General features: G+C 43.5%; 3 non-coding genes across 3 annotated transcripts; all 3 read left to right on the plus strand.

Annotated features, from left to right (window-relative positions):
- The first annotated feature begins 40,869 nt into the window (after positions 1-40,869).
- On the plus strand, positions 40,870-40,951 carry trnaf-aaa (transfer RNA phenylalanine (anticodon AAA)). Its single transcript has one exon. It is a non-coding gene; the product is annotated as a tRNA-Phe (tRNA).
- Positions 40,952-44,832: 3,881 nt separating this feature from the next.
- On the plus strand, positions 44,833-44,905 carry trnar-ucg (transfer RNA arginine (anticodon UCG)). The gene has a single exon. It is a non-coding gene; the product is annotated as a tRNA-Arg (tRNA).
- Positions 44,906-46,337: 1,432 nt separating this feature from the next.
- Positions 46,338-46,419, plus strand: trnas-aga (transfer RNA serine (anticodon AGA)). Its single transcript has one exon. It is a non-coding gene; the product is annotated as a tRNA-Ser (tRNA).
- Positions 46,420-72,089: the final 25,670 nt, after the last annotated feature.

The raw sequence follows: 72,089 nt of genomic DNA on the forward strand, positions 1-72,089 counted from the left end.
AATCCTTTCCCTTGAATTTTACTCGAATACCGCGCGAGAGTTCACTGGCGCCTCTTCCTGGTTCATTTATTCTCTTCAAACGAGTCTCTATGTCGGATTACTTTAGCCACAACTCTTACCCCGACCCGATTCGATTCAGAACGCGACTCTGGGGCGATCCACTTATCCCCAGTCCTCTCACGCAAAGGGGCCAATTCAGCACTCGAGATGAAGTGAAAGACCTTCAAGGCAGTGGCGCGTACACCTTCTGGGAATCTTCAAAATCTTACCCAGTCGCAGGGTCCCAGGCTAGCCCCCTAGTTTACTGCCGTGGAATTTCAATCGACTCGACGCAAATGCTCCCAAGAGCAAAGAAAAAGTTTATTTTTGAAATTTGCAGAGTGGACCCGACACATTTGCAAGACGCCTCATACAAAGGACGCCTGACGGTTTTCACATATTCCCTTTATACGAAATATCGCCTTGCTTTATCACACCTCAAGCCAGGAACCTGGATCAGTCGAGTTCCTTTCCACACATGGAGTTGCTTTTTCTAATTAATTGACTGCTGATATAATAGATTATTGGCCTTGAGAGTCAGCTGTAAATTAGTTTGAACTTTACATTTTCTCTGTCTTTTTGCAAAGTTAGGACTATAGTTCTTTGTTTCAACCATGGTTTCACAGATTTCCCAATAAATGATAATTTTCCATTCCAGGGGTTCAGGCTGACAGTGACTCAATAAGTGTGATGGAGTGAGGATGATAGTGACACAATGAGGGTGAGGTGTCAGCGTGATAGTGACGCAGACTGTGTGAGTGGATCAGGCCGATAGTTGCGCAGTGAGGGGGGTCAGAGTGATAGTGATGCAGTAAGTCTGAGGGATCAGACCGATAGTGACGCAGTAAGTGTGAGGTGGTCAGGCGATAGTGAAGCACTTCGTGTGAGGGGTCAGTGTGACAGTGACGCAGTAAGAGTGAGTGGTCAGGCTGATAGTGACGCAGTAATTGGAAGGAGATCAGGCTGATAGTGATGCAGTAAGCGTTACTGTGTCAGGCTGATCCTGACGCATAAAGTGGGAGGGGACAGGGTGATAGTGATGCAGTAAGTGAGATGGGGTCAGGCAGAGACTGACGCAGTGAGGGTGAGACAGTCAGGGTGATAGTGAGGGAGTAAGTGTGTGCGTTCAGGCTGGTAGTGACACAGTAAGTTGAGAGCGTCAGGCTAATAGTGGCCAATAAAAGTGAGGTGTTAGTGGAATAGTGACATAGTAAGTGTGAGGTGTCAGTCTGATAGTGAAGCAGAAAGTGTGTGGGGGTCAGGCTAATAGAGATGCAGCAAGTGTGATGGGGTCAGGCAGATAGTGTCACAGTATGTGTGAGGCGTCAGGCTGATAGTGATGCAGTAAGTGTCCGTGAGTCAGAGTGATCCTAATGCAGGAAGTGAGAGGGGACAGGATGATAGTGACGCAGTGAGTGTGAGGGGGTCAGCGTAATGGTAACGGAATAAGTGTGAGTGTTCAGGCTGATAATGATGCAGTAGGTTGAGGACGTCAGGCTAATACTGGCCAGTAAATGTTAAGTGACAGGGTGATAGTGATGAAGGAAATGTGAGGAGTCAGACTGATGGACACGGTGAAATTGTGAGGGGTCAGGCTGATAGTGATGCTGGACGTGTGCGAGTGTCAGGCTGATAGTGACGCAGTAAGTGTGTTGGGAGCAGAGTGACAGGAACGCAATAAGTGTGAGCGGCTCTGGATGATAGTGACATGTCAGTATGAGGGGGAGGATGGTAGTGATGCAGTGAGTGTGAGATGTCAGGATGGCAGTGAAGCAGACTGTGTGAATGTGTCATTTGTGATGGTGACAGGGTGACAGTGACGCAGATGCTTTCAGGGGGTCAGGTTGTAGTGATGAAGTAATTGTGAGGGGTCAGGGTGATAGTGACGCAGTGAGTGTGAAATGTCAGTGTGATAGTGACGCAGAACATTTGAGGGGCCAGGCTTATAGTGACGCAGTATGGGCAAGGGGTCAGGGTAACAATGATGTAGATGCTCTCACAGGGCCAGGTTGTAGTAAAGCTGTAAGTGTGAGTGTCTCAGGCTGATAGTGATGAAGTAAATGCGTTGTGGTAAGGTGGATAGGGATGCAGTAAGAGTGCAGGGGTAGTGCTAAAGTGACGCAGTAAATGTGAAGCTGATAGTGACGCATTAGTTTGAGGGGATCAGGCTGATCTTGACGCAGTAAGTGTGACGTTGTCAGCATGATAGTTACGCTGTAAGTGTATGGGGGCACAATGATCTTGACGCAGTAAGATTGGGGAGTCAGGGTGATAGTGACGCAGTAAGCATGAGTGGGTAAGTCTGATTGTGACGCAGTATATGTGAGGGAGTCAGCCTTGTAGTGGCGCAGTATGTGTGAGATGGTCAGGCTGATATTGATGCAGTTAGTGTGTTGGGGTCAAAGTGTTAGTGACGCAATAGGTGTAAGTGGCTCAGGATAATAGTGACACAGTGGGTGTGAGATACCAGTGTGATAGTGACGCAGTAAGTGTAAGGGATCAGGATGACAGTGACACTAAGTGTAAGGCCCTCAGTGTGATAGTGCCGCAGCAAGTGTGGGGTGTCAGGGTGTAAATGACGTCGTAAGTGAGAGAGGGGCATTGCGATAGTGAAGCAGTAAGTGTGAGGTTGTCAGGCTGATAGTGACACAGTCAATGTGACGGAGCAGTGTTTTAGCGACAAGATAAGAGTGAGGCGTCAGTCTGATAATGACACAATAAATGTGATGGAGTCCGGCTGATAGTGACACAGAACGTGTGAGGGGTCAGACTGATAGTGACACAATAAGTGTAAGGATTCAGGGTGATAGTAACATGGGAAGTGTGAGGGCGTGATTGAAAGTGACGCAATAAGTGTGTGGCGGTTAGGCTCATGGTGACGCAGTAAAACTAAGGCCGGCAAGGTGAAAATGGCAAAGATTGTGTGAGTTGGTCAGGGTGATAGTGACGCAGTAAACGTGAGGATGTCAGGGTGAGAGTGACGCATGAAATGAGAGAGGATTAGAGTGAGAGCGACGCAGTAAGTATAAAGGGGTCAGGCTGATAGTGACACAGTCAGTGTGAGGGGGAGAGTTTTAGTTAAACAATCAGTGCGAGGCGTCAGACTGAAACTGATACAAAAAGTATGAGTGGGTCAGGGTGATAGTGACACAGTACGTCTGAGGGGTCAGGCTGATAGTGACACAGTCAGTGTGATGGGGCAGAGTTTTAGTAACATGGTAAGTGTGAGGCTTCAGTCTGATACTGACACAAAAAGTGTGATGGAGACAGGCTGATAGTGACGCAGTAGGTTTTAGGAGTGAAGGTGATATTAACATAGGAAGTGCGAGGGCGTCACTGATAGTGACGCAATATTTGTGTGGCTGTCAGGTTGATAGTGACGCAGTAAAAATGAGGATGTCACGGTGAAACTGGTGGAGTAAGTGTGAGGATGGCAGATGGACAGTGATGCAATAAGTGCGAGGGGTTCACGCTGATATTGAGGCATGCAAGTGTGAGGGGCCAGGTTGATAGTGACGCTGTGTGCCGGCGGGTCTGGCTGATAACGACGCAGAAAATGTGAGTGTCTCAGTGTGACAGTGACGCATTACGTGTGAGGGGGTCAGGGTGATAATGGCAGAGAAAGTGTGAGGTGGTCAGGTTGATAGTGATGCTGTAATTGTGAGCTTGGTCAGCGTGATAATGAGGGGCTCAGGCTGATAGCGACACAGCAATTGTGAGGGGATCAGGGTAGTAGTGACGCAAAACGTGTGTGCGGGTCAGGCTAATAGTGATGCTGTACGTGTGAGGTGTCAGGCCGATAGTGACGCAGTAAAGGTGAGAGCATTGGTGTGCTAGTGACGCAGTAAGTGTGAGCCGCTCAGGATGATAGTGACGCCATAAGTGTGAGGTTTCAGGTAGACACCAATGCGGTAAGTGTGACGTGTTCAAGGTGACAGTGACACAGACACTTTGAAGGTGTCAGATTGAGAGTGACATAGGAAATGTGAGGGGACAGTTTGATAGTGACACAGTAAGTGTAAGGGGTCAGGCTGATAATGATATACTAATTGTGATGGAGTCAGGATAATAGTGGTGCAGTGAGTATGAGTTGTCAGGGTGATAGTGATATACACGGTGTGAGTGGGAGAGAGTTATAGTGATGCATCAAGTATGAGGACGTCAGAGTGATAGTGTGCAGGGTGTGGTTGAAGGTGACGCATGAAGAGTGAAAGGTTCAGGGTGATCCGGACGCACTAAGTTTTGGGGGGTCAAGGTGATGGTGATGCTGTAAGTATGAGTGGGTCAGTCTGATAGTGACATAGTACATTTGAAGGGATCAGGCTGGTAGTGATGCAGTAAGCGTGAGGGGGTCAGGCTGATATTGATGCACTAAGTGAGAGAGTGTCAAGGTGATGGTGACGCATCAAGTCTGAGCAGGTGAGAGAGAGAGTGACGCCGTTAGTGAGTGGGGTTTCGCTGATAGGGATGCAGTAGGTGCGCATGTGTCAGGGTGTGAGTGATGCAGGAAGTATGAGGGTGCCAGAGGGATAGTGACGCATTAAGTATGAGGCGGTCAGAGTGATTGTGACGCAGTAATTCTGAGGGAATCAGAGAGATACCAACGCAGAAAGCATGAGGGGGGTCAGGCTGTTAGTGACGCTGTCAGTGTGAGTGCCTCAGCCTAATAATGATGAAATAAATTTGAGAGAGTAATGCTGATTGTAAGGTGATAAGTGTGAGTGAGTCAGGCAGGTAGTGACGCTGTAAGTGTGAGTGTTGAAGCTCATAGTGAAGCAGTAGTTGTGAGGTGGTCAGTGTGATTGTGACGCAGTAAATGTGAGAGGGTCAAGGTGATAGTGAAATAGTAAGTTTGAGGAGGCAGTGTTGCAGTGACACGGTAAGTGTGAGCCGTCAGTCTGATACTTACATAATAAGTGTGATGGATTCAGGCTGATAGTGACACAGTAAGTGTAAGGAGTCAGGGTGATAGTAACATAGGAAGTGTAAGGGCATGACCGATAGTGACAAAGTAAGTGCTTGGCAGTCAGTCTGATAGTGACGCAGTCAAAATGAGCGTCTCGAAGTGAAAGTGGTGCAGTAAATGTGAGGGCGCCAGATGGATAGTGATGCAGTAAGTTTGAGGGGTTCACGCTGATATTAAGGTGGTAAGTGTGAGGGGTCAGGTCTATAGTGATGCAGTAAGTGTCGGCTGGTCAGGCCGATAGTGATGCATTCAAAGACCAAATATCCAAGGCTCACTGTAGTGCTGAATAGTGAGACTTCTCAAGGCTAAGACAAAAATCAATAGTTTTCATCCTGGTCATAAATCACAATGCTTCATTTTAATATTGTCCTCTCCTGATTCTAGATTCACCAATGAGGGAACAAAATTTAATTGCACCACCTTGTTTATCTCTTCAAATATTTTGCAACTCTCAATGAGATTACCTCTCTTGTTTTGAAACTGTTAAGAAAAGGCGGGATTTGCCCAATTTCAATTCAGAGGACTAACGTTCATCCATGATATCAAGGCTAATCACCATTCGTGGTATTCCTCATATGGCATTAGTATCTTTCCTAAATTGAGGATTATAATTCCTCATACTGTAGTCCAAGTGCGGTCGAACTGAGCCACCATACATTGGAAATAATGCTTCGTTCTCGTGCCCTGAAATCCTTCTGCAGCTCTCACAACAGACTTCTACAACTGCTACTAGACTTCAATGACTTATTAAAAACTTCTCCAAGATGCATTTCTAAAAATCTGTACATAAGACTTTCTACTTCATACCTTCGACAAATAATCTCCACACATTTCCTTCCTGACAAGTATGATAAAGTCAAATCATTGCTATTTATTAGATCATGAGGGACATGGATAGGTTGACTCGTCACGGTGTTTTCCGGCAGGTGAGGAAGTCAAAATTTAGAAAACATCGGTTTTAAATTAGTGGGTAAGGATTTAAAAGGGATGTCAGGGGCAACTTTTTCAGACGTGTCCAAAATGAGATGCCAGAGAAATTGGTGGAGTCTGATGCAACTGTAACATTGAATGGCATCTGGATGGATATATGAGTAACAAGTTTTAGAGGGATGTGAGCCAAATGTTGGCAAATGGGACCTATTAACTTAGGATATCTGTCACCATGGTCAAGTTGGAAAGAAGGGCCACTTTCCGTGTTGTATTGTTCAATGACTTGATGACTCGAGAACAACCGCAAAAACTTTGCAAATAATTCCGTCAAGACGATTTCAAGTTCCAAATCTTCGGTTAATCTTCCTCTCTTGTGCTCACAAGTTCATTACCTGATGTCAGAACTTACAGATAAGTTGCTGGATCCATTTCTGTAAATTGGTTCTGCATTCTTTCTAATTTCGATTTTTTTTTTACTAATGTAGCTAGTGTTTATGGACTTAGCATCAATTTTTCTAATACCATATTTCGATGAATATTAAAACACAATAGCATATCTAATTTGGCACCAGATGATGAGCAATTGAGTCAAAATCGATCGGACGCAGTGAGACAATGATCCTCTCTTCGTGGTGTACATCCGTGATTCTATAATTCGACGAAGAATCATTCCCACAACTTCAGCTGTGTCAGAATCTAGTTTGCGGTGAAAGCCTGTCAATCTGCTAAGGTAACGTTCGTCTGGGTCTCTGCAAAGGATTTGGCGAAATTTTGGGTCTTGACAATTTGTTCTTCCAACAAATGAATTCAGTTGTTTTACTGTGAAAATTGCCATCCTTGCTGCAGCTGTGATGGCCGAGAGGTTAAGGCGTTGGATTTGAAATCCAATGGGGTCTTCCTGTTCACAGCGTTGAATCTTTTAAAAGTCATTAATTCCTTTGCAGGATTTGGATTTCGTGGAGCTTGAGCTTTGCATTCAATCGAAAGTAAATTTTCAACTGTGAAGAATCCGAAGTAATTTCAAGACTGACCCAGTCATCTAATTGAATAAATTATATGTCGAGACACAAAAAGCCACCAACTTCCAACACGAATCAGTTTCAACACATTTGTCGAACTGTCGTGAAATTTGGATGTTCGGGGTGTGGAATTCAGCAAAACAAGAAGCAATGCAATACACTTAGCTGCAGGTGATGAATTTTTTTTTAGGATCAGTTGAAAGTCAAGCTGAGAAAGTTCAACCTAATTTACAGCTGACTCTCAAGGCCAATAATCTATTATATCAGCAGTCAACGAATTAGAAAAAAGCAACTCCATGTGTGGAAAGGAACTCGACTGATCCAGGTTCCTGGCCTGCGATGTGAAAAGGCAAGGCGATATCAGCGGAGTAGAATTTTCTGGAAATATTAGAAATGGAATGTTAACGGTCTTCTGCTGTCCACATTCGTAAGAAACTGTGCATTAAGAACTGAAATTGAAAATTAACGATGAAAATCAGACTTAGCCCTCTGCTTGTGGTGTAGCATTGTTCAGAACAATAGGTTGTTGTTGAGGCTAAAATTGACCAAAATAATCGATGGGGAACTTATCCACGGGCTTCGTTGGAGCAGTTGGTGTGGAGAGCTCAGCTTGAAGAACCAAATGCCAATTATTCATCCTGGCTGTCTGAATTGCTTAGTTAAACATACTCCCAGTTTAATGAAAAAACCTTTGCTGTCAGAGTTAGATGTTTCCATGTCAGCATGTTCCGATATGCGAAGACACTCCATGGAGTAGATGTGACTTAAATTTTGACTCTAACGTCAGAGATGTTGGCACATTTCTGCACCAAAACAGCACTACCATTGGTATCAAATCAAACTGAACAAAGGACTAGTCACTTAGACATTTCCTGTCTGCAGACTCTGCCAATGGACCGTTCAGGCCCGATGTAGGAATAGGGCGTGGTGACATCTGTTCGCAAGTGGATCACTTCATTCTTGCTCACGATCCATAAACCGTAATTCATTTTGAACTTCTTCGCCATCAGCATGATAAGTGTTACATAATACACAGGTTTGCTTCTCGAAAGAAAGAGCGAAATCTTATCCAATGCAGACGCAAATTCAAGTTGTCCCTGGTGGACCAGAAGACAGATGTCGCGAAACAAAGTGAATACAGAAAACAATCAATATTTTCTGGGAGTCAAAAAGATGTACTGGAAGAACAGAAACATATATTTGGAACTAAAGTCACATACCACTTCCACAGACTAAATGTTCTTGAACCGTTATCTTAAGTTGACCTTCATGTCCACCATTGCTGCAAAAATTATCTTAACAACTGAGAACTTTGTGTTCTTTGATATTCTCTCCTTCATGTTTCTCTTGATTTTGAAACTAAAACCGAGCAATTGTAATGCACCCTATTTCACTTGCAAAGATCAGAAGAAGATCAATTTATAAGAGAACAGAAATAAAGCTACGTCTGTCTTGCGAGAGAAAACACAGTTACCATTTCGACTCCAAAAAGTCTTCTTCAGAAGTCTGCGCAATGAACTCGAAATAGTAGACCGAAAATGAAAAAAAGAAGCCAAAATACCGCGAATACACCACCCGCAAGTGCATCAAGTCCTACTTGAATATGCCGGATTACTAGCATCAACATCAGTGGAGAATGGAACAAAACTCATTCTGCAGTTGTTTGACGTAGTTTGTAAAGTCAGAAATATGATTCGGTAAAAAGCGCGATGAAAGCGGGATATAGGAACTCTGAAAAAAGCAAGTGCGTGCTTTGCTTTGAAGAAAGTTGGCAGTGATGAAAATGGAAATTAACTACAGTAAGGGGGCTTAATTAATACTCAGCATCGTTGCAACACACAGGGTGGCAATTCTTTTTGCTAGGTTTCTGTTCTACCATTTTATAATCACGACTGCTGTCGGGTTTGGTATCCATTCCAAGCTTCGGTGACAGCCTGATGGAAGTTTGCACATTTGCCCAATTTCTTTGTGGTTGCTCTGGTTTGCTGCCACATTCTAAACATTTGCAGGTTATTTGGAATCGCCATTAAACGCACACGGTGACAGAGGCAGTGATGTCTCTGTAATAGGAGTGTCTGGATAGGACGTACTTCAGAGGATTTTTGTGAACTTAAATAGACAGTGTAGGGTTAATCTGCTGTTTCCTGGGTGAGCTACATGGCCAGAGATGGGTCAGCGTCTTCTTCCCTGAGGGAGATACGTTGACAGAGTTGGGTTAGTTGCTCTTACCTGTGTCAGTCACGCAGATACAGTAGGGTCAGTCTGCCCTTCCCTGGGCGAATTTCTTTCACAGAGTGGTAACAGTCTGCTCTTCCCTGCTGAGTGAAATAGAAAGAGCGGGGTCAGTATTCGCCTCCCTCGATAATTTATGTTGACAGTCTGGCTTCCGTCTGGTCCTCCCTGGCGAGTTACATTGGTAGAGTGGGTTTAGTGTTCGTTCATTGGGTGAGTGCCATAGACAGAATGGGATCAGTCTGCTCTTCCCTGAGGGAATTATATTTATAGAGTGGGGTCAGACTGCTCTTCAGAGAATGACTTATATTGACAGTGTGGGATCAGTCTGCTGAGTTACACTGAGAGTGTGGGGTCAGTCTGCCCTTCCCTGGATGAGTAACACTGACTGAGTGGCGTCAGTTTGCTCTTCCCTGGGTGAGTTACATTGACAAGGTGGCGTCAGGAGTGGCGTCTTTGAGGAGTTGACAAAAGTAACTCGTCCCCTACATCTTTGAGATAATTAGGGATGGGCAGTGAATCTTATCTCATTGTCCCAGAAGTGCATTTCTAATAATTGCATTTACTAATTCGACTGCAAGCGGTCGGGAATAATTTGAGGACAGGTGCAGGATAGAATAATTAAAGTCAAATGCACTGATGCCGAGGAGACATGACACAAGATGTGAGTGTGGAGCTGATGGTGCAAGGCTCAGTGTCAGTGCTATTTATTTCTCACTGTTCGCAATGACTCACACACCACTGCTGTCAATCACAACAATGAGCCTGTTCATCTTGGTTTGAAAATCCCTGCGTGTGTATTAACGTGGTTAATGAGACGCGAGAGGAGATGAACACATCCTCTTTATTCTGTCAGTTTAAACAGATGAAAATATCTGTTGGATGCCAATGCAAGAGGATACTGTCTTTTTCTGTGCCTTTTCAGTGGGGCATGCTCAGCATTGAAATGTCTGTTTTTGCACAAGCAGAGTTTGATTGCCATTCATACTGAGCAACGCTAATACAGAAAACGCGTTTTCGAATTCCTGTGGTCAAGTGGTTCAGACATTGCACATATGGACGACAAATCTGGCTTTTAACGTGGCGCTGTGGCTTAGCTGGTGAAAGCATCTCCCATCACACTGGTGCCTGCTCATTGTATTGAAAGCTCGTTATTTCTCACAAGTATTGTGTTGCTGATCGAGAAACTCAGTGTCCTGTTTGAATTGATTTATATTCTGATTTCGAGTTCCGTCTTCATTCTCCAGATTTAAGTCCAGTAGTGTATGTTGCTCTTTTTACTACTATTTTAACTTGGAGATTCTTCCCGCAGTTCCACAAGTACTTCTGCTTCTCATCCTCTTATTCTCATTCCTTCATTCCCAGATTTGTGGAAATTAAGTGGTGAGGCAGGAGACACTGCAGCATTCCCGGGGAATGTTGTGGTAATGGCACTGACACCACGACATGATCACCCTCATTCTCTGCTGTCACCATTCATTGGTTGGACACTAACAGTAAATGCATCCTTCAGCTATCATGTAATTATTTTCTTTTTCTGTTGGATAAGGAATTCAACTTTAACTTCGAAAGAGTCTTTAGATTTTGAGGAAGAAATGTCTCCTTGCCTCAGGTCGAAGTGACAGACGCATTATCCAGAGAATGTGAGACTACTTCGACCGACTCCAACCAGGAGTCAGAAAGCCTCTCAGCAGTTCGAATCTCAAACTGTCTCTGAATGTCAGGCTTTTCAAGAGCAGAAATGGGAAATGAGGGATATGGACAGCCAGAGACTCGGAGAATGTGAACAAGACCCAGGAGGATACAGAGACAAATATAGAAAGAACAAAGACACATTTTGAGGCAGACACTAAAAGAAACAATTCTCCATTCGACGTGACTGCTAAATAACGAAAGCAAAAGGAAATGTTGCCATTAAAACATAGCCTTCCACCAGCTCAGGAAAATGAAAGTAGCATGACAGCTGATTAAGTCCTTTTAAATTGCAAATTCGACGTTTGTAAGCTCAAGAGTGATTTTGATAAATATCCTGATTCGACAGGTAAGATTATCATTTTCCCAACAGTATAATCTAGAAATCTATAACTAACCTGTTTCATGTCCATCTAAAAAAAACTCTGTTTCACTCCACAGACGTTGCCAGGTGTAGTGGGTTTCTCTATCAATTCTCGTTTTTAGTTCAGCTTTCCAAAACCTGCATTTTTTGATTTTTGATAACCTGGCACAAAACCAAGCATTACCAGATTCGGACCAGTGGTCAGATATACTGCTACCACGATATATTTGGAAATAAAACGTTCATTCCCTGTCCGAAAATAGAACTAATGCCATGGCAGTTCTAGTTCCAAATCCTACCTACGTCATTACACTGAATGAAGACAGACGCTCTTGCACTTATTCTCAATGGCTTTTCCCTTTCATTTCTGATCAGTTTCACTGCAGATTGTTTTCTACTCGTCTTCAAGTTTTGCAGAATGGGAAAGCCCATTTGGCCCATGGTGCAGTCTGGTTTAAAGACATTCGTCTATTCCATTCCCAGTTTCTAGCTTTGGTCCATAACCTTCTGTGCTCTGATGTTTCCAGTGCAAATGGCAGTGAGGTTCTCACTTTGATCTTAGATGACACAACAATGAGATTGAAGTTTGACATAGTCACACTGTGTTATTACTCACGTCGTGTCTCCCACAGAAAGAGACACACAGACACATTCCCCGAGAGTGGCAGAGTTCTCAGAATTTGACCAGCTCCTTGTGCTTCACTTCAGCTGTCCGCTCCAACATGCAAGCTCAACCGCCAAAAGGCAGCTTTTGGTTAAACCAAAGCCAGTTTTACAGACAATGAGAGACGTTGATCTGAGCTAGAATTTGAAGTGGGCTAAAGAAACTGTAAATTCGAAAACCCAAACCCTTCCGTTCCTAACAGACAACAGGAATGGACTAGCACGCTGCATCATCATGATTTTAAATGCGAACCGATAATCCCCTAACTCGATGTCAGGCGTGTTACCAATTCTGTCACTGACCCAAAGACCATGTTTGGCTGTGACAGTTTGTCTCTAGGTAATGTAAACGTCCACATCAGGGAAACAGCATTCACAAGGTGAAAAATCAGCAAACATAATCACCGTAACTGTTTCACTTGGAATTCCCCACTCTGTGAACCATTTCATTTCACTGTACTTTCATATTTGAAGTTTTTTACATTCCAGAGCCTGAACTAATTCAGCGAGAAACCACTGGTCATTTCGAGCCCGTCATCTGAAATGAGGCGAGTTGAACGATGCCTTTCTTGCTGCCAAAACATCAGCACAGCTCAAAACGAGCTCGTGTTTGCATCAGTCTTTACTTAACTTGCTGCAGTGTATCTGCTGAACAACATCAGATTATCACAGCGTTGACTTCTTCACATTGAAACCAAGGGTGATAATATGAACCGACTTGGAAACTTGGAGAGAGATACACTGCTGACGAAGACGATTATGACGTGAAGAGCAGGCACTAGAGTTTGTACAGGTCCCAGAGGCTACTGCAGTATCAATGGACATCCCTGCATACGAGTCTGATTTTGCATTGCCCAGAACAGGCTTTCATTCCCAGTCAGGAGATGTAGATTTAATTCTCTTCTTGTGAATTATCCGAATGAAAACTAAATCCTGGCTGCACCCAGAACACACACACGGATCCTGCCAGAACAATTCAGAGATCGATCAGCATCTGTCTAGAAGGACAATGGCACCAAATACAAGCGAAAGCTATCACAGCAATTACCGCTCCAAGGTTCTCGCGTTTCTCAGTTGAAAATATTTCGCTGTTCCTTCAATGTCACGACGTCTAAACCCTTGCCTCATGGCATCATGCCTGTACCCCGCTACTGAGGACATCCAGGGTTATGCGGAGAAACTCAAAATCTCAATCTCTCGAGTAATTAGGGATTGACGGTGCATCCCATCACATTGAGCAATGGCTTTATCCCAGTAATACGTTTCCTAAAGCTGCAGTTTCTAAGGGAACACTTGCAAGCTGTCGGGAATAAGTTGAGAAGTGGAACGGACGAGAGGAAAATGTGAAAGGCAATGATGACTGGGAGGCATGAGACAGCAAGTGAGTGAGGAGCTGGTGTTGCAACGTTCAATGTCAGTGTCAGTATTTACTGACCACTATTCACTCTGACTCACACACCACTCCTTAACAATTCACCACAATGAGCCCATTCCTCTTAGTGTGAGTTTACCTTTGCGGATATTAATGCAGTTAAAGGTGCCCAAGAGGATGGATGGATCCGCGTTATCCTGTCAGTTTAAACAGTCTAAGTTATCAGTTTACAACAAAAGCAATAAGAGATTGCCTCTTCCTGTGCATTTTCAGTGGAGAATATCCAGCTTTGAACTCTTCTGCATAACCAGAGGCTGTTTTAAATTTACACCGAGTAACTGTGAAACACACAAAAAATGAGTCCGAGTTCCTGTGTTCGAATAGTCAAGTAAATGCACGCATAGTTTTGAATCGTTGAGCTTGGGCAGTCCCTCAGCCTTAGTTAATGAAAGTTCCTGTGAATAAACAGCCGAATATGGGATCAAATCCTGACATCTCACTGTTTATAGGTCTTTCATGAAAAACAGAGTTCCCGACTTCACCTGTGGGAATTCAAATCAATGACTGGATCGAGGTTATAGTTTAAAGACAGTTCCTTCGACACCTCTGCCACACTGCCACACAAAGCCCCGCAACCATGTTTTTCATGATTTGTGTTTCAGCATCGCCTCACTTCAGGCACTTACGCACATGCACTTTCAATGGCGAACTTGGCGTAAGTTTGATAATATTTATGAGGATGTTGCAAGGCATACAGTGTTTGGACTGCCGCGTAAAGCTGAACAGGATGTGAAAATTTTCCCTGGAGCTTGAGGGCTGAGAGATGGGCTTACAGAGGTTTATATCAATATGAAGGAGACGGTAGACTAAATGGTCAATGACTATTTCTTCCCAAGGCAGGCAAGTTCAAAACAAGGGAACAATGTTTTAAGGGGAGAGTGGTAAAATTTAAAAGGGATCTGAAGGACATTGTTTTTTTTCACTCAGAAAGGTTTGTGTGTTTGGAATGAATTGTCAGATTTAGTGGTGGATTCTGGTATACTCTCAACATTTCAAAGGCATATGGATCTGTATACAGACAGGAAAGTTGAAAAAGAATAAACTTGAAAATTTGGCAAATAGAGCGTTTGTTTACGGGCTCAGCCCCTCTGAGATGCTGCAGTGGCGAACACCAGTTTGAATAGGCACTCATCACTTGGTCTGTGCATTGGGCTAGTTTTCCAGAAGATGGTTAGATTAGCTTCCCTACAGTATGGAAACAGGCCCTTCAGCGCAACGAGTCCACACCGACCCTCCAAAGATGAACCCACCCAGACCAATTTCCCTCGAACTAATGCACCGATCATTATGGGCAAATTAGCATGTCAAATTCACCTGCCCTGCACATCTTTGGAGTGTGGGAAGAAACCCACGCAGACGCAGAGAGAATGTGCAAACTACGCACAGGAATCAAACGTGGAACACTTGTGCTGTGAGGCAGCAGTGCTAACCACTGAGCCGCGGTGCCGCCCTAAAAGGGGATGGAGAACGCAGCTAGCAACCCCGCAATCTCTCGCATGCAAAGCGAGTACTCTCCCATTTGAGATAATTCCCACAGGCTGCTTCGGTTAAAACCAGCAACGAATCAATTTTTTCTGGTATTAGGCTGCCAATGACCATTTTTCTTGACACATTCCCAACTTTTCAGTGGGAGATTTTGGCTGCGGAAAATACCTCACAAATCATGTTGCCCGCGCAACTCTCCAGCGAAACCAAAAACTGACAACTTATGAACAGAAGCAGAACTGACAAAGAGAACCTATTTTCAGACACACGGACTCATGAATGCTGTCTGTTAGGCAGAGCGAGTCGTCTGAGTCATGAGCTGCTCACACAAATTAAGCGAGACAATTCCAAATGGTGCTTTCAACGTACTGGCGCCTTAGTGCACCAATACTTCCAGGAAAGTGCTCAAGTTACATGAATCAGAACTGACTAACAATGAACCATGAAACATGAAGATTACCAATTACAGTCACGATTAGATGAGGTTAACAATTGGGCTGATGTCTCCACCAGGTCGAGAGGACCAATCACCAGCCTCTCTCATCAGGACAGAAATTATGGAAATTAGGGAAAAGTAACCAAGTTTCATATCGCAATTTCCCTCCTTTTCGCAACAACAACAGAAAACTGCGAGCAGATTCAATGTAGAACCTAATTTCACATCAACAGGGAAATAAATATCTCCATTCACTTTCAGAGAAACGGTGAAAACTGCAAATTGTCTGGAATATGAATGATTGGCGCAGCCTGTTTTTGAGTTGCATATTATGCTGGTGGCCTTTCGAGCTGGAGAGGAACGTGACAACTACAGCAGAAGGGGAAAACATGGGCACTGACATGTTGGTTGTTTTCTGCTGTGCCACATCAGAGCCGGGTTAGAAGAAATGACTGTTTTTTTTTCTGTTCAATTTTAACAAAACTCATCCCTGCAATACGTTGCCAGCTTAATCCTTTAGCACACGTGGCCGAGCAGGGATGCAAACACAAGCCTTCTTAAGAACTGGAATCTGAAATCAGAGTCTCAGGTTGCTCAGCCACGCGAGCACACAGGCCAAAACCAGAAACCCAAGAGCATGTAGCTGATGATACCCTGCAGCATACTCACAGCAACTGCACCAGATCTGCAGAATAAGCGGTGGAAAGGAATGGCTCTATCTGAGCGGTAGTGCTTGTCGTTCTCATCAGCAAATCTGGCTTTGAATTTGCGAGCCCATACCTGCTACCATGCTGAAACGGAATGCAATTCCGATTAGTCGCTGTGTGAAACTTTGCTCATTTTCTCTCTTCAGATAAAGTGATCACTGGAGATGATGAATTCTGCTCCTGCCAGAAACGCTGACTCTCCTGCATCTCGGATGAACTGAAAAACTGATTTAGTACAGGAATCCGAGAATGGCAGAACACGTAGCAAGATTATTCGAAACCCAGAGCCAATAAGAGTTCCAACTTTCCTTTTCTTTCTCTATAATAGTGCATTATCCAGCATAGCCATGAGCAACTGCCACCTGGCTGCAAGCTGAGTTGGAAACCTATGTGGCAATCAAGGACATGCGACTCACTTATTGTCGGTATATCAAACACTTCTCACTTTGAGGTGTACAAAAATTAGTTTCTATACATATTCAGGGAAGGTCAAAGACGATCTGAAATGTCAAAGAGGTGGTCACTGTTCGTGATTGCTCTTTGTTCGAGTTGTGAAAAGGTTTCCCGCTTTAGTCGCATTCACGTTTCTTGTTGATGACTGAATCAGACAGAAGGTGTTTCACCAGAGCTGCACTTGACTTGCATTCCTCTCCCTCGCTGTCATACTTTCCTGGAACTCTGTGAGAACAAGAAAACAAAATACATAATGCCTCATTCGGCAGCCTGTCTGTGATTTCCAAATTTTCAGTTACAATATGGCTTAGACTTCAGGCCACACGGTAATATTAGTAACAGTATGAGAACAAGAGTCGATAGTTCATCTGTGCCTGTAAATCTTTTCATTTCTGTGGTTGACTGAATGAACTGTATCCGTGCCTGCTGCTTCGAAACTCGAATATGTGAACTGCTCCAAACTATGATTGAGGATTTCTGGTTTTGGTTGACACACGTTGAGAAACGCCAGACAGCGTTCAAATGAAGCTTTCAGAGCACATTTTCGGATGCATTTGACAGAGACTAACATCATGAATGCGGTGTTCGCTGTGACAGAAGGAAATGAATGCTCTCCTTGTTACTGATCCAGGCCACCTTCGCATGTCAAGCAAATGCGGTTCTGTTGTTACAAAAAGGATCAGTGCCCGGTAACTGTATCCTTAAAGAGGACATGATTGAAAAAATAAAATATACCATGTTGAAATATCCAGGAAATATTGGCTAAAAAGGCGCAGACAATTTTCCCTGCAGCGCCAAGACAGAGGAACATATGTAACGGCACTCTTAAACAGGATGGCCAGCAGTGATATAGACATCGCCACATATGAAGGACCACTGCGAATAGAAATTTGAAAATGAAATTCACGCATCAGGTATTCGGAATTATATTCTTTTCACCGCTACAGTAGTATTTGGCGAGTAAATTCAAAACAAGGTTTGCTGATGAGAATGCAATAAAACCCCATCGATCATGATATGAAACTGAGATTGATGACACGTAGACACGGTGTAACAGCTGCCAACACATGTGGAGGGTTTTGGGACGGATGAGGACCCACTCTGGGAAAAAGACTGGATCCTAAGACTAGGGATTAAGTGTTCAGGTAGAGGACTGGAGAATGGGGTTAAGAACGATATTAGCCAAGATCGAATGATGAAGCAGATTAGATATTCTGAAAGCGCTAACCGCTCCTATGTCTTCCAATCTCTGGCCATCTGGTATCTAAGGAAATAGAAACAGAGTTGTTTGTTCAGTTGGAATTCCTGGGCAAAGTGAGAGATAGAACAAGCATGATACAATTTTAGAGACTGGGAAAATGTTTGGAGAGGAAGCAATAAAAGTGAAGCTGAATATAAAGTTTGAAGTCAGGATATATTCAATAAATAGGAAGTTTGTAGAAAGGCAGAGGGACATGAAGATTGAAAAAGATGTGTCACCAGTCCCGAAATCTCATTCGGTTTTCATTTTCAAGATGCGACCGGACCTGTTGATTCTGAAACAGAAGATGGGAGTGATCCTGGACCAATCCGCTCTCTCATGTTCTGGGAATATTTGACTTACCCGTTCGATCAGATCAGGTCTGTCCCACACTGAAACCTCAGAATCCTTCCCCACCCCCACCCTCGTTACTGGCAATAAACTGTTCATTACATAAACTTACATGAGCACACAACAAGGACAATTGCAAAATGTACAGGGAGACCTCCGTTCCGTTCCATCAGCACATTCTAAATCAGTTAATTTTTGTTCACGACCCATGAGATATTAATCCGTCTCTGTCAGATCACTAACAAATGGCCATTCGCGTTCTGTGTCTTTGAACACTTTGGTTGGTGCACGGATGAAGTGGAATCTCACGTTTTGAATTGGATGTAATTCATAGCATTTTCAGCTCCACTGATAAAGTTGTATCTAGCGCTTCCAGTAAAGTGCAGACCGCTTTCACACATGTGATCAAAGCAGGAGGACATATGTGTCAGCGAAAACAACAAGAATGCTCCACCAGCGTTGGCTTGCAATTCTGCATGTGGAACGAAGCGCTGGAACTCTGTGAAACAGTGAAAACGACTATTATGGGGCTTGGACGCACGACTCTCTGATTAAACAACTCACATTGCACCGAACTGAGATATCCAGGCTTGGGACACGATGCATTAGTTTGCTATTTCATTCTGAGCATGATTCACCTGGCACAGCAATTTGCAAAGATCCAGCTCATTCCTCCCAATCACAAATAACATAATTCATATCTTTCACTTTTGTTATTTCTTCAAAACATTACAATCTATTTAACACTTGTCACGGCATTTAAGATTCAACCCGAATATTTTCATATGAAGTGATTTCCAGTCACTCTGGCAGACAGTAAATCAGTCGGAAAATTACCGAAAGAAACCCAACCATTTCTGTATACGGTGTTGGGAATTTCCCATCTGCTGACAAGACAGAGTCCTCACAGCAACATTTTCTTTGTTCTTCCTGCCTAAAACGTTTACCACTTCTTATTTTCAAGACAGGAGTTTTGTTTATAACACGTTCCAAGAATAGGAACAACCTTCCAATCTCCTGAAGCCGTTTCCAATTTAAAATGGAAGTTTTGCTCCTTTCCCACGGGAAGAGCAGTTAGTGAGGAAGGAGTTTCCACGAGCTGTGTCCCAGGGTTTGGCAGGAAGCCCTGATTGAAGCTGCAGTGGCCGCTTTCAGTTGGCATCGGGGGGTTGGAGAAGGTGGTGTCGTATTCTGCTGCGTGTAAACGTCTTGCTCCCTGTGGACTCGGGGTGAATCATGGATGAGTTTTCAGAACAACATTGCCTTCCAGCCTCTGGCCATCTGCAATCTAAGGAAAGAGAAACAGAGTTATTTGTTCAGTTCGAAGTTCTGGGCAATGTGAAAGATGGAACAGTTCTGATACAAAATTGGAGACTGGGAAAATGGTTGGAGAGGAAGTAATAAAAGAGAAACTGAATATAAAGTTGGAAGTCAGGAGACATTCAATAAAAAAAGGAAGAGTGTGCAAAAACAGGTGGAGACAGACATGGAAAAGAAGTGTCACTAGTCCAGAAGTCTTAAATCGATTTTTATTTCCAAGATGCCACCAGACCTGCTGAGATTTTCCAGTAATTTCATTTGTTGGTTTAGAAACAGAAGGTGGCAGTGATCCTGGACCAAACATCTCTCCCGCGTTCTGGGGATATTTGACTTACTGTGTTTATGTCCCACACTGAAACCTCACGATCCTGCCGCACCTCCACCCTCGTTGCTGACAATATATTGTACATTACGTTAAACACAAGAAGAACAATTGCAAAATGTTGAGGGAGAGTTCCCTTCTGTTTCCATCAGAACAATCTGAATCACTGAAAATTGGTTCAGGACATGTGACATTGGTCCGTCTCTGTCAGACCCCTAGCAAGTGGCCATTCGCTTTCCGTGCCTTTGAACACTTTGGGTGGTGCACGGTTGGTTTGGAACCTCAATTTTGAAACGGACATCATTCATTGTATTTTCGGCTGCACTGATAAAGTTGTCTCTGGCGCCTCCAGTAAAATGGAAACAGTGTTCACTCAGAAACCGACGTGTGATCAAAAGCAGGCGGACAGATGTGTCAATGAAAGCAGCAAGAACATTCCCCTGCGAAGTGTTGCAATACTACGCGTGGAACGAAAAGCCGGAATTGTATTAAGCAGTGAAAGCGCCCATTGTGAGGCTTGCACCCACTACCCTCATATTAAGCATCTCACACTGCACCGACTGAGCTAACCAAGCACGGTGCACTGTGGATTAGTTTGCTATTATATTGCGAGCATAATTCATCAGCAATTTGTTAGGATCCAGTTCATTCCTCCTAATCACAAAAATATCATTCACACCTTTCACTTCAGTTATTCCTTCAAAGCATTACAATCGATTCAGCACTTGTCCCGGGATTTAAGGTTCAACCTTAATAATTTACCCGTAATATTTTTACCCTCACCTTTATATCGCTGATGTGATTTCCAATCACTCTGACAGACAGTCAATCAGTCGGGAAATTACCTAAGGAAACCCAATCATTCCCGTTTACGTGTTGGGCATTTCCCATCTGCTGACGAGACAGAGTCGTCTCAATCAACACTTTCTTTGTTCTTTCTACCTAAAACCTTTACCACTTATTATTGTCAAGTCAGGAGTTTTATTTATAACACGTTCGAAGAACTGGATCAACATTCCAATGCCCTGAAGCCCTTTCCAATTTAAAGTGAAAGTTTTGCTCCTTTCACACGGAAAGAGCTGTTACTAAGGAAGGAGTTTCCACGAGTTTCCCATGGCTTGGCAGAAAGTCGCTGATTGAAGCTGCAGTGGCCGCTTTCTCTTGGCATCGGGAGCTTGGAGAAAGTGATGTCGTATTCTGCTGCGTGTAAACATCTCACTCCCTGTGGACTTGGGGTGAATCATGGATGCGTTTTACCGGTTACAATGTCAATATATGGTCGGGGTAAATAGTTGTGCTGAAATATTTGAGGCTTATTCCCTGGGTGGGCTCGAATCACCAACATTTCATCCAACTGCGCTGACCATTTGAGATACAGAAAATGGCAACGCAGATATCCTAAAGCAAAGTTATCGACGGGATATGAGGATACGTCGGACAGCAGGAACTTGCGTTGTTTTCAGAGACGGCCGCTGATTTTATCACCGAGAGGGTAAGCAGACTGAGGAGCTGCAAACACTCAAATTAAAAGGCATCCACACATGCGCAGTTCTCTGACATACATCTCCACATAGTAGCGCACTTCTGATGCTGGTATTTGAAGCCACGATTCGATAGAAACTGAAGCTTAAAAATCCAGCATATTCGACCGCTCGACCACGCTACCACACAAAATCCAAAACTCAGATTTGTTATGACTAGTGTTTCAGCATCGATTCACTTCAGACACTTACAACTCGCAAATTTTGTAACGAAATTGGCGTAATTTAAGAAGGAAGACTAATAAAAATGTACAGACAAAGAACAGGCCCTTCATCCAATCAAGCCTGAGCCGATCCAAATCTACTGTTTAAACCTGTCACCCAATTCCTAAGCATCTGTATCCCTCTGCTCCCCACCTACTCATGCATCTATCCAGACGGATCTTAAATGCATCTACCATGATTACCTCTCCAGTCTCTGCTGGGAACGCATTCCAGACACCCACCACCCGCTGTGCCAAGTAGTTGCCGCGTGTATCCCTCTTCAACATTTCACCTCTCACCTTGAAAGCGTGACCTCTCGGTAGTTAATCCTTCAACCTGGGAAATAAAACTTTTCTCTATCGACGCTGTTTGTACCCTTCATGATTTTGTAAATCTCAAAACGGTCCCCCTCAAACTCCTTTTTTCGAATGAAAACAAACCTAATCTACGCAACCTCTCTTCCTAGATTGCAACTTCCATACGAGGCAACATCCGCTTAAACCTTTTACACGCCCTCTCCAAAGCGTCCACATCCTTTTGGTAATGTGGCGACGAGAAATTTACACAGTATTCTAAGTGTGGCCAGACCAATGTATTGTTCGATTTTAACATGACTTGCCAGCCATTCTATTCAATACCCCATCCAATGAAGCCAAGCATACTAAATGCCTGCTTGACGACTCTATCCACCTGTGCAGCAACCTTAAGTGTATAATGGGCCTGTACTCACAGATCTCTCTGTCCATCAACTTTTTTTTCCCAAAGCTCTTCCGTTCATTGTATAACCCCATCTAGAATTCGACTAACCGAAATGTCTCACCTCACATTTGTCTGTTTTGAACTCCAGCTGCCACTTTTACGCCCAATTTCCAGTATATCAATATCCTCCTGTATTCTTTAACGGTCACTTATACTTTCTGCTAGTCCAGAAATCTTCGTGTCATCTGCAAACTTTCTGATCATTCCAACAGTGCTCTCTTCCAGATCATTTATGTATATCACAAACAAAAGTGGCCACAACACTGACCCCTGTGGAGCACTACTGCTCATCTTTCTCCATTTCCCGAAACTCATTCAACTGCCACTCTATGTCTCCTATTGCTCAACTAATTCTTTATCCACTTGTCTAGAACACCCTGCACACCATGTTACTTTACGTTCTGTATTTGGTTACCTTATCTAACTCCTTACTATAGTGCATGTATGTGACATCAACAGCCTTTCCTTCATCTATCAACTTGGGCACTTCCCCGAAAAACTCTATGCCTCTCACTGATATGCACATTATTTTGTAAATATGAATAATCCTATCCCTCAGTACCTTCTCCAGCAACTTTCCCAACACTGATGTTAGGCCCATTGTTCTGTAGTTATCCGGAATATCCCTATATACTTCTTGTACAGGGGACAATATGAGCAACTTTCCAGTCAGCCAGAACCTCACCTGTGCTGAAGGATGCCACGAAGATATCTGTCAGGGCCCCAACTATTTCCTCTCTCACCTCACTCAGGAACCAGGGATAGATCCCATCCGTTCCTGGGGATTTGTCCACATTAATTACCACTAGCCTGCCCAACACAGCTTCCCTACTTCTGTCAACATGATCCAGACTAATCAAATGTCTTATTCTAGACTCAGCATTCACCATGTTCCTCTCCTCAGTGACCACTGATGCAAAATAATCATTCAGAATCATACCCAATCTCTCAGATTCGACATACAGCCTTCGTTCATTTTCCTTTAGTGGACCAATCCTTTCTCTGGTTACCCGTTTACTTCTTATATATGAATAATAGGCTTTAGGATTCTCCTCAATTGTGCTCGCGTGAAGTTGTTTCATGACCCCTTTTAACCCCCTTCATTCCTCGTTTAAGACTTGTCCTACTCTTCTCATGTTCCTCCAGGGACCATTATGTTCTTAGCTGCCGAGGCGTTATGTATGCTTGCCTTTTCCTCTTGGTGAGTCGTACAATTGTCCTGTCATCAACAGTTCACGAATATTGCCTTTCGAATCCTTTGCCTTCAACGGGACATGCCTATCCTGCACTATATTTAACCTATCTTTGAAAGCCTGCCACATATGAAATGTGGACCTTCCTACAAATAGCTGTTTCCAATCCACATTTCCGACCTCCTGCATAATTTTGATGTAATTAGCTTTGGCACAGTTTAGTACTCTTTCCTCAGGACCACTCTCATCTTTGTCAATGAGTATTCTAAAATTTACAGAATATTGGACACTTCTCAAAGAAATCACCCACAGCAACTGCTAGCACCAGCCCTGTCTTATTCCCCAATATCAGTTCCAATGTAGCCTATTGCCTCGTCGGACTATTGATATACCACTCCAGAAAACTCACCTGGAGGCTTCTTACAAATTGTATCCCATCCAGACCTCTGACGCTCAGAGTATCCCGGTCAATGTTGGGAAAACGGAAATCTCCAATAAACACTAAATTATTGCCTCTACGTCTTTCCATGATCTGTTTAACTATTTTGTTCTTACACCTCACGCTCACTGCAATACAGCCCCAAAAATCTAATCTCACCCTTCTTATTTCATTGCTCCATCCATAGTGTCTCACGACCCAAGCCCAACATGGTGTCCTCCTTTCGCACAGCCATGATATCATCCCGGACCAGCAATGCAACTCCTTCCCCTTTTTTCCCTCCCTTTCCCGTCTGAAGCGTCTATATCCTCGAACATTTGGTTGCCATACATGCCCTTCCTTCAACTAAATCTCTGTGATCGCAACAACGTCATATTCCCAGGCACCAACCTAAGCCCTAAGTTCATCTGTCTATTCTCCATGCATTAAAGTAGATGCATTTCAGGCCACCAGTTCTTTTGCATTCATCTGCTCTCTGCTTACTCTTCCCATTATTAATGCTATCTTCCTGATTCTTAGCATTTCCAGTTTCCACCTCACTGCCGACTTGCTTAATGGTGTGGTTCGCAGCCCTCTTCCACATTAGTATAAAACCTCCCCAACAGCAGTAGCAAAAACTCCCGAAAGGACATTCGTTCCTGTCTGGTTCAGATGTAGATCGTTAATTTTCTTATAGTCCCACATTCCCCAAAACTGGTCGCAAAATCCAACAAGTCTGAAACCCGCCCTGCAGCACCATTCCTAAAGTCACGTGTTCATCGTGCCTTTTTTTATTCAATTCTATGCTGGCAGTCACATGGCACCGGCAGTAATCCCGAGATTACTACCTTTGAGGTCCTCCTCTTTAATTTCTCTCCTAGCTCCCTGAATTATCCCTACAGGTCCTCATAAGTTGGATCGCGGGATTTGTTTCCATGCCCGACAACTCTGAGATTCTCCAGCCACCGGAAACGGTTTGAATACACCACTTGCAAAATACGCATGATGTTTGTTACTCAGTCAGCGAGTGTGCCTATTTTGTTTGGAGGGTGGATGGGCCCAACCGATCCAGCGATGAAGGTTTTCCGGATATTTGCTGCCAATGACCATTCTTCTTGACACTTTCCCAAGTTCGCCATCAAAGATTTTGGCTGAAGAAAAATACCTCACATTTCACATTACCCACTTTGCTCTCCAGCGAATCCAAAAACTGACAGCTCTTAACGTGGAACAGAATCAAAACTGAAAAGGCGGTACCATGATCAGACACACCGAAGCTTAAGTGCTGTTTGTGAGGCACTGTGAGTCGTCTCTGACATGAACCGCCTGCACAAGTAACAGCAAGGCAATTCGAAAACTACTTGAGATTTAGTTTATTGCCAAGTCCCAGAAAGTGCTCAAGTATCATATAAAAAAAAGAACAACATCGAACCATTAAAAGTGAACATTTCCAATTATATCCGTGATTAAATTAGGCCATCAATGCGCCGGTGCCCCCATCTGATCGACAGAGCCAATCACCTTTCTCCCTCACCAGGACAATAATGAAGGAAATGAAGGTATAGCAACGTTTCACATCGTGATTGCCCACCTTTTCGCCACAGCATCAAAAAACGGCGAACAGATTCAATGCAGGATCTTCGTTCGAAATAACCGTGAAGTGACTATGTCCATTCATTTTCAGAGTAAACGGGGAACAACACAAGTTGTCTGGAATATGAATAACCAACATAGACTACTTGGGTCCCAGATTCTACTGATGCACAGACTTTAATATGAAAAGGTACCTTGGGTGATTGCCCTACACCCAGAAATCTGGCTGCCTTCTGTTTGCCCTGTCACATTAAACTTGTGCTGCTCTAATCGAATTTGTAGTTCTTGCCATTGGTCCGTATTGCAACTAGGGATAGCTGGTCATGACAACTCGTGACTGCCACACAAATTCTTTGCCAAAATTGGATTGTCCCGCAACGAGATTCGCAGTGCACGAACTTCGCAGCGAGGATATGCCACACGGCGAGTTAAAAAGCACACTTCCATTTATTGAAGTAAGTTCCTGGGAACTTACAACCAGATTCCTCCTTACACTCGGAATTATGACAACACATAAACCAACAGCCTCTCTCAGAGACAAGTGACCAATGCCCATCTTGTGCCGGTCAAACATAGTTGACAAGATTGCACGCAGGGACTGCACAGAAAACTATAGAGGAGAAGAAGACAGACGACCATCGAGCTGCATTCATGCAGTTCTGTTACCCTGTAAACCCCATGTACAGCTGTTCCTTGTAGGTACACACAGGGCACTGAGTGTCTCCGACTCCGGGACTTGGAACTCGGATTATATGACCGTCTGCAGCACTGGTTACTTCCTTGTGTGAGGTAACTCCTGATGGAACATGTGTAAAACATGATAGCTCATTGAGAAATACATCCAAAATAGTACCCAAGAGACGTATTTCTGTTGTGTTTCAGGTCCAAGAATACTCAGATCAACAGCTCCCTTGCTTACCTCTGCTGGTCATGTTTGCAAAGAGATCTAGCAAATTGCAAAGTGCGATTTTCCTTTCAATCAACATTTTTGACTCAGTTTGGCTGCAAATATCATTTCCTAACTTTGTGCTTTTCTTCTTTTACATTGGTGTCTCGCACCTTACAAATGACAGCAAAGGTATGAAAGGAGATGGAAGCATTTAGCCCATCAAGTCAGCGACAGCTTTCAATGAGATCATGGCTGATTTGGTTCATGCTCAACTCTGCTTTTTAGTCAGTACTCATGACCGATTGGTTAAGGTGATAGGTTAAAAATCCATTCAGGTTTCCCCGCGTAGGTCCGAATCCAGCTGACTCCGCTATGAATGACTTGCTGCTGGGCGACTTTTCGCTCAAAGTTCAAAAAACCTATTTTGCAAACCAGGCCAGTAATTTAATTAGACTTTGGAACTCGAGTTCTTCATCAGAAATGTTCCATATTTAAAACATTATCTCTGTTTCTCTTTCCAGATACACTGCTCGACACATCGGGTTTCTGCAGCTGTTATTGAACGTCCTGAGCAGAAGTGCTGCTTTTCATTAGATTCCTTTAATCCCTGTCCACTGTTCTCTGACTCGGGTCAGTGGCAATACTTCCTCCTGCTTGTCAAAGTGCTCATTCCCCACCGCTCCCTCTCCCATCATTACAAACAACGGCAGGAAATTGCCACTTAACCATCTTTGATCTAAAGTGACACTCACCAGCCTCGGGAATCTCTCCACCAAACGGGACTTCTCATCACTGGACATGGTGCAGACCCGAGGTTTCCGAAGCTTTACTGTGAAAATATTGTCAATTGGCAGTTGGAAATTGTTAAGGAGCCAAACCAATCCAGGCACCAGCTTTGCAAATCTTGAGAAACTCTTTGGGAAGTGGAATCAGAATGCAGAAGGGTGAACTGTCAAACCGAGCAGAGGCCAGAATATTGACTCTGACGTTGTCGGGACAGGAACTGGTCTGAGACATTGAAATAATTCTCACCCTTGTACATGGGGAATAGAGACTTCATCTGGACTCTGCGACAATGAAAATCTCTGGAACACACAAGGCACTGAGAGGCAAAAAAGGAGATTATTCCTGATGGAGGTGAGCTGGTTCCCAGTGACATGGGTGTGTCTGACTTGGGGGTATCAGATTGTTAAAATGTCTCCATAATGAATGGTTCAGTCTTTCATTTGGAAAAGTAAAACTGATAGAGGACAATAGTCGTTCAGGGAATGGCACATTGAATTTGGAATTCAGTCACGGACTGCTTTAGGGGATCTTCGAATTTATTAGGTTGGAAGTTTCAGCGCATTCGACTGTTAACTGAAACGTCCTTGTGGAACAAAGTAAAGAATCTTTCCGTTGAATTAGCAGGATCTATATTGACTAATGGGGCCACAGCAGGCGGCAGGACGTGGTAACACGAAATAAAAATGCGCTGAGCTCAAACACAAGAAGCATGCTCTTTCGGTATGGTGGATCAACAATACAGCATTTTAAAGAAGTCTAAGCAACGATCCTTCAATGTACAAGACATGCAACGCCAGGATGTGACACCATACTAGTCTCGTTATTACCAGGAGCTTTAACTAATTCATCAACGGTGTCAGCGCAGAAGATGCTGTTCAAATCCATATGTGTATTTAATTAGCTGTTCAATCACAGTAACTTGGACATTTGTTACTTTATTAAAGTTGCTCCATAAGAATTTAAACTAACCTCTGCTGATACAGAAAAGAAACGTTCACACCTGGACATTCTCCAGTGCAAATGCACAGAAAGAGCCAATCTCGTATTGCGTTCATTTCAAACTGATATATTCATCTGTTTTAGCCGACAGGATAAAGAAGATACGTCCATCCTCTCGGGGCCCATTAACCACGTTAATATGCACAGAGGGAATACAACGCCAAGAGAACAGTATCATTGTGGTGAATTGATCAGCAATGTTGTGTAGGTCAGTGTAAACAGTGGCCAGTATTGGCTGACCCATTAACACCAACAGTGAGCCTTGCATCACCACTTCCTCTCTCACTTACAGCCTCACGCCCTCCAGTCATCATTGCCTTTCACTTTACGCAAACGCCCTGCTCCACTACTCCCTTCTCCCGATCGCTTGTGGGCGAACACGTAGAACCTGCAGATGTTCGAAACTCATTAGTGGCATACAGACGTCACTTAATGGCATTGGATTCACTGCCCATCCCTAATTACTCCAGTGATTGAGATGATGAGCTCCTGTACAGAAACTTGAGCGAACTTAACATAGAGGTACAGCCAAAATGCTGTTAGCGAGGGAGTTCCAGGATTTAGGAATAGCTAGATACTTCCAACTCAGAAAGGCGAGATCCCTGATAGGTGATTTGAGGTCACAGTTTTCTCTTGTTTCTGCTGCTATTGTCCTTAGAGATAGATGTAAACAATCACAGGGTTGATTCTGGCAAACAAAATAAAAACCCTGCATCTACTGTCGTTTGTAGAAGTGAGTTCCAAACCTCTCCCAAATATTGTGTGTAGAAGTGCTCACTAACATCTGTCCTGAATACTCTGAACCTCATTTTCAGACTCATTGCAGAATCCACAGCGAACTGAAACAGTTTATCACTTCATTTTAGTGTCTTGCATTACTTCTCTCAGGTCACCACTTAACATTCAAAGTTGTCCCAAAAACAGGCTTCATTTGTATATCAGAAACAGAAATGGCTCAGCATGTCTTACATCATCTGTGGGAGAGCAAGAGTTAATGTTTCACTTCCGTTGACCTATTTTTGCAACTGGCTTGCCTGATTTCTTACCATACCTACAAACGGTATGAAACCGGAACGGGTGGCAGAACACAGAGATTAGGAAGTTCTGCATTTGCAGTGACATCGGGAGTCTCTATCACTGGAGAATTGTAAGCAGACTACTGCTCAGTGAACTGATATCGCACTTCCTGTGTCTAAATAAGGAAACCTGTCAGTGAATTGGAGACTTTATTGTTCAAAAGTTAAAACCAAAGAGCAGATCAGCAGCAGACTAAAACAAGTGAAATTGTCATAATGCCTTATAAGGAACGCCAATGAAGACCAGGATAGTGAGGATCACCTTCTCCACATGTTTGAATTGTTTGATGCAGTTTTCTGTGCGACGTTATCTCTCCCTTCAGGCAACTGACAAGCTCCTTGTTTGAAAATCTGAGTTGATGCATCACCAAAGGTGTTGCATTGTACTGTGTAAAAGCAGCTAGTGGAGACTGAGACTGTAGCATTGCTTACATTTTTTTGTTTGTTTTTTATTCAAGTTTCTGAGAAATGAAGAAGCTTAATAACAAGCTTAATCCCAGTTTTGGAGAAGAATTGCTCGTCAGTAAATGATAATCAGCTCACATGAAGATATTCCAGAATTGATATCAGATACCTAATTCAAACCCTGCAACGATAGATGCCATGAATTCTAAGTTGAAATTCTATGTCTAATGCCTTTAACCCATTACAACCTACCATGGAATATCCCTTCCGATTTGCCTCTACCCCTTAGGGAAGTAAAGCTGCTATTCTTATTTGCTCCAAGATACATGTGACTCCAGACGCACAGAAACTGGATTGGTTGTTGCAGGTCAGTTATCTAAACTCCAGGACCTCACGTCAGGAATTATTCAAGGTTCTGTTCGTTAATAAATGTCCAGAGTTCAGCCGCATTCTTAACTCCTCAACTCCTGAAGCATTCCATTTCACAATGCAGCAGACTTCTGGCAATGTGAAGGCCTGGGCAGACAAGTGAAATGAATTTCACACATCCTGATTAAGATAACCTAATCAACACCTCTGGAAATTCAATGGTGTTGCCATTACCTAGTCTTCAACGATCAACAATCTGGGAGTTACTATTAACCCCAAAATGAACTGTCCTCCCTACAAGAGCAGGCCAGATGGCAAGAAAACTTCCATCAGTCATGGGCTTTCTGACTTCAATCGCTTCTCTAATACCGAGAAGGCTCACGTCAAGTGTGTGATGGAATACTCCCTGATTGACTGAACAAATATATCGACAACATACCTCAATATGTTGGACAGCGCCATTATGAAGCATTCGTACAAAAGGATAATGCTGCCGACATTTAATAACTGAAATGAAAGCAGAAAGTGCTGGAGAAGTTCAGCAACCCTAACAGCATACTTGGAGAGAAAGACAGTTAACGTTTTGAGGCCAAAATGACTCTTCTTCAGAACAGTACTGAAGAGAGGACATGTAGGACAAGAAACATTACTTCTCTGACACTTTTCACAGTTGCTACCACGCCGGCTGAGTTCCATTCCATGGCAATTGAGTCAGTTCGATTGGCACTTTATGTATAATTTCAATCCATTCACCACTGTCGCAGCTTTTTGATTCATCAACAATTTCCATTTGACAGCACACTCGAACTCTAGTACTACTATCGTCCTAAAGACAAATGAAGTAAACGAATGGGAAAATCATTATCTGTATGTTCCCTTGCAAGCTACTATACATCACAATGGGATAGGTATTCCTTCAGTCAGTCCTTCACTGTCCCAGTGGATCAGAGGGTTGCTCTCCTCCCCCACTTCAAAACATCCAAATAGTTTAATGAATTGTTCAAATAAACTTTGTCAAACTCAATTGTTAGAAGGCCAACACTTACTGGGAGGTAAGAAAACCTTCACAAAAATGTAACGCTTAAGCTACAGAGTTGAGAGGAGCAGTTTGGAAATATGTATCCCTGTGTTCTTACAGCAGATTCATGTAATCAGACATTTGAGATCGGCTGAGTCAGCAACTTGCCATGAATAGAAATGTTGAATTTGGTGATGCATTTTCACTGGAAGTATTTTCCAGCCATGATTCTGTTTCAATTAAATTTGCATAGTCGTCAATTCGAATTGAAATGAACACTTGCCAGTTAACTTTGACACAGATAATTAGCGTGAATCCACCATTCACTATTTTACTAGCAAGCTGCTGAGTTGTACTATGCCTTACACTGTTCAAGTACTGACGCTATGAAATAGAATCATACCATTCCTACAGTGCGGAAACAGATTATTAGGCCCAACAAGTTCACACGCAACCTCTAAGGAGTATTCCACCCACAGCAATTTCCCTTCCCTACTACTTTGCACTGCTCCTGTCCAACACATTCTGGAGAACGAGGTACAATTTAGCATATCCAATTTATCTAACCTGCATATCTTTGGACTGGACTAGGAAACTGGAGTAACTCGAAGAAACCCACGCAGACACAGGGAGAATATGCAAACTCTAAACGGTCGCCTGAGGCTGGAATCGAATCCAGGTCCTTCATGCTGTAAGGCAGCAGTGCTCACCAACGAATCACGAAAGCTAACTTCAAACCTTAGTGGAGCCATTCTTCCGAATAAGCCTGATATCAAAGACATACACGTCTCCATAGCCATTTTGCAGCAAAAGGTAGACATAAGTAGATTCGACATACTCCAGCACGTGGCTGAAGGTGATCAGTTAAAGGATAGATGTTTTATCATCATTTATGAGCAGCTGACTAAGCTGCGCTACTTACAGGCTTCAGCCGGAAGTCCTCAATCAAATATGTTCTTCTTACCATTCGTCCTGCTAAGATTGCGGTATTTATCTTCATTTAGGCTATGTTATATATTTTCGGTTCCACCATTCTCCTGTTAGAAGGCATCCCCCGAGATTCTATTCAATGACTTTGCCTGTTTGAAGTTTGGAAAGTCTCTCAGATACTGCCAAAACCTCTTCAAGAGGCTTCCCCTCCCAGAATCAGCTCTTGCCTTCGAACTTCCCCTCATTGTCAGTCCTACGCCATAGAAACTAACCGGAGACAAATACATGTATGATGTCACCGAACAGGCCATCACCGTGCTTCACTCTCTCCCAGGGAGCAGCACGGCTCAGCGTTGGTGATCGATGCCTTGCAAATCACTTGGGATGATGGGAAGAGTGGTTGTCATCTACCTATCCACGATCAAAATGAACCTGAATCTGAGAAGTTACCATTCCAATCAGTTTGAAGTACATGCATTAAATGTAGATAAATGAGACTAATTCGACTGTCTATGATATAAATTAAGAAACACAAGATTTGATCTTAATGGTAAAAAGCTGTGATTTCCGAAGCGTGAACACTGAATGCGCAACTTTAAATTGCATAAGTGCAGACTTCGAGGTGTAGCTCCTGTGTGAGAATTGGAATATCGTTTGCAGACATTCAAAACGACACCTGGAAACATTATTTATCTTTCGGACTGTCTGGAAAATCGCACGATCGCAATAATTTTCATAAAATCCCAATTGTGTGGAAGTAGGCCGTTCGGTCTATCAAGCCCAGACCAAAGCAGTGAAGATTATCCCAACAAAAACCACTTCCTAATCGATCCACTTCCAGTTTCTCACAGGGAAATAACCTGAAGTCCACATACCTGGACAAGTTGGGTATTTTTCCATTTGGCAATCCTACCGAAACTACACAGCTTTCATAATGTGGGAGGAAAACTCACGCACACATGGGAGGAGTACAAGCACCATACAGACATTCGACACAGGCTGGAATTGAACTGGGTCCCTGGCACCGTGTGGTAGAAGTGCAAAGCATGTTTATTCTTCCGTCAGTTCACTGGGTTCAAGATAAATGACATTTAAACAACTCAGGCAAAGCTTTGAAGCATATATCGTCCCTTGAAGTATGTTTTCCTTTGAAATTGAACCACATTCCAAAGTACATACATTGCAAAAGAACCGCTTGAACCTTAAGATTTCATCACGAACAACAACAAGTTCAGAATTACATGCGGCAACAGGAGCTTGAACTTGAACATAGTGTGGAGGGGAACGTGCGTGTGGTGGTGTTTCCGTGTACCTGCTGTGGAGGTTGCGGTTTTGGACTGCGATGGACCAATTCAGAAATCACACCAGGTTATAGATGCACATGTTTATTTGAAATAACAAGATTTCGGACCAGAGCCCTTTCGTTAGGTGAAGTGGGAGGGAATAACACAGAACACTCAATTTAAGGGAATAGAGATCAAGGGCAGACAGATCAAAATATCAGGCAAATTGTGGGAGCGGAGTGTCAAAGACTTAGTCTCTGCAAGTGAACAAGAGTATCAGACAGTGTGAGTAATGTGTCAATAACTGAGTGCCAACAGAATGGTTGACCTATGATCCAACAAAGTGAGGCAAAGGGATAATTACAAACCGTTAAAATAAAGTCGTACTGGAGACATATCAAGGCACTGGGATGACATGGAACAGAAACAGAAGCAACTGGAAAACCGCTCCACAACAAAAACACCAGAGGAAGGGACACCAGCTCCGAAACATTAACTTTCATGTTCCTCCACAGATGTCCCCAGACCAGCGAAGCACCTTCCCCCTTCGCCACGATGCCCCACTCCCGTTCCCCCACCCCATCCAGTAACCCTTGCCCTTGCTCCTGGTTTACAGCATCCCCAGTTCTTCTGATTTTTCTTTGGCTCGAGTTGCATGCTGCGAGTCTGACCCAAATTATCAGTTAGCCAATATTGAACAAAGTGATTAAGGTATAGAGACAATAACAACATGTCACGGGGATGGTGTGAAAACAGAACAACAAGGAAGATTTCACAGATACAGAACAGTGTGGTGGGTCACATGTGGTGTGACATGAACCGAATATCATGGTTGATGCCATCACCACAACGAAGGCAGTTGGCGATCCAATTCTGTTTGGCGATTTTGCGTTGTTGTGTATCTCGAAAGCCGCCTTGGCCGACATTTAGTCGAAGATTGAAAACCAAATGTCCTTGATTGCTGAACTCTTCCCCGACTGGGTGTGAATAATCCTGTCTGGCAATTGTTATGCCGTTACCTTTCATCCATTGGCACACCATCTGCATGGTCTCGCCAATATACCATTACTGGGTATCTTGTGGTATCTTGTGGTATTATTGCCTGCTGAATATGTGACAAACAACATTGCCTGAGTCACATGAGTACCTGTCGTGTACGTGGTGGGTGGTGTACTAACGAGTGATGGTAGTGTCCATGTCTTGCAAAGGTTGTGAAGACATGGTGCTGTGGTGTTGTGGTTAATGCTATGTGAAGGCTGAGTAGTTTACTGTAAACGGTCGTATGTTATAATTTTGCTGGGTGTTTGAAGGTGAGAATTGAAGCTATGGGGATGTTCTTAGTGAGATGGTCATCATCATCGGTGACATGCTGAATCCTGTGAAGAACGTGCTGAACTCCAGGAAAGTACTGACGATGAAAGATACTCTATTAGTCGCATCCTCTGTCTGTCTTCTGACGAGTTCGCAGCAGATTTTCGCTGTGGCACACCGGAATTGGTGGTCAATCAGTTCAACATGTACCCCATCATCATGAGGATATCCTTCAAAACCTTTAGGTGTCTGTCGCATTATTCCTCATCTGAGCGGTTCCTGTGCAGGTGAAGCGCTTCTCCTTACGGTATGGCTTCTTTAATATATTTAGGGTGGAAGCTGGAGAAGTGCAGTATCGTGTAGTTATCCTTGGGCTTGCGGTGGAGTGAGATGCTGAGGTGTTAGTTCTTAATTTTGGTTTGTGATGGTTTTGGTTGTATCATCCTTATAAATGGAATAGGCATTCAGTTAAAACCACGAACAGAAATACCAGAGAATATCAGCAGATTTTACAGCGTCTATTCAGAGAGAATCAGAGACAAATATTTCAAAACTTCATCAGAACTCGGTAATCTCCAACAGGCACTGCCAAACTGGTTAGTTTCGACAGCAGTTTCTGTCTTTGCTTCAGATTCCCAGAATCCACAGTTCTTTACATTAACCATTAAAGCAATGCAGAAACTTTTTTTATCGTTCGTCATACCAATGGTTTCTGTTTGGAAAACATTTACCTGGCCCCATTAGAAAAACGAAACGATGCTGCACATAAAAGTTTCGCTTTGGAGCAAAGATGGTTTTTCAGCAATTTCCTGCGGCAATTTATAATGATGGGAAAATTTGTGGTGGGGATTGGCTCTTCGACGAGCGAGGGGAAGTGTTGCCACTGACCAGAGTTAGTGAACGGAGGACTGCGGTAAAAGGAATCTATTCAAAAGCAGCACTTCTGCACAGTACATTCAAAGAATACTGCAAAATATCAATGGGTCTGGCAGTAAGTGTGAAAAGAGAAACGGAGATAATGTTTTAAGTGTGTTTCATTTTTGATTGATAACTTGAGTTTGTGAAGTCTAATCGACTGACTGGTCTTGTTGTTGAGACGAGATTTCTGAGCTGTGAGTGAAAACTCGTGCTGCATGACATCACTGAAAACGGAGCCAGCAGAATTCGAACCTGCGGAGGGAAGCCCCAATGGATTTCTAATCCATTACCTGTATCACGCGGCCATGACTACACGCGTGCAATGCTGTCTTAGTATGTCTTATGTAACGGGAAGTTCCAACCTGAAACACCAGGATTTGGCTTTTCCTGGTACCCCAGTATTTGCTGTCAGACTCTCTTGCTTTCGAAAGGAGGAGGATGCTGGGGTGCCAAGGAAAGCCAAATCCTGGTGTTTCAGGTTGGAACTTTCCATTACATAAGACATACTAAGACAGCATTGCGCGCATGTAGTCATGGCCGCATCAATTTGAATTGCACGCATATTGATGAGAGATAAAGTGGATAGGTAGGATCCATTTTCATGTGCAGAGAGTTGAATAAACACAGCACTGGATCGCGAAAGAAAAATGTCCTTGCATTAGGTCGGCACGGTGGCACAGTGGTTAACACTGCTGGCTGACAGCGCCAGAAACCCGCGTTCAATTGCCGCCTCAGGCGACTGACTGTGTGGAGTTTGCACGCTTTCCCCGTGTCTGCGTGTGTTTCCTCCGGGTGCTCCGGTTTCCTCCCACAGTCCAAAGATGTGCAGGTCATGTCAGGCGAATTGGCCACGCTAAATTGCTCGTAGTGTTAAGTAAGGGGTAAATGTAGGGGGATGGGTGGGTTGTGCTTTAGCACGGCGGTGTGGACTTGTTGGCCCGAAGGGCCTGTTTCCCCACTGTCAGTAATCTAATTTGTCTAGCCCTATTCACTGCCAGTAGAATTACGCTCATTGAAGTCTTCTTGAAAAGATCCACCACTGGCAAATCTGATGTGCAAATTAGGTCTACTATGTTTCATCAGAGGTCAAAATATGAAAATGTTTCAAATACACGGAATGGCACTGGAGAGTGCAGACCTACCTTCAGGGGCTTATTCTGCTCTGATGTACACCCGCGAGAAATTGGGACGAGAGTGCGTTCTCACAGATGAAGGGATCAAACATTTAAGAAAATAATAAGGAGGATATTCACTCTTTCAGAGGGTAGCAAATCTGTGGGTTTCCTAAGAACAGAGGGCTGTGAAGGCGAGGTGTATTCAAGGCTGTGATAGACAGACATGGAGCATCACGGAGATGAGGATAAAAACGGGTGTTGAGAATTAACCAAATCAGCCATGATCTCATTGAATGTTGTCGCAGACTTGATCGGCTAAATTGCTTCCATCTGCTCTCATATCTTTGCCGTCATTTGGAAGATACCGGACACCATTTTAAAAGAAGAAAAGCACAACTTTAGGGTGAGGTGGTTTCAGTCAAACTGAATCAAAATTATTTATTGAGCGAAAAATCACACTTGGCATGTTTCCAGATTTCTTTGCTAGCATGACTAGCAGAGTTGATCAAGGTCGTCTGATTGTACTTGGGCATGAAACAAACAAAGATTAGTGACATAATCTTCATTTTCTTTATGTCAAAAGTAATATCTTTCCTGATGGTCACAACAAAGGAGATGGTTTCCAAGAAAAGACAGAGACTAAGTCAGCTGTAAACTAATCGATGACCAAAATATGGCTCGCGTTGTTCTCTGGGACAGATATGATTTATTGATTATTGTCATCCAACCTTTTTTTTTACCATTGAACCGTGAGTGGGAGATTGGAAACTAAGATCACCCGTAACTATTGCCATCTTTTATCACTCACATGTAGTATTTGTTTCTTGTACGGAGTGGTTACTGCGAGTGCACTTGTAAACTACACCTGCGGATGACTTCTTTCCTCACTGGTCCTCATTTCTACACAAACACGTTTTACATCCTTATCTCCTGAATCAAAGTAATATGCAACCAATTAATAAATGTCACTAATACCTTGGCATTTCACACGCCTCCGTTTGTCACCTTCCAATGTAAATTAATAATTTGCCGTGTTGCAATTGCACACAATAAGAGATAACAAAATACAGGGAGGTGTACCAGATTTGCAAACGCACGCTATCGAAGCTAAAACGCAGGTTTCTGCCCAGAATACGATCACGGAAGCATGCACCGAACCGTCAGGAAGCACACAATAAGTCCAGTTCCAGACGGCATGACAGGAACAGCACCAGAAAAACCACCAAATTCCTTCTCTCGGCTAATATTTTGGATGTACATCTCAATGAGCAATCGATTTTTACATATGTTCTAACAGTAGTTACAACACAAGGAATTAACCAGTGCTACAGACGGTACAAGCCCCTGAATCAGAAACACTCAATGCCCTACATACAACTACAAGAACATCTGCCCATGGCGTATACTGGCTGGCTGAAGTTCATGATTGCAGCTCGCTAGTTGTCCGACTGTTTCTCCGATATAATGTTTCGTGCAGTCCCTGCGTGGAATCTTGACAACCACATTTGTCCTGCACAAGATGGGCATTGGATATTGTTTTCTGGTGAGCTTTCCCTCAGCGAGGCTGTTGGTTTATGTGCTGTCCTAAATCCGTGTGTTCAGAGGAGTCTGGCTATCAATTTCCAGAAATTTATTTTATTAAAGGGAAGCATGGTGTTTCAATTGCTTTATGGCATATCCTAGTTGACAATTTAGTGTGCCAGACATCTGGGAATGCAGTTGTGGGATACATATTCTTGGCAAAGAGTTTGTGTGGCCGTCACTAATTGGCACGGCCAGCTGTCCCGAGTAGCTATACGTACAGACAGAAAGCATCCTCGAGAGCAGCACAACTGTAATAGAACATGGCAATCAGAAGGCAGCCAGAGAATTTCTAGAAGCAGGGCACCCATCCATGGATTCCATCAATAGACACATTGATCAGGATCCAATCTGCAACACCAACAACTGGACCCAGCGGCACTGAAACTAAATCAATTCCAACCGCCACAGGACAGTAGGCTTCACAACAGGCTCTGCAACCCTGAGGATGTTACCCAGAACTGTGAGGATCCCACTTCCCAGCACCGCAAAACATTCCAACAACATCTCCATGAAGCAGACGAGCTTCGCATCTTTCTGCTCCAAAGCACTCCGATTTTTCACAGCAGAGAATTGTACACTGAACTCCCGCGTGCAAGGTGAGGATGCCAAACCCAACACGATTAATAATGGCAGTGAGAACGAGGGCAACAATTTCCATTGTCATATGGACAGCCACAAACACTCTCCTTGAAAGGTACCTTTAAATATGAAAGTCTGTGCAGCAGTATAATCGGGGAACCAAGCAGCCTGCGCTGGGTATTTATATTTCAGACAATTTCCTTTGTTCACCGTTTTCACTGAAAGTGAATGGATATTACTATTTCATTGCTGATACGAAACCAGATTCTGCATTGTATCTGCTCGCCGTTTTTGTTGTTGCAGTGGCGAAAAGGTTGGCAATCGCGATGAGAAATGTTTTTTGTATTTCTCGCATTTCATTCATTACTGTCCTGGTGAAGGGGGCTGGTGATTGGTCCTCTCGATCAGATGGAGTCATCAGCGCATTGTTGACCTAATTTCATCACGAGTGCAATTGGTAAACTTCATTTTTCATGGATTATTGCTGTTCTGTTTTGTTTTATGTTTGTTGAGCACTTCCTGTGACTTGGCAATGCACTAAATCTCCAGTATGTCCTGAATTGTCTCGCTGCCGTTTCTCTGAGCAGTTCATGACGTAATCGGCTTGCACTGCAACAAAGGCAGCATGCATGCTTCGGTGTGTCTGGCAATGGTCCACCCTTTCTGTTTTGCTTCTGTTCCACATGAAGAGTTGTCAGTTTCTGGATTCGTTGGAGAGCTGAGGGGGGTAACATTATACGTGCGGTATTATTCTTCAGCCAAACTCTTTGATGGCAAAGTTGGGAAGGTGCCAAACGAATGGTCATTGGCAGCAAAAGTCCGGAAAGACCCTCATCGCTTGGTCAACTCGTCCCATCCACCCTCCAGAAAGAAAGGCAAACGCGCTTACTGCCTAACAAACAGAGTGCATTTTTTTGCAAATGGTCCATTAAAACTGGTGTCAGCTGCGGGAGCACATCAACAAAGCCGAGCACGGAAAAATACCCTACTATCGAACATGTCCCTGCTGAACAGATAACCGAAATTAATTGAACCATATTTGCCAAAATGTGTTCCTAATCTCTCCGAACGCTTCCTGTCTATACACCCATTCGGGATGCCATTGCATTTGCCTTAAATGTGGCAAATCCTTCTGCACACACAAAAATGTCTGAGTGAACTCGCTGAGTTTCTGCATGACACCATGACCAAACTTTGGGCCAAAGTTGGAAACTGCGACTAGAATAGATGGCTCTCTGATTAGCCGCAATGCACAAAGGGCGGAATGGCCGTTCCCCACTTTGTAAATCTTCGAAGACAAGTTGAAAATAATCTGCAACGAAAATGTTCGTGTGAAGATTTACTTGTGAGGATTCGGTACTCTCAGCACCGTGGCCCGGATCGTATTCCCGCTCATGGAATGGTTGCATTGTTCAGCAAACGTATCGGTGTACCAGTACTTCTGCCGATTTTCCGATGCTGGAAGGTCCTTGGTTTTGTCCAAAACATTATGAAGGGTAACATAAAACGAATAGCTGCAGTAGCTGGAAATCTGAGCCAAAAACGAAACTTGTTTGCGGAACGCAGCAAGACTGGCAACAGAAACTGTTGCTGCCTGACCTGCTGTGCTTTTCCAGCATCACTCTGATCTAAAATTAGGTTTCCAGCATCTGTAGTCCTCACTTTTACATCGTTCCTTCAGTGTCGCTGGTTCCCAATGCAAGAACTCCATCTCTAGCGGTTTCATGTTTGTACCTCCACGCTGAGGATTTGAAGCGTGAAGAAAAGTAACTCACCCCGTCCATCTCTGGGGTAATTAGGGACTGAAAATGAATCGTGTCACATTGAAATATATCGAGATGCGACTTAATGTTTGTCTTTTATTGGGAACCATCTCTTTCATTGTAACCATCAGGAAAGAACATTTCGTTCGCCAGAAAAAGAAATGAATATGTCACTATTTGTTTGCTTCAGGTCCAAGAATACTCAGATCAATAGCTCCCTTGCTTACCTCTGCTGGTCATGTTCGCAAAGATATCTAGCAAATTACCAAGTGTGATTTTCCTTTCAATAAATAATTTTGACTCAGTTTGGCTGCAAATATCTTTTCCTACCTTTGTGCTTTTCTTCTTTTACATTGGTGTCTCGCACCTTACAAATGACAGCAAAGGTATGAAAGGAGATGGAAGCATTTAGCTCATCAAGTCAGCAAGAGCTTTCAATGAGATCACGGCTGATTTAGTCAATTCTCAACCCTCCTGCGCCGTCTGTAGTCATGGCCGAGTGGTTAAGGCGATGGATTAAAAATCCATTGGGGTTTTCCCACGTAGGTTCGAATCCTGCTGACTATGTAAGAATACTTTCCTGCTGGAATAATTTTCGCTCAAAGTTCCGAAAACCTATTTTGCAAACCAGGCCAGTAATTTGATTAGACTTGGGAAACTCGAGTTCTTCATCAGAATCGTTCCATATTTAAATCATTATCTCTGTTTCTCTTTCCAGATACACTGCTCGACACATCGGGTTTCTGCAGTTTTTATTGAACGTCCTAAGCAGAAGTGCTGCTTTTCATTAGATTCCTTTAATCCATGTCCTCTGTTCTCTGACTCGGGTCAGTGGCAACACTTCCTCCTGCTCGTCAAAGTGCTCATTCCCCACCGCTCCCTCTCCATCATTAGAAACAACCGCAGGAAATTGCCACTTAACCAACTTTGTTCCAAAGTGAAACTCACCAGCCTCGGGAATCTCTCCACCAAACGGGACTTCTCATCCCTGGACATGGTGCAAGCCAGAGGATTGTGAAGAGATACTGTGAAAATATTTTCAGTTGGCAGTTGGAAAAATGTTTAAGAAGCAAACCATATAATTTAGGCTCCAGCTTTGGAAATCTTGAGAAACTCTTTGGGAAATGGAATCAGAGGAGGATGAAGAAGTGTGAACTTACCGACCGAGTCGAGGACGGGACATTGACTCTGATGTTATTGGGACAGGAACTGATCTGAGACATTGAAAGAATTCTCGCTCACGTTCGTGAGGAATGTAAACTTCATCTGGACTTTGGGACAATGAAAAACTCTGGAACACTCAAGAAAAAATACAAATATTGACTGGGATCACGACAGTACGAGTACTATAGATGGGTCAGTTTTTGTCCAGTGTGTGCAGGACGGCTTCCTGACACAGTATGTAGACATGCCTTCAAGGGACGAAGCCACTTTCGATTTAGTACTGGGTAACGAGCCTGGCTAGGTTTTAGATTCGGAAGTAGGTGAGCACTTTGGAGACAGCGATCACAATTCTCTCAGGTTTACTTTCGTGATTGAAAGGGATAGGTGTACTCCACGGAGCAAGAGGTTCAGCTGGTGGAAGGGAAATTACGATGTATCGAGGTAAGATTTAGGAAGCGTAGAATGTGGTAGGAAACTGCAGGGGGTGAGCACATTAAAATGTGGAGCTTATTCAAGGAAAAGCTCCTGTGTGTCCTAGATAAGTATGTACCTGTCAGGCAGGGAGGAAGATATAGAACGCGTGAGCCGTGGTTTACTAAGAAAGTGGAATCCCTGGTCAAGAAGACCAAGAAGTCTTATGTTAGGATAAAATGTGAAAACTCAGTTAGAGCGCTCGAGGGTTCCAACGATATCAGGAAAGACCTATAAAGAGAGCTGAGAAGAGCCAGGAGGAGACATGTGAAGTTGTTGGCAGATAGGTTCAGGGTTAACCCTAAGGCTTTCCATAGGTATGTTTGGAATGAAAGAATGACGAGAGTTAAATTTGGGACAATCAAGGATAATAGTGGGAAGTTGTGTGTGGAGTCAGAGGAGATCGGGGAAGCACTAAATAAATATTTTTCGACAGTATTCGCTATTGAAAATGAAAATGTTGGCGAGGAAGGTATAGAGATACTTGCGTCTAGACTAGAAGAGATTGAGGTTCACAAGGAAGAGATATTCGAAATACTGCAGAGTTCAAAGTTTGTGCGAAGATTTGTAGCTCGGGTGCTCGTTGTTGTGGTTCTGTTCGCCGAGCTGGAAATTATTGTTGCAAACGTTTCGTCCCCTGGCTAGGCGACATCATCAGTGCTAGGGAGCCTCCTGCGAAGCGCTTCTTTGATGTTTCCTCCGGTGTTTATAGTGGTCTGTCCCTGCCGCTTCCGGTTGTCAGTTTCAGCTGTCCGCTGTAGTGGTTGGTATATTGGGTCCAGGTCGATGTGTTTGTTGATGGAGTTTGTGGATGAATGCCATGCCTCTAGGAATTCCCTGGCAGTTCTCTGTCTGGCTTGCCCTATGATAGTAGTGTTGTCCCAGTCAAATTCATGTTGCTGGTTGCCTGCGTGTGTGGCTACTAAGGATAGCTGGTTGTGTCGTTTCGTGGCTCGTCGATGTTCATGTATGCGGATTGTTAGCTGTCTTCCTGTTTGTCCTATATAGTGTTTTGTGCAGTCCTTGCATGGTATTTTGTACACTACATTAGTTTTGCTCATGTTGGGTATCGGGTCCTTCGTTCTGGTGAGTTGTTGTCTGTGCGTGGTTGTTGGTTTGTGTGCCGTTATGAGTCCTAGGGGTCGCAGTCGTCTGGCTGTCAGTTCTGAGATGTTCCTGATGTATGGTAGTGTGGCTAGTCCTTTTGGTTGTGCTATGTCCTCGTTCCGTGGTCATTCTCTTAGGCATCTGTTGATGAAGTTGAGCGGGTCTCCGTTTTTGGCGAAAACCTTGTATAGGTGTTCCTCTTCTTCTTTTTGCAGTTCTGGTGTACTGCAGTGTGTTGTGGCCCTTTTGAATAGTGTCCTGATGCAGCTTCGTTTGTGTGTGTTGGGGTGGTTACTTTCATAGTTTAGGACTTCGTCTGTGTGTGTGGCTTTTCAGTATACCCTTGTAGTGAATTCTCCGTTCGGTGTTCTCTGTACCATCATGTCTCGGAATGGGAGTTGGCTATCCTTTTCTTCTTCTCTCGTGAATCGGATTCCTGTGAGTGTGGCGTTGATGATCCGGTGTGTTTTTTTCTATTTCCGTGTTTTTAAAGATTACGAACGTGTCATCGACATATCTGACACAGAGTTTGGGTTGAATTTGTGGTAGGACTTTTTGTTCTCACCTTTGCATAACTGCCTCTGCTATGAGTCCCGAGATTGGTGATCCCATGGGTGTTCCGTTGATTTGTTCGTAATTCTGGTTGTTGAATGTGAAGTGTGTTGTGAGGCACAAGTTCAGTAGTTTAAGACCCGATACCCAACATGAGCAAAACTAATGTAGTGTACAAAATACCATGCAAGGACTGCACAAAACACTATATAGGACAAACAGGAAGACAGCTAACAATCCGCATGCATGAACATCAACTAGCCACGAAACGACACGACCAGCTATCCTTAGTAGCCACACACGCAGACAACAAGCAACATGAATTCGACTGGGACAACACTACTATCATAGGGCAAGCCAGATATAGAACAGCCAGGGAATTCCTAGAGGCATGGCATTCATCCACAAACTCCATCAACAAACACATCGACCTGGACCCAATATACCAACCACTACAGCGGACAGCTGAAACTGACAAACGGAAGCGGCAGGGACAGACCATTATAAACACTGGACGAAACATCAAAGAAGCGCTTCGCAGGAGGCTCCCAAGCACTGATGATGCCCCCTAGCCAGGGGACGAAACGTTTGCAACAAAAACTTCCAGCTCGGCGAACAGAACCACAACATACTGCAGAGTGTGAAAATAGATAAGTCAGCTGGGCCGGATGGGATCTATCTGATGTTGTTTAGCAAAAGCACGACAGGAAGGTACAAATCAAGTTGATGCAACAACGGCTCGTTTTGAGCCGCTAATTTGCAGTGAAGTGGCGGCGCCAATAAAAGGTGTCACGCATCTCGTCTAATTCCACATCCTGAGCTCGAAATGACGCGAGGTCTCTCGCTGAGTATCTGCAGGGTCTTGTTTGGACGACACCATGACACTTTTTCACTGGAGTGGCTCATGACATCGCGTCGTGACTGTGAATAAAACGATGGAAACTTCCAGCAGAGAAGGAGGCGACCCTGAAGCAGGCAGCTGAGGACAAATGTTTCTCCTTTGCCAGTGAAAGGCACTGCTTCAAAAATTGGAAACTTCGAAGTGAAGCAATGTTGGTGATTATCTTCGGTGCTTGTTCACCTTTTTAATTCTGATTCCGTGAAAGTCCATGGCATTACATATCGACATTCTGCCAAGTGCAGGCTTGTCTCTTGGGCCAGTGGCGTAATGGATAACGCGTCTGACTTCGGATCAGAAGATTGTAGGTTCTAGTCCTACCTGGCTCGAGGGGACTGTTTTGCTTTAACCGTGGTATACGTTGACGCTCCCCTGTAAAGTTCTCTCGGGACATCGCCTCTGTGCTTCCGCATGTAAAGCTTGCATTTGTCCTATTGTCCATTTCAAATTCCAGCTCTCCACAACGGACACCTCCGTCAGTTTGGCGGTATCTTCTGGTGTGTCTCCCTCTGTGGGTGAAAATGAGCATGAGTTTCTCAAAAGAGTTACAATTCGTTATACTTCTGTCCCATTATTGTGCCATGTAAGAACATAGGATAACCTCATTGACATTTGACCTGGAAACATTAGAACACACGAGACTTTGGGCCAAAGTTCGAAACTGCGACTAGAATAGATGGCTCTCTGATTAGCCGCAATGCACACGGGCGGAATGGCCTTTTCCCACTTTGTAAATCTTCGAAGACAATTTGAAAAAAATCTGCAACGAAAATGTTCAGACAGGGTGTTTTATTTACACCAAGTACGATAGTATCTATCGCCTTGTCTTGTTATTTACTTGTGAGGATTCGGTATTCTCAGCACCGTGTCCCGGATCGTATTCCCGCTCATGGAATGGTTGTATTGTTCAGCAAACATATCGGTGTACCAGTACTTCTGCCGATTTTCCGTGCTGGCAGGTCATTGGTTTTGTCCAAAACATTATGAAGGTTAACATAAAACAAATAGCTGCAGGTGCTGGAAATCTGAGCCAAAAACGAAAATTGTTTGTGCAGCGGAGCATGACTAGCAACAGAAACGTCGACTCTCCTGCTCCTCGGATGCAGCCTGACCTGCTGTGCTTTTCCAGCATCACTCTGATCTAAAGTCAGGTTTCCAGCATCTGCAGTCCTCACTTTTGCCTAGTTTCTTCAGTGTCTCTGGTTCCCAATTCAAGAACTCCATCTCTAGCGGTTTCATGTTTGTACCTCCGTGCTGAGGAGTTGAAGAGTGAAGAAAAGTAACTTACCTCCTCCATCTCTGGGGTAATTAGGGACTGAAAATGAATCGTGTCACATTGAAATATATCTACATGCGAATTAATCTCTGTCTTTTATTGGGAACCATCTCTTTCATTGTAACCATCAGGAAAGATCATTTCGTTCGCCAGAAAAAGAAATGAATATTTCACTAAACTTTGTTTGCTTCAGGTCCGAGAATACTCAGATCAATAGCTCCTTTGCTTACTTCTGCTGGTCATGTTCGCAAAGAGATATGGCAAATTGCCAAGTGTGATTTTCCTTTCAATAAATAATTTTGACTCAGTTTGCCTGCAAATATCTTTTCCTACCTTTGTGCTTTTCTTCTTTTACATTGGTTTCTCGCACCTTACAAATGACAGCAAAGGTATGAAAGGAGATGGAAGCATTTCGCTCAAGTCAACGGTAGCTTTCAATGAGATCACGGCTGATTTGGTCAATGCTCAACCCACCTGAGCTGTCGGTAGTCATGGCCGAGTGGTTAAGGCGATGGATTAGAAATCCATTGGGGTTTCCCCACGTAGGTCCGAATCCTGCTGACTACGTTGTGAATGCTTTCCTGCTGGTACAATTTTCGCTCAAAGTTCAGAAAAACTATTTTGTGAACCAGGCCGGTAATTTGATTAGACTTGGGAAACTCGAGTTCTTCATCAGAAATGTTCCATAGTTAAAACATTATCTCTGTTTCTCTTTCCAGATACACTGCTCGACACGTCCTGAGCAGAAGTGCTACTTTTCATTAGATTCCTTTAATCCCTGTCCTCTGTTCTCTGACTCGGGTCACTGGCAACACTTCCTCCTGCTCGTCAAAGTGCTCATTCCCCACCGCTCCCTCTCCATCATTAGAAACAACCGCAGGAAATCGCCACTTAACCATTTTTGTTCCAAAGTGAAACTTATCAGCCTCGGGAATCTCTCCACCAAGCGGGACTTCTCATCCCTGGACATGGTGCAAGCCAGAGGATTGTGAAGAGATACTGTGAAAATATTGTCAGTTGGCAGTTGAAAAAATGTTTAGGAAGCAAACCATATAATTTAGGCTCCAGCTTTGGAAATCTTGAGAAACTCTTTGGGAAATGGAATCAGAGGAGAATGAAGAAGTGTGAACTTTCCGACCGAGTAGAGGACGGGACATTGACTCTGATGTTCTCGGGACAGGAACTGATCTGAGACATTGAAATCATTCTCGCTCACGTACGTGAGGAATGCAAACTTCATCTGGACTCTGGGACAATGAAAAACTCTGGAACACTCAAGACAATGATGTGTTTCTGTTCGCCGAGCTGGACGTTTTTGTTGGAAACGTTTCGTCCCCTGTCGAGGTGGCATCCTCCGTGCTTGGGATCCTCCTGTGAAGCGCTTATGTGGTGTTTCGTGTGGCATTTATAGTGGCCTGTCCTTGCCGCTTGCTGTTGTCAGTTTCAGCTCTCCGCTGCAGTGGCTGGTATATTGGGTCCAAGTGGATGTGTTTGTTGATGGAGTTTGTGGATGGGTGCCATGCTTCTGGGAATTCCCTGGCTGTTCTTTGTTTGGCTTGCCCTATAATAGTAGTGTTGTCCCACTCGAATTCATGTTGCTTGTCGTCTGTGTGTGTGGCGACTGCGCATAGTTGGTCGCTTCGTTTCGTGGCTAGTTGATGTTCCTGGATGCGGATCGTTAGCTGTCTTCCTGTTTGTCCTATATAGTGTTTTGTGCAGTCCTTGCATGGGATTTTGTATACTACATTAGTTTTGCTCATGTTGGGTATCGGGTCCTTAGTTCTGGTAAGCTGTTGTCTGAGTGTGGCTGTTGGTTTGTGTGCTGTTAAGAGTCCTAGTGGTCGCAGTAGTCTGGCTGTCAGTTCGGAGATGTTCTTGATGTGTGGTAGTGTGGCTAGTCCTTTGGGTTGTGGCATGTCCTCTTTCCGTGGTCTATCCCTTAGGCATCTGTTGATAAAATTGCGAGGATATCCGTTTTCGGCGAATACCTTGTATAGGTGTTCCTCTTCCTCTTTTTGCAGTTCTGGTGTGCTGCAATGTGTTGTGCCCCTTTTGAATAGTGTCTTGATGCAGCTTCGTTTGTGTGTGTTGGGGTGGTTACTTTCATAGTTTAGGACTTCGTCTGTGTGTGTGGCTTTCCTGTGTACCTTTGTGGTGAATTCTCCGTTAGGTGTTCTCTGTACCATCATGTCTAGGAATGGGAGTTGGTTGCCCTTTTCTTCCTCTCTCGTGAATCGGATTCCTGTGAGTGTGGAGTTGATGATCCTGTGTGTTTTCTCAATTTCCGTGTTTTTAATGATTACAAAGGTGTCATCCACGTATCTGAACCAGTGTTTGGGTTGAATTTGCGGTAAGACTGCTCTAACCTTTGTATTACTGCTTCTGCTATGAGTTCCGACATCGGTGAGCCCAAGGGTGTTCCGTTGATTTGTTCGTATATCTGGTTGTTGAATGTGAAGTGTGTTGTGAGGCACAAGTCCCACGATTTAGGAAGATTAGGTAAGATTTAGGAAGCGTAGAATGGAGTAGGAAACTGCAGGGGGTGAGCACATTAAAATGTGGAGCTTATTCAAGGAAAAGCTCCTTTGTGTCCTAGATAAGTATGTACCTGTCAGGCAGGGAGGAAGATATAGAACGTGTGAGCCGTGGTTTACTAAGGAAGTGGAATCCCTGGTCAAGAAGAACAAGAAGTCTTATTATGTTAGGACAAAATGTGAAATACCAGTTAGAGCGCTCGAGGGTTCCAACGATATCAGGAAAGACCTATAAAGAGAGCTGAGAAGAGCCAGGAGGAGACATGTGAAGTTGTTGGCAGATAGGATCAGGGTTAACCCTAAGGTTTTCCATAGGTATGTCAGGATTAAAAGAATGACGAGAGTTAAATTTGGGACAATCAAGGATAATAATGGGAAGTTGTGTGTGGAGTCAGAGGAGATTGGGGAAGCGCTAAATAAATATTTTTCGACAGTGTTCGCGATAGAAAATGAAAATGTTGGCGAGGATGATACTGAGATACTTGCGTCCAGAGTACTAGAGATTGAGGTTCACAAGGATTAGGTGATAGAAATACTGCAGAGTGTGATAACAGACAAGTCCCCTGGGCTGGATGGGATCTGTCCTAGTATCCTCTGGGAAGCAAGGGAAGAGATTGATGAGCCTTTGGCATCGATCGTCAAATCATCGTTATCTACAGGAATAGTGCCTGTGGAATGGAGCATAGCATACGTTGTTCCCGTGTTCAAAAAGTGTCGTAGAGACAACCCTGGCAATTACAGACCAGTGAGTATCACTGCACTTGTTAGTAACGTGTTGGAAAAGGTTATTATAGATAGGCTTTATGACCATCTGGAAAAGAATAATCTGATCAGGGACAGTCAGCACGGTTTTGTGATGGGTCGGCCTTGCCTAACGAGTCTTATTGACTTTTTTTGACAAAGTGACCAAACAGGGAGATTACAGTAAACCGATTGATGTGGTGTATATGGGTTTCAGAACGTTGTTCGATAAGGTTCCCCACAATAGGCTATTATACAAAATGCGGTGGAATGGAATTGTGGGAGAGATTGCAGCTTTGATCAGGAATTGGCTTGCCAATAGAAAACAGTGTTGTAGTTAATGGAACATGTTCTTCTTGGTGTCCATGTACTGGCGGCGTACCACAAGGGTCGGTGTTAGGTCCACTGCTGTTACATGAGATCTAACCTTGCCAATCAGTCTCCCATGAGGAACATTGTTGAACGCCTTACTGAAGTCCATATAGACCACATTTACTGCTCTGCACTCATCAATCTTCTTTGTTACTTCTTCAAAAAAACTCAATCAAATTTGTGAGACATGATTTCCCACGCACAAAACCATGTTAACTGTCCCGAATCAGTCCATGCCTTTCCAAATACATGTACATTCTGTTCCTCAGGATTCGCTCCAACAATTGGAGTATTCTTGGCAGATGCAGTTTCATGTCGGGATTGAGTTTTTTGAAGAAGTAACAAAGAAGATTGATGAGGGCAGAGCAGTAAATGTGGTCTATATGGACTTCAGTAAGGCGTTCAACAATGTTCCCCATGGGAGACTGATTGGGAAGAATCAAAAGACACGCTACTATTAAAATCGATAGAAACACAAAAGATGTGCAGTGCAGAGGAGTCTCAGTGTTCTTATATATGAAACGAACAAAGGTTTTCACATATTTATTTCTTGCTGGCAAAAGAAAGCCTTTTCTGATGCTCACAATTAAAGAGATGGTTTCCAAGAAAATAGGAAAATTAAGTCACCAGTAGAGTAATCAATTTCCAAGATATCCCTCGTGATTTTTTATGGGACATGTGGGATTATTTGATTGTTGTTCTGCAAACGTTTTTCCAATGGAACCGAGAGTTTTAGATGGGAAGTTAAGATCACGCATGACTATTGCCATTTTTGTCACTCACACACAATATTTTTTCCTTGTACGATTTATTTCGCTTTGTGGTTACTGCAAGTGGGCTTGTAAACTACATATGCTTGTGAGTTCATGCCTCACTGTTCCTCAAATCCAGCCAAACAGACTTTACATCCTTACTTCCTGAATCAAGGTAATCTCTAACCATTGCATAAATGTCATTAAAACTTCGGTATTTCACACGCCTCTTAATATCATCTTACAATATTAATTGATCCTTTACTGTATTGCAGTTGCGCATAAGAAGAGAAAAATTGAATAGAGAATTGTGGACCTCCGCTTCACACACCCGTTATTGAAGCGGAAATGCAGATTACTGCCCATAATACGATCGTGGAAGCATGTGCCGAACCCTCAGGAATCACAGAATAAGTGTAGTGCCACAGGGCATGTCAGGGACAGCACCAGAAAGACAACGGAAATGCTGCTCTGAGCTCCTATTTTGGATATATTTCTTAATGAGCAATAGAGTGTCACATGTGTTCCATCAGGAGTTACCTCACACAAGGAAGTAACCAGTGCTGCAGACGGTCATATCATCCGAGTTCCAAGCCCTGGAATCAGAGACATTCAATATTCTGTGCATAACTGCAAGGAACAGCTGTCGGAGGCGTTTATAGTCCATGTGAAATTATGAATGCAGCTCTCTAGTTGTCAGCCTCTTTCTCCTTTGTCGTGTTTAGTCAACAAAATTATTTGATTGTATCAAGGAATGTATCAAGGAGAATGGTCATTGTCTGTAAATGTCTGGAAAACATTCCTCTCTATGTCATTTCAAAACATTACGCCTCAAGAAAAAATAAAATTCAAACGTGCTGACTTAGTAACAAACAGCATGCGTTTTTGCAATTGGTCTATTGAAACTGTTGTCAGGTACTGGAGTATCACAGAATTTCCGAGCACGGAAGCAAACCTTCCTATCCAACTTGCACCTGCTGAACAGATGACCGTAACTAATTTAAACATATTTGCCAATATTTGTCCCTTATCTATCCGAACACTTCCTGTCTGCATACCCATTTAGATGCCTTTGAAGTGTTGTGAGCGCACCAAACTCTGCCACTCAATGTGGCAACTTATTCCACACGCACAAAAATATCTGTATTAAAAACAAGTGTCGCTCACATCCCTTTCAAATTGTACTGCTCTCACATTAAACCTATGCTATCTCGCTTTAAACTCACGTGACTTCTGAAAAAGTGTAGATTGACTATGTCCTCTGCTCGTCTACCTCATGATTTTGTAAACTTTTCCAAGGACATCCCTCAGGCCTGAAGCTCCGGGGAAAACTGTCGAACAATATTCAGCTTCTCACTAATATCCACACCGTGCAAACCTTTCAAATCATTGTAAATATTTTTTTTTAATTATGCGAAGATATTCGTAGAGAGCGCCAGGGGAAATTGCCTGAAGTTAAGCGAGGCTGAAACATTAGTCTTGACAGGTTTGGCGCTTAGTTATCGTCAGGGAGCGTCGCCGAGTGGTTTAATGTAGGTAAAAACAATGAATGCAGATGCTGGAGACCAGATTGAGGATTAGTAGCGCTGAAGAGCGCAGCAGTTCAGGCAGCATCCGAGAAGCAGTAAATCGACGTTTCGGGTGAAACCCTGTATTCCTGATGAAGGGCCTTTGCCTGAAACGTCGATTTTACTGCTCTTCGGATGCTGCCTGAACTGCTGTGCTCTTCCAGCACCACTAATCCAGAGAGGTTTAATGTGCTGGGTTTAGGGTCCAGTCTCTATTGCGTCGTGGGTTTGAAACCCAACTTTGCAATAGAACAGCAGCAGGCAGCTTTTTATGACAGAACTACACAGGTCCTGATATTGTTTTATGGGTGTGTTTGTTACTCCTCGGGTCTCTCACTCTCTCTGCGATAAACACGGGTACATGAGCAACTGATTCTTGAAATAATGAGAACTACTGCTGTCCACATCCTCTCGAGCACTGTGTGTTTGGATGTGCACACGCACAATTTTGCTGCCAGTTGCTGTGTCTCAAATGGTCAGTGCATTTGGCTGAAATGTTGGGTCTCCTAGCCCAAAAAGAGCACAGAGCTGTACATCTCTATGACTCTAAGTATTGAGACCGACCATGTACTGACAATACAACCACGAGAACTCATCCATGATTGACCCTGAGTCCGCAGTGAGTGAAACGGTCACGTGCAGCAGAATGTGACCCCACTCTCGACAAGCCCCTGCTGCCACCAGAAAGGAGCCACTGCTGTTTCAATCAGCGGCTTCCTGCCCATACCTGGGACGCAGCTCAATGAAACTCCTTCCTCAGGAACGGCTGTTACCGTGTGAAAGGGTAAAAAATTCTAATTCAAATTGGAAATGGCTTCAGAAGATTGTTCCTGTTTTTAAAACATTTTATAATCAGAATTCCTGTCTCGAATTTAGAAGTGGTAAACTTTGTAGGCAGGTAGATCAAAGAAAGTGTTGATGGTGAGGACTCTGTCTCTTCAGCAGATGGGATTCCCTACACTCTAATCAGAAATGATTTGGTTTCCTGAGGTATTTTCCCGATTGATTTGCAGTCTGCCAGATTGTCTGGGAATCACTTCGGCGACCTAAGGATCATGGTCGAAATATGAAAATATTAACAGAGAATCGTAAATCCCGGGGCAAGGCCTAAATGGATTGCAATGGTCTGAAGGAATAAATCTGAGAATTGAAAATACTTGAATAATGTTCGTTGCAATGGGGAGGAATGAACGAGATTTTTGAAAATTGCCGTGTCAGCTGAATTAAACTCAGTATGAAATGATAAATTAACCAACACCAATCCTGTCCTGGCTCGCTCAGTCGGTAGAGCTAGAGGCCTTTAATCTCAATGGCGTGGGGTCGAGACCCACGCAGGGCGCTGTTGTTTGTTAATATGTTTGCCGCTCTCCATTAATGTTACAAGAGCGAATTCGCTCACTGAGGCAGGTTTTGTTGACACATTTTTCCTCCGTTTTTGATCATCTCTTGGTTTCTGAGTGAAAACTGTCTCCACTGTTCTGCAAGTGCAAGAGGCAAGGTTATCAGTTCAGCCGAATATACTATAAACGATGTCCCTTCCAAAACGCGAGGTACCATTCCAAACGTGCCCCAACCAATATATCCAGAGACGTCGAATGCGAATGGCCACATGAGAGTGACAGCTGCGTGTCAAATGGTGCTGCAATAGAATTAACTGAATGTGAATGCTCTGATGGAAACCGAATGGAACTCTTCCTGAAATTTTCCTAATTCACTCGGTAAATGATGCTGTTGTGTACCGATATGGGTTTACATCATGAACAGCTTATTGTCAGTAACACGGGTGGGGGTGATGCAGGATCGTGAGGGTTCTGTGTGAGTCAGAAGTGATTTGTTCGAACAGGGAATTCAAACGTCCACAGAGCAGACATAGCTGAATGGTCCAGGTTCACACTACTCCCTTCTGTTTCAGTACCAACAAAAGAAATTGCGGGAAAATCTCAGCAAGTCTGGTAGAATCTTGGAATGGAAAACCGAGTTAAGTCTTCAAGACCAGTGACATTTATTTCTCCTTGTCCATCTCCGTCTACCTTTTTATTGAATATGTCCTGACTCCCAACTTTATACTCAGTTTCTCTTTTATTACTCCGTCTCCAAACATTCTCCCAGTCTCCAAATTTAATAGCAGAACTGTTTCATCTCTCACCTCGCCGAGTTATGAGAGGAGGACTTCGAAATGCACGATTAACTCTGTTTCTATTCTATGAAGTTTTGTTTCTCTTCTTGTGGCTAATCTGAATGAAAACCATTTTCTGCTTCCAGAGAGAGCACAGACCAGGTTCTGCCAGAAGGAATCCAGAAATTGATTGTATCCAACTGGAATCATAGAGTCATAGAGATGGACTGCAGGGAAACAGACCCTTCGTTCAAACCTGTCCATGCTGACCGGAAATCCCAATCCAATTTGGTCCGTCTTTCCAGCACATGACCCATATCCCTCCAAACCCTTCCTACTCATATACCATTTAAAATGCCTCTTAAATGTTGCAATTGTACGAGCGTCCATCACATCCTCTGGCAGCCATGGCAACACATATACGAATAAATTGTCACTGCAAATCCACTCTAAGTATCTCGCCTTTCTGAGCTGAAACTATCTCGCTGTTCATTCAATGTCGCTATGTCTAATTCTTGGAACTCCCTCCCTATCGACATCATGGCTGTATCACTGTGTTGAGCACTTCGAGGACGATGTAAAGTAACTTACCATCTCAATCTCTTGAGTAATTATGGTTGGGCAGTGAAGCCTATCCCAAAGTGTGACGTGCATTCTTCAGAATTTCGTTTGAAAAAGCTGCAGTTTCCAACTGGAAACCCAAAAGTGATCCGGAACAAATGTAAAGTTTTGAAGGGAAAGTAGGATAACCTGAAAGTCAATGATGACTGGGATGAATGAGGCAGAAAGTGAGTGAGGAGCTGTTGGTACAAGGATGAATGTCAGTGCTAATGGTTTAGCCCTTACTGCCCACTGTTAACACCGACTCACACACCACTCCTGGTAAATTCACCACAATTACCCTGGTCTCTTGGTATGAGTTTCCCTCTGTGCATATTCACGCGGTAAATCGGCCCAGGGATGATGAACGCATTCTGTTTATCCTGTCAGGTTAAAGAGGTGAAGGCATCAGTTTGAAATCAAAGCAAGAAGAGATTGCCTCTTCCTGTACATTTTCATTGGAGAGTCACCAGCTGTGAACTTCTTTCCTGCACAAGCGGACGTTGATATAAATTCTCATCGAGCAGCTTTATTACAGAAAGGTGGTCCGATTAACTGTGATCAAATACTTCATTAAATGCCATTATTGATTTGAAGAACAGTGTCTGTGGTTTCGTCAGTTAAAGCATTTGGTAATAACTAGGGTTTAATGGTGTCAAATGCTGTCAAATGTTCTGTACATTGAAAGTTCATTGTTTAAACTTCTTGTAAAAGCCGTATTGTTTATCCAACATCGCGAAAGTGACGGCTCAGCATGCTTCTTGTGTTTGAGCTCAGACCGTTGTTATTTCGTGCTACCAAGCCCTACCGTCTGATGTGGACCCATTAATCTATGTTCTATCCTGCTAATTCAACGCAGAGTTCTTTTTACTCTGTTCGACAAGGATTTGTCTATCTCTTCTACTATTATTCTCCGTCCGTCTTTTCAAGTTTTTTGGGAATAATAAAGAGACGCAGGAGACACTGCAGACTTGCAGGACAATGCTGTAGTAATAACGCATCCAATGAGATAATGGCTCTCATTGTCTGCTGTCACCATTCATTGATTTTAGGCAAACAGCAATGGCATCATAGAAATCCTACAATTGTAGTGAAACTGCTTTTTTCTGGTCTATTATGAATACTATTTAGAATTGTAAAAGCTCATAACGTTTTGAGTGAACAAATGTTACCTGATCTCAGACCCAAGTAACACAGACATTACTTGGAGACTGTGAGCCCAGTTCTACACATTCTGGCCGAGGGGGCGGAGAAAGCCACGGAACAGCCTGCGATCTTAACACTTTTCCAAGAGTAGAAATGAAAAATGAGGGATATTGACAGACAGAGAGTGGGAGAATGGAGAAGAGAGTGAGGTGGTACAGAGAGACAAAGTGAGACAAACAGAAATTCTCCATTCACCATGGTGGCCCACCGACATAAAGGAGAAGAACAAGATAATGAAGGCCAGCCTTTCACCAACTCAGGGCAACAGCAACAGCATTACAGCCTATAAAGGAATTTTGCATTTTACAGATGACGTCTGTCAGCTAATGAGAGATTCTGGTAAGTATGCTGTATCGCGAAGTGAAATTGACAATTACCCCGGCAATAAAACAATAAAAAGCATAAGTAGCCTGAATCTGTGATATGATACATTAAATCTCTTTGTCTCCACAGATGCTGTCAGGCCTGCAGAGGTTCTCTGTCAATTCCTGTTGTTGATTCAGATTTCCTGGATTCGCACTTCTTTGTTTTATGCTAGTCTGAATCCTGTTTGTGACAATACTCGATTAATTGCCAGCTCCACACAACATTCTCTGCTTTGGGAAGGTTGTCAACAACATAAACGGTCAGAGGAAATCCCCCATTGCTCCAGCAGTGAGAGCACTGAGTCCTTAACAGTAGACTTCCACGGAAAGTGAAATATGGCGCTGTAAGTTTTCTCAATGAATCCACTTTTACTTTTTTTCATTTGTGATCATTTTAGCTGCACATCAGTTTCTTTTTTTCTTCCATTTCTGTCAGCTTGTAAAAGGCCTTTCCGCACATCTGCAGTGCGGGTCATTGGACATTCATCTTTTATATTCAAGGGGCCACTATTTCTTGGAGGACCTTCTGCACTGCATCTCGGGTGGGGTGGGTGCGAGGCTGTACCACTATATTCATCTGTCTATAGATATCGGAGAAGGGTCTATCTATTCCACACCACGAGGCTTCCTCATCACTCTTCTGAATCTTGGTTATTATTACCCTTGCCCATGGCACCTCCTTCTTTGATAACAGGAAACCGATATCCCGTGTCAGGTGTACCTGCAGCCATGGTGGATACTACTCAGTGCCAGTAACTGGGTACACAAGGATCTCTGCGTAAACATTTATTGCCTTATTTATAGTCGTCCTGGGAACCAAACGGGCATGGGTGGCATTTAAAGGTCAACTTAACGTCCTTGGTTAAGATTACGTCTGCGGTTGTATCCCAGACACCCCTGCCTTCACGACTCGTCCTGCCATGCAGGCCCATATTTCTATGAGTCTTCTAATCACTACTTACAATTATTTGGTGTTGTCCAATGTCTCCTCAAGGTCAGCTACACGTTTGCAATGGCTGGCGCGTATCAACGTGGCTCTTTCGGCGATCTTAACAGCTGTCTGTGTTGTCGGGAGCATTTGGAACGGTCCCAGTCAGCTCTTCGCCTTCCTGCTTTTGCTCCTGAAGTCTTTCACCACTATCCAGTCTTCAGGTTCTAGATTGTGCATCTTCCCTTCTGCTGGTTGGGGTAGTGCTGCCCTTCTTTTGATTCTGTATTTGAGACAGAAGTGTGGAGAGTTTTATACCGTAACATAACATCTCGTCCTCACAGTGGTCTGTTATCTGTCTTACAATCGGTCTTGGCCAATTGCTGTATTGGGCCACCTTCCAAACAAAATCTCAAACGTCCTAAGATTTACTCTTCCTCTCCTTCATATACATTAGCACAATTGGAAATGCCTTTGTCCATGTCACCTCTAGTTCCTCACAACATTTTGCCAATTTATTTTTAAGGGTAGAGTTCTCACTTTCCACTGCCCCACCGCTCGCTGGGTGATAGGTACAATGTTGCCTCACCTTTATTTCCAAGTAATCACTGATCTGATGTAGGGCAATGTTTATAAATGGCTTTCCATTGTCGCTGCTTAGCCTTTCAGGGATGCACCATCTCGGAATTATTTCAGTTTGCAAAGCCTTGGCTACTGCATTGGCATCCTGTTTAGACGTGGGAGCACTTCTACCCCTTGGGAAAACATCAACTATTACCATACAATGCCTTTTCCCCTCGCTGGGTGTTAGTTCAATAAAACCCATCTGTAAATGTTCAAAGGGTCATTGGGATTGGGGGTGTTCTGCCTGATTCATTTGTATTCCCCTCCCCACATTATTAGTGGCACAGAAAACACATTATTCACTTTTTTTTAAATGAGTAATGAGTAAATCCCTTTCTGTACCAGCGTGCTGAAATATTGTCGAACATCCCCACTTTTGACACATGGTCCTTACCGTGTGTTACTTTGGCATAGAAAGGGAATAAAGATCGTGGCAGACAGGGATTACCATTGGGGCCACACTACACCCATTCCCTCATTCTGCACCCTGCCCTTGTCCATTCACGCTTCTCCTTCGTTGTGGCCTGCGACTGTAACTCCCATCAGTCTGCTTTGGATTACAAATATTTGAAATACACATGCCAAACTGATCACTTGGCGGCTGATTGGCTGCCGTCCTTGCCGCTGAGTCTACATTTTCATTGCCTTGAGAAATTGAATCATAATTCTTCCTGTGGGCTTCACATGGACACACAGTGATTGATTTAGGCAATCGGACTGCTTTCAGGAGGTCAGAGATCTGGCCATGTTATGTGATTGACTTTCCAGTGGAGGTCAAGAAGCCCTTGTATTTCCACAAGGATCCAAAATTATGTACAACCCCGAATGCATATCTGCTGTCGATGTAAATATTCACTGTTCTGCCTTCGGTCAATTTACATGCCTCAATCAAGGCAATCAGCTCTGCTGCTTGCGCTGATAGATGAGAAGGAAGTGATCCCGCTTTGACTACCTCGTGGGTAGTTGCTACAACATACCAGACATTGGCCAATCTCTTTGCTTCTGAATGCTGACCTATCCACAATAAAACGTCGTATCCAGATTCTAAATTGGTGAATCCTACACGTCTGGTCTCGGGCTTCCAACCTAAGAACTTCAAATGTTGTTCCACAAGTTGTGGTTTTGCGAGACTAGATGGCAGAGCATCGCAAGCCTACCTTTCTCACATTGTTTCTCTGTTGATGCTGCGATTAAGCATTCGCTTACATACTGCCGAAGCGCTGACCCCCCCACCCCCCCCCCAGTTAAAACAAGAGTCTCCAGACTCCTGTGTCGAGCCTCTTGAATTATGGTGGGGACTCACAGTAATCTTGAAAATGTCACGTGAAAGTATACTATTTGCCTTTGAATGGAAAAGTTAAGCAGAATTGACTGTCGGTGTGTAACAGTACACAAAACAATGCATTTGCTAAATCCACAATAGAGAGCCATTTACATCCGGTGGAATTTGAGCCAATATAATATAGGGGTTGGGAACATTTGGAGTGTGTGGATCAACAGCGTTCTTTATAACCTGCAGGTCATGAACAAACCTCCATTCCCCCGATTCACCTGGAATGTTTGCCTTTTTGAACGAAAAAAATGGGTGTTCTCACCAGTGATTATTCATCGGGGATTATCATTCCAGCCGATAAGAGAGATTCAAAGACTGGGGTAATTCCTTGCACAGCCTCGGGTTTTAACGGCTCTTTTGCTTTGCAAGGACGATACTCAGACTTCGGGGTTATTCGTAAGGGTTCGTATGAGCCCCACATCGTGTTTGCCTTTTGCCCTGAAAACAGTTGGGACCCTTCTTAATCTTGTGTCCGAGACATCTACCATAGGTAAACGCCAGACGACACTCCTGGTGGGGATTACCTGGACAGCCCTGTCTGCCTGAGTTAGCCGGTTTAGTATCTTCCTATACGTCCTTATAACTGCATTGAAGCAGATAACCACACCGACCCTGAAGTTACAATCTTTCGTTTTTTGTGCCTGTCATACCCATGGTCCCAAATTCTGACACCTGTCGCTGGATGCCTTCGCCAATGATCCGTGAGGAAAAGAGCCTTCCACAGCAAAAAAACAGGGTCTACTTACCGTCACAGATACTTAAAAAAGTTTAAAGTGACAGCACATCTGTGATCATTCCAATAAAATTCGCACAATAATAACTGATCTGGTTTAACCAATCTCCTGAACCAATCCTTCTCTTATGATTTGTCAGGACCATCGCGGTGTATGTGTTCTATGCAGTGCAGCATATCTCCAGCAAGAAAATCGGTGTTAATGGGATTAACATGGCTACTTGCTTTCTAGGTGAGTGAATCGCTCACGGAACCTATCGCTCTCTGACATGCATCAGGGGTCGTGATTCCTATTTTCCAGCCTGCACTGTTAAATCTTCTTTTTCTATTACCTGCAAGCCCGCCAGGGTACTGCGCAAATCCGACCCCAGTCTCACTATAAGATCCCGAGACATCAGATTTACAGAACAGGATTCCGATAACAGAAATGAGAATTGGAATGTTTCCCCATTACTAGTTTCGCACAATAGGGGTGCGGTAAATCTCTCTCGTGTCACGACTCCTGATGCACCCATTAAGTTCAGGAAGCTTCCGTTCATCTTTATTTGCATCGACTCTTTGAACTGCCTTGATTTATGAACTGAATATGTTGCCCTTGTATCTTCCAAAAAAGTAAGAGGTGCACCTTCCACATATAAGATAGATTTAAACATTGAATTATATGCATCATCGTTGTACTGAAAATATAGTTCACGCTTCGCAAACTTAGTGCTCAGTATAGAGGTGGGACATGTTTCAGTGCCCATAAGGTTAGTAGTAGAGATGAGCATAAGCGAGTATTTGTTGCCAAGCATAAAGCAAAGAGGTTTACCTGTAACTTTGGGGCTGCCCACCTCCACCTCAGCCTTCCTCCATTAGTCACCCTGCTGCCCAGCCTCCAGGGCCGATTGAGGCTGTCTGGGCGTGCACTGCCTCACTCACTGGTCCATTGCTCTGCAAACAAATTTACCTCTGCCAGCCCCTCTTTTCACGCACCACCTTCTTTCAACGGCTGGGCGACCATTTGCATCATAGTAAGCTGAGCTTTATGTGTTTGCTGTTCCATCTTTAATTTCCGTTTTTCCTTCTCTTGGGCCAGAAGGTTTTCAGCATGTAGCGCGTGGAATTCCATCAAATTCAGGTTTCCCGTGTCCCAGGGAATACATTGGCAAGACGTCTCATGTAATGGGTGCCTGATAGCTTTCACATATTCCCTTTAAAGAACAATTCGCTTCTTCTTAACACCACTTCAAGGTCAGTGGCCTGAAACATTTGAGTTCCTTTCCAGATATGGAGTTGTTTTTTTCTAATTCCTTCGCTGTTGATATGGTAGTTTGCTGGCCTTGTAAGTCTGCTATTAGTTCGGTTTAAATATACATAGATTCTCTTTCTGTCTGCATCATTTGCCCTCTGCAAAGCCAGGCCCTTACTTTTTTTGTTTCCCTGTGCTTTTATTGGTTTCAAAAGAAATGTTAATTTTCCATTGTAATGGACATCACATTATTTTCACAGGTCGGTGCAACATCGAGGGCCGAAGTGCCTGTACTGCACTGTAACGTTCTATGTTGTAAGATACATTTCCTGCTGATTTCCGCTGTCTCTCCTCACTGTGGAAACTTCTAGACACATCTTGCAGTGATTTTTCTGCACTTCATTCAATCCAGAAAACTGTCGTTCCTGCTGAGAATGTGATCTCTCTACAATGGAGAGAGGAAAACAGAGTCCATGACAAAGCTGAGATCACTTACGTTCTGTCCAGAATCAACAAAAATTACCCCGGTCTTCCAGTGTCCTATCACTTTAACATTGCATTGTGTACCCAATCCATCATACCAGTCTCTGGTCTGCTGTAGGTCTTCTTCAAGGCACAGTGCAAGCTGGAAGATCGGCAACTCATTTTCTACTGAAAGACCATGCAGATTTCAGGACCCAACATCGAGTTTCAATCATTTTGGATCCTGTCGGCCCTCTTCCACATTTTTCACCCACCCATACATCCCATCAGTTCCGAACACGAATCATTGGACTCGAAGCGTTCACTGTCCTTTCTCATCATAGAGGGACAAGAGCTGCTGATTTTGGTTAGACATTTTGGCATTTCTTCAAAGAACATTTCTTTTTCCGTTGTAATCGCAAGACTGCAGGAACCGTCTGACTGCAGGAGGAGAAGTTCACAGGAGATGAAAATAATGCCAAGGGCTGGACCATTCCCATTGTGAAGGTAGATGAGCTAAGCTGGGGCTGTGTAACTAAGCACAGAGAAGGCTGAGTGAGAAACTGATTAACATGCACATATTATGAAGAGGATAGATATGTATGACAAGGATGAGGCTTTTCGGGAAGGAATAATAACCAGTGACATGGATGAAAAGCAGGAGAAAAGCGGTTGAGAGGAGATTTAGGACGAACACTTTCACCCATGGAGTGTTGTTAATCTGGAATTTCTTAGCTGAACATGTGGTAATACTAAGTGTTATGTGGACATTTCAGCAGTATATAGCCGAACACTTGAAGATCCAGAGCACACGTGGATAAGGACCAGATTCTGGAAAGTGTGACGAGGTCAGACAGACGTGAGATGGGTGTCCTGAACGAAATCATTCTAAGGCAAACTTTTGTGCTGAAAACTGGGTGAGGCCGCGACTCTGTGGTGCAATGGAAACCGCGTTGAATTTCTACGCCTTTCTTAAGACTGCCATTCAAAAGTTGTGGATGCAAATCTCATCAGAGTCGAGTTTTAGTTTATGGTTTGAAAGGTGTTCAGACCAGACTCGGCTGCTCATCTGCAAAACCAATAACATTCATGCAAAAATCCAACTGTCTTGAAATGCAACATTTTCCTCTCAGCGATGAATAACTTCGATGTCTATTTATGGTAGAGATTGATAAATACGTGTTAGAGACTTAGCAACACGATGATATGGATACGCAGGAAAAAAGACATAAAAGTGCTGTGTGAGCTATGATGGTCCAGAATGGCGTGGCGGGGCAGGAGTGGTGTTAAGAATGGCCTACTTCTGTTCCTTTCTGCTTGGGTCTTTCCTGGCCCAGGTTTATAATCAATCACAATGAGAACAATGTGAATCTAAACCAATTAATATGTTCTGTCTCACCTCCACTTCGCTGCCCTCCAAGCTGGAATAGATAGCTCCTGTTTCAGCTTTAGGTCAGACAGTGGAGGATTCTCACAAGTTCTCTATCAGGCTGAACATCCTTTCACATAGGTTTCAAAGTGGACACCTGGAGCAAGCGATTACATGGATGCTGGGGATTCAAGGACAGATTTCCCTTTTGCTGCGCTAGAATTCTGGTCAAGGTAATGAACGTGAATTTCTGATATTTTGAAACTTACTCTGGATTCTTGCGACTTTACTAATTAAACTAAAATTCAATTTGCCCTTGCATAACATGATTAATTTTTCACTATTTATAAAAAAAAACATGCGACGTGTCCTTGGATGTAGTAATGCAGAGGATTGTTGACGTTGTTAACAGTGTGGGTCATTGTGCCGTATGAACATTCCAAAGGATGCTGGTGAAGTACCAGTGAATCGAATTCTCTGACGAATTGATACCGATAGAAGGAAAATCCCAGTACAGTGGCGACATGACTTTGCCTGTGATCAACGCAGGAAGCCACGGTAAACGAATTCAATTATGCCTATTTTCACCACATTTTACTATGTCATTTTCCTGAACCTGATGCTCCATAATCGATGATCCATCATCAGTATAACATTCTCTGCGCTGTGTTTCATTTCAGATCTTCAGCAAAAAAGGAGTAATTGGTTTGAGGGGCCCAGTGGTAAGATCAGTAGCCATTGGTCATCAGTACACGGCAGCTCCAGTGGTGCAATTCGTCAGTTTGATGTAATTGCACGACAGACTGGAAGTGCATAAGGTGCCAAAGTTGCACATTCGGTTCTCGTCAGGTGTTGGTTTTACTGATAGTGACCAGAGATGATTGCAACTTCAATCTGAAGAACAGTTCAAACACCGAATATTACACCGCAATAAAGTTCATTTTGGCCCTAACGTTGCACCGACCTGTGATACCAATCTGACTAGTATTTTACCATCATAATCCGCAAGTTTATACATTGACCATTCATTGACCTGAAAGTTGTTGAGTCTACGAGTGTTGAAGGCAAGGCGTTCAGCACCCTTACTCCTCACTGTTAAAGGAACCTACCTCGGTATCTATCACCCTCAATTTACATCGATGTGCCCTTGTGTCAAAATTATTATTTGAAGAAAAATGCCTTCACTGTCCACCTTATGGCAACTTCTGATCATCTTCTATATCTCTCTAAATTCACCCCTCAAAATTCTTGTCGCTATCAAAAACCGCCTCAAGTCCCTCAACCTTTCCTCGGAAGACCATCTCTCCATAGAAGGCAACATCCTAGAAAATGTCCTCTGCACCCTTTCCAATGCTTTCACATCCATCGTATAATTTGGCGACCAGAAATGCACGCAACTCTACTAGTGCGGCCACACCAGTTTATTTCTGGAGCTGCAAAGTGATCATTTCGATCTGAAACTGAACCACTCTCCCAAGAAAACCTAACACACCGTACTCCTTGCAAACAAACCTGTCAACGTGGGTGGTAACTTTCCGAGTTTTATATACAAGGGGAACGAGATCGCTCTGCACATCTACACTTCCAAGAATATTACAATTAGCCAAGAACTCTTTATTCTTGTGTTCCTCCGAAGTAAATTATCGCACACTTTTCCACATTAAAATCCATTTGCCACTTCTGAGGTCAGCTCTGCAGATTATCCATGCCCCTCTGTAACCGTCAGCAGATATTGGCACTATTGACAACATCGTCGATCTTAATGTCATCTGCAAATTTACGGATCCATCATTCCATGCCCTAATCCCGGTCATTTATAAAAATGACAAACCAACAGCGGACACAAAAAGGAACCTTGTAGTACACTATCAGTTACTGAACTCCAGGATTGTCATTTCCCATGAACTGCCACACTCTGTCTTCTTTCAGCGAGCCAATTTCTGATCCAAACCGCTAAACCATCCTCGATCCCATGACTCTGTATTTCATGCAACAGCCGACAGTGCCTTACTGAAAACCATATCCACCACATCAACCACTTTACTCTGATCCACCTGTTTGCTCACCTTCTCAAAGACCTCAATGAGGTTTGTGAGGCACAACCTGATATTCATAAAATCGTACTCACTATCCTGAATCAACTTCTTCCTTTTTCGATGATCATAATTCCTATCTCTCATAATCTGTTCCAAAACGTTAGCTGCAAGAAAGCTAAGGATCACTGTTCTATAATTACTAGCATTGTCTCTACTCCCCTTCGTGAAGAAGGGGACAATATTTGCTAAACTCGGGTCTTCTAGCACTAATGACATAAACACTGACGAAATAAAGCTTATATTCAAAACGTTCTGCAATCTCCTCCCACGATTCGCAGTGAATCCTTGGGTACATCCCATCAAGTCCAGGGGACAAACCTATTTTTAGACTTCCATGAATTGCTAACAATTCCTCTTTATGAATGTCAATTTCTTTTATTCTAATAGGTTGCATCTCAATATTCACTTCGGCAACATTGTCTTTTTCATTTTTGATATGATAAAAAAATACATTCAGCGTCTCTGATATCCTTGGACCCCGCTGACAACTTCGTAATTCTGTTCTTGACAGGCCATAATCATATGCCAGACATTCTTTTATTCTTGAACTATCAATTGAAAGCTTCAGGATTCTTCCTGCCAGACCAAGACTTCTCATGCCTTCTCTTCGCTCGAAGTAGCTCTCTCTTTTGGCCCTTCCTGGTTAGCTTTTAATTCACAAGCGTCCTACGTCAGCCTTCATATCTCATGTTTACATACGCCTCCTTCTCCTTCTTCTCAAGAGATTCAACTTTTTCAGTAAACCCAGCTCCTTGTGTCGACCTCATCTTCCCTGCATGACGCATACATACTTACCAAGGACATGCAGTAGCTTTTCCCTGAACAAGCTCCATATTTCAGGTGTGCACAACCCTTGAAGTTACTTTCCACACGCGGTGCATCTTAACTCTTGCCTAATCGCATCATAATAGCCTTTTCCCCCCCGATACTCATGCTCTGCAATAAATACCTATTCCTATCCATCACTAAACAAACATAACCGAATTGTGGTCACTATCAACAAAGTGCTCACTTACCTCCAAAGAGAACAGCTGGCTGAGTTCATTACCCATAAGCAAATCCAATGTGGCTTTGCGTCTTGTTGGCCAGTCTACATGCTGCGTCAGGAAACCCTCCTGCACACATTGGACAAAAACTGACCGATCTGTGGTGCTGAACCGATAACATTTACAATCAATATTTGGAAAGTTAAAGCTCCCCATAACAACTACCCTGTCACTTTTGTTCCTATCCAGAATCATCTTTGCAATCTTTTCCTCCAGAAATCTAGAGCATTTTTGTGGTGAGCTCTCCATTCCTGATTCTATTCTCAGTCCATTCTACTTCAGCAAATTCAGTCGCGTCCTCACCAATATCCTTTTTGCTCCCATAATACTGTCCTTGACGAATAGTGCCACATCTTCCCCTCTGAAACGACTCTCCTATTCTGACTGAAAAATCGAAGCTGAGGTACCAGGAACAACCATTCTCTTCAGTCCTCCGTTCATGTTTCTGCAATGGCCACAACATCGAAGTCCCAGGTAACAACCCATGGCACCTACCTTATCCCAGATGTTTCTGGCGTTGAAGCAAACACACTTCAAAACACCTTCATCCTTGCCAGTACACTCTTGTAAACCTGAAACGCTATTTATGACAAAACCACTCACAACCACTTGCAAACTGGAGCTACAATTTAGCTTCCCACTCCGCGGCTAAATTCATTCAAACCCTCATGAAGAGCTTTGGCAAATTATCCCCTCAGGGTATTGGAACTCTTCTAGTTCAGGTGAAGACCATCCTGTTTGTAAAGGTTCATCGACTCCAGTATGAGCCCCAACTATCCAGATATCGGAATCTCTCCCTCCTGCACCATCCTTGCAACAACATTTTTCAAATGCTCTCTCCCTACACTTCACCTCACTATGACGTAGAATGGGCAACAAATCAGAGAGAACAACTCTGTTTGTTCTAGATTTAAGATGTCACCCTCGATCCCTGAAATTCTGCCATATGTCCACATCGCTTTTATTACCGATGTTGGTGCATATGTGGTCAATGACTTGGGGTTGCCCACCCTCTCTGTTAAGGATCCTGAAAACACGATGCGAGATATCACAAACCCTGGTAGCTGGGAGACAACACATCAATCACGAGTCTGCCCTATATCCACTGAATCGCAATCTGTTCCAATCAATATGGAGTCCCCAATAACAAATGCTCTCCTCCTCCTCCCCCGCATCCTGAAAAAAAATGTTGCAAACTCTGTGCCAAAGAACTATACCCTATGGCTTTCCCCTCGGAAGTCATCCCACCCAAAAATAACAAATATGGTATACATGTTACTGAGGGGCACGGCCACAGCAGATGCCTGCACTGTCTGCCTGTTAGCGTTTCGGCTTCCGACTGTATACCATCTATCTATTTCTTGTACCTGAAGTGTTACTGCCTCCCTATAACTTCGCTCAATTCCACTCAGACTCCAAATGATCTGACATCAAGCTACGGTTCCCGAATGCAGTTGCCGAGGAGCTGGAGTTGGGTGCACTTCCCGCAGATTTGGAAATCTGGGACATTATTGAAGACCCTTACCACTCATGTTCTACAGGAAGAAATTTCAAATGTCCGGCAATCCATTCCTAATATTGTCCACATACACACACACACACATATATATATATATATATATATATATATATATATATATGTGTGTGTGTGTGTGTGCGTGTGTGTGTGTGTGTGTATATATATATATGCGAACATATATACATGTATATAAATATGTGTGCATACTTGCATGTATGCGTGTGCGCATATATATTTAAAAATTGCAAAAGAAAGTTGATTGAAACGGCATTTATTTTTAAAAAATGATTTTGTGGAGTGTTCTGTCCTTGGAAAATACCTCAGTTACGTACAACCAGCAGAAATACTCCCTGAGTGAATATCCATCTCTCAATAGAGATACAGAGGTGACGTTTGAAGATGTTGACGTTTCTCTTATCGCTGATCCTGTGCTTTGTTCAATTCTGGAAAGGATGTTTAGTTCGTTTCATGTTACTTATTTTGTTGCAACCTCGCACAGGCCATTAAAACAATCCAAAATTATTAGATTTATCTCATTGGACAATGTTGTCGGCAAAACTGGAACCAAAATGATAAAGATGTTGAAGTTCTGCTTTAAAGATTATAGGATTCAAACAGGAACATTTTTCGAGTCTTGTCACTGGATATTTTGGGGGGAGATGTGTGAGAAGCAAATGGTCTCACTCCCTTCTCTGTGATTGCAGCCAAATGTCCAAGGCAATAGATGAAAAAAATGGTGCATTCCATCGACAGGTCAGTTCCCACTCACTATAGTAAAATTTCGCTTTGATTGTCGCCATCGTATAAAGGGTTAGGTGAGTGAGGAGATCGGGATTCTGGTGGAAAGCTGAGACATTGCGATAATTAATCCCACACTGTTGGCATCACTTTATATCATAAACCAATTATGCAGTGGACTGAGCTTACCGACTTCACTTTAATGCTGAGCTAACAGAAACAGCTCAGTTCTTTTACAATTTATGGAAGTTCACGTAGAACAAGCTGCCAAACCTTTCTTCACAACCAGCACGTTCTACACTTAGTCGTACTCAGTTGGAGGTGATATGTGGTGTATTTCCAATTAACGTTAACCAATTAGAAATTGTGCACGTAACGCTTACCCGACCAGGCCGACCAGACTCCCTGTCTTGGTGAAATTCACTCATTATGTTTCTGCACGAATTTTTACAAATACTTTAGAATCAGCTTCTGACACATTTTTCCTGAAAAATAATCATTTTCGATTTCAATTACTGTAGAATGAAATAAAAAGTGCTCCAGACTTTTCCTTATCATTCATCGCTGGTTTTGAAGTTCGAAAGTCTAGTTATAGATCCATCTGAATGAAAGATTTTCCCTCCTGTTTACTCTCAGCAAATTCACATCATCAGGGAAACTTCCATATGGACGCAACTCAGTTTTACCTGGTGTCACGCCACATGATCTATTCATCTGTTCCACCATCCCATGAAACCCCGCCTTGTCTTTCTAATGGCGTTATGCCGCTGTACTTCGTTGGCTTCCTTTCCATTCATTTTTGTTTCCCAGTAGACGCTGTCCATTCTTCCTGACGTCTTTTGATTCCAGTCATCGGCATCCATGTCTTTTATCATCTCTTTTATATTCCAGGGAAGTCCATCTTGAGAAAGAATGCTGTTCCAATGCAACAAGTGAAAACCCGCTCGAATGGTGTATACTGTCATTACCAGTATAGGGAAGATGGGAGTTAGTTCAGTTACAGGTGAATCGGTTGGTTGTCACACAATGGATCAACCATTGACTGGGAAATGTTTTTTTTCTTCACTTTTCTCCCCTCTCTGAACATGTGCTAAAACAACACAGAAAGGTGTCATAGAATGCCGACAGTTAAGAAACTGGCCATTTGATGCAAAAAATTCACACCGATCCTCCAGGGATTAACCGTCACAGAACAATTCCTTACCCTATTACTCTTCATTTGTTCCTGAATAAGGCACCTTACTGACAGTCGACCCATTTGGATTCATGCCATGTCTCAGGTCTGTGAGGCAGCAGTGCTAACCAGTGAGTCACCATGCGGCCCTGCAGCAATATTTCAAGGCACACGCGAACGCGTGTACAATGCGTTTCCTCTCAAAGATGCTCCGCTTTTATTGTTGTCCTTATCAGGAACAATAATCCTGCTTCCCTGACCAGGAATTGAAACCAAACCACAGCGGTGATAGTACTGAATTGTAACCACTAGCTGACATTTAGCTCGACAATTGCATCTTCTCTTAACAGCATAGTGTTTTCTTTCCAGCGATGAGACGTTTCTTCCAAAATACTATTCGTGACACCGAGATTTTACAGCACAGAATAATGCATTATGTCAATGCCATTCCATCAAACATCCATCCATTCTCATTTCCAGCTTCCAGTAGCCCGCAGCCTGACTTACGAAGTGTTCATCTCAAAGAGATGTTCCCTCCAAAGGTTTAATCTCAAATGAAGAAGCGAATGAGACTGAAGTCAGATACCATTAAATTTGATCATGAGCTGCGGGAGAACTGAACCGCATTTTCAACCAAAGAGGGAAATATAGAGACACATCTTTTGAGAATGACAAAGGCCTTAGGAGAGGCCAACATTCAGAAAATGAGGAATTGAACTGTTTGCCTCTTCTTTCTTCACTTCAGGCTTGAAAACCCGATTCTGTTTACATAAGCAAAGGGGTAAACAGGCAGGTGACTGTCCTTCGAGGACTGGCACAGTCGTGAATAATTGGTACATGCTAATCGTTGAATTCTCCACCTATTGAGGTAGCCTGGCTAGCTGTGCTCTTCCAGCCTCCGACCTGTTTCATTTGGATTCCAGCAGATTCCTGCCTCTACATAAGGAATGGAAGCATTCAGCCGCTTCGCTGTATGTTTTTCTCCCCCACTATTTCACCGTTACTTTACTGCTTCGACTGTATCACGTTGTTCTTCCGGCTAAACTAGAGCATTCTTGGCATCAGATGCTTGTCGTCCTTATGTTCCTCGAAGTAGAAACACAGATGGGGATTTCGAAAGTCAAGCAGATGAGGCCTGGTCCGTGAGGAAAATCACTTCACGATGTTCTCTCAGAAATAATTCCAAGCAACACGGAAAATGCTTCTGTGAACGTCTGTTGCAACATTTGTAAACCAATCGCGCCTCGAACACACGACCAATGGTTGATAAGACCAATGGCCTAGTCTCTGAGCTATGGAGCCACGGGCGAAAAAAAGCTTTTTTTCTGACTAACAGAAAATGATGAACTCTAGCACAGCAAATTCCATCGTCCGAGGTTCGTGATGCAAGCCTCGTTTTCTGTTTTAAAATACGACTTGAAACCCATTTCATTGATCACTTGTTTGATATAATACTTTGCCAGCTTCCCAAAATCTCATAATGTGACTGGGATCAAAAATTGTTTAAACTCCCTCCAGAGGAACAGCTTTGAAGTTTCCATTATGTGAAAGGCACGATGTAGTATTGATAGCAATTAATTGCCCTTCATTTCAACAAGTTTACAGCTTTTCTTCTTCCGTTGTTGACTAATTCGTTTCCTATAGCATTGTGCAATTTACGTAGTGAAGATATTTCACAATTTATGAACTTGGTAGATGAACATTAGGCACCAAACGTGGAACAGTTCAAATCGAACATACTCCGGAGACATATGCAGGTATCTGAGAGTGCGTTTTAAAACAAAATCTTGGGTGTCATGTTCACTGACTGGATTGGCATTTATTGAACAACATTAATTGCTCTTGAGTGGGCTGGAGGACATGACAGTGATAGACAGAGCGAAGACAGTCAAGAGATTTGCAGAAATGATAAAAACGTTGGAATTTCGCTGCCCGGTAATGGGTGAACAACCCTTGTTGTTAATACTCCCACGTGCAGCAGATTTGTTGAAAGATCACAGGACTACATCTTTGGGTGAATAACGCACAATCCCTGCCCTTCCAGCATGTGGGAGCCCGTGTGGAAAGATAAAGCTGCGAAGGCCGCAGTGCACGTTTGGGAAAATGTGCAATGGTAAAAATATCATTCAGGTAAGGAGCAATGGAACACTGAACAGATCGCAAGTACACCTTTGAATAGAGGCAGAGGGAGTTAGGCCAGAGCAGAGGGCGAATTTGAGAGGACGGATGGAAGTGTGTTACCACCGTTTAATCCAAACGAATGGATGAGAGTTTGAACTGCAGTAGAGCGGAGACGTGGAAGAGTTAATGATGTTAATGAGGCGCAAGTAGGCTGACATGGTGACGATCGCGATATGTGGTTGAAAGCACAAAACGCGGTGAAGGATGTCACTATGGCTATGACGTGGCTCGTTCAGACTCAGACAGTTGCAAGGGAGAAAATTGAGTCAGTGGCGAGGCATTTTCTTCTCACACATTGTCAATGATGCTTTCCAGCTCATCTCATCCATTTGTCGCAACACCACTCTCAAAACCCATCCCTCCAACAAGGACAGAGCTCCCTTATTCATCACTTTAAATTCCAGCAACCTCCGCAGACATCATGTCATTCTCCGACATTTCCACGACCCGAAAATGAACCGCACCAGCTAAGATGTGTTTCCCTCCCCACCCCATCCTCTTTGTATAAAGATCATTCCCTCTATGACACCCTTGTCAAGTGCACGCCCC

This window comes from Chiloscyllium plagiosum, unplaced genomic scaffold (assembly GCF_037043375.1).
Source record: "Chiloscyllium plagiosum isolate Xiang-an unplaced genomic scaffold, Cpla_swu_hap1 HiC_scaffold_39, whole genome shotgun sequence".
Classification (NCBI taxonomy): Eukaryota; Metazoa; Chordata; class Chondrichthyes; order Orectolobiformes; family Hemiscylliidae; genus Chiloscyllium; species Chiloscyllium plagiosum.